At 30.8% G+C, this 71147-nt stretch overlaps 7 protein-coding genes across 19 annotated transcripts; 3 read left to right on the forward strand and 4 right to left on the reverse strand.

Moving 5' to 3' along the window:
* The first annotated feature begins 4219 nt into the window (after positions 1-4219).
* Positions 4220-9414, forward strand: LOC107423324 (uncharacterized). 4 transcript variants are annotated; one of them, XM_025075529.3, is made up of 9 exons: positions 4220-4378; positions 4464-4504; positions 4784-4964; positions 5512-5584; positions 5676-5855; positions 7520-7617; positions 8298-8386; positions 8485-8658; positions 8991-9414. In XM_025075529.3, exons 1-9 carry the CDS (start codon positions 4238-4240, stop codon positions 9160-9162), a joined length of 1149 nt encoding a protein of 382 aa, XP_024931297.2. In that variant the 5' UTR covers positions 4220-4237; the 3' UTR covers positions 9163-9414. The 4 variants fall into 4 exon arrangements, with proteins under 4 accessions (XP_024931297.2, XP_015888353.2, XP_024931298.2 ...); XM_016032867.4 differs by having other exon boundaries at positions 4221-4378; positions 4464-4563; XM_025075530.3 differs by having other exon boundaries at positions 4224-4378; positions 4456-4504.
* Positions 9415-9936: 522 nt separating this feature from the next.
* LOC107423325 (photosystem II 10 kDa polypeptide, chloroplastic) lies at positions 9937-12067 on the reverse strand. The gene is made up of 5 exons (XM_016032868.4): positions 11826-12067; positions 11617-11675; positions 10870-10925; positions 10342-10394; positions 9937-10196 (listed from the first exon to the last, which is right to left on the reverse strand). Exons 1-5 carry the CDS (start codon positions 11980-11982, stop codon positions 10102-10104), a joined length of 420 nt encoding a protein of 139 aa, XP_015888354.1. The 5' UTR covers positions 11983-12067; the 3' UTR covers positions 9937-10101.
* A 1438-nt stretch (positions 12068-13505) lies between these two features.
* LOC107423319 (DNA repair protein recA homolog 1, chloroplastic) lies at positions 13506-19722 on the reverse strand. 2 transcript variants are annotated; one of them, XM_016032860.4, is made up of 13 exons: positions 19288-19721; positions 17707-17798; positions 17456-17531; positions 16371-16433; positions 16123-16252; positions 15854-15939; positions 15627-15752; positions 15323-15427; positions 15135-15191; positions 14975-15037; positions 14813-14889; positions 14220-14292; positions 13506-13769 (listed from the first exon to the last, which is right to left on the reverse strand). In XM_016032860.4, exons 1-13 carry the CDS (start codon positions 19522-19524, stop codon positions 13656-13658), a joined length of 1299 nt encoding a protein of 432 aa, XP_015888346.2. In that variant the 5' UTR covers positions 19525-19721; the 3' UTR covers positions 13506-13655. The 2 variants fall into 2 exon arrangements, 1 of the variants encoding a protein (XP_015888346.2); XR_003056546.3 differs by having other exon boundaries at positions 13705-13769; positions 14813-14902; positions 19288-19722.
* Positions 19723-20840: 1118 nt separating this feature from the next.
* Positions 20841-26224, reverse strand: LOC107423327 (cold-responsive protein kinase 1). 4 transcript variants are annotated; one of them, XM_048477700.2, is made up of 8 exons: positions 25694-26224; positions 24595-24752; positions 24282-24397; positions 23969-24179; positions 23398-23635; positions 22513-22663; positions 21299-21722; positions 20841-21199 (listed from the first exon to the last, which is right to left on the reverse strand). In XM_048477700.2, exons 2-7 carry the CDS (start codon positions 24665-24667, stop codon positions 21324-21326), a joined length of 1188 nt encoding a protein of 395 aa, XP_048333657.1. In that variant the 5' UTR covers positions 24668-24752; positions 25694-26224; the 3' UTR covers positions 20841-21199; positions 21299-21323. The 4 variants fall into 4 exon arrangements, with proteins under 4 accessions (XP_048333657.1, XP_024931551.1, XP_015888357.1 ...); XM_025075783.3 differs by having other exon boundaries at positions 20841-21722; positions 25694-25944; positions 26163-26179; XM_016032871.4 differs by having other exon boundaries at positions 20841-21722; positions 24595-24744.
* An 8249-nt stretch (positions 26225-34473) lies between these two features.
* LOC112492278 (uncharacterized) lies at positions 34474-36082 on the reverse strand. 4 transcript variants are annotated; one of them, XM_025075472.3, is made up of 4 exons: positions 35762-36082; positions 35584-35636; positions 35431-35483; positions 34474-34800 (listed from the first exon to the last, which is right to left on the reverse strand). In XM_025075472.3, the coding sequence occupies exons 1-4, from the start codon at positions 35958-35960 to the stop codon at positions 34719-34721; spliced, it is 387 nt and encodes a 128-aa protein (XP_024931240.3). In that variant the 5' UTR covers positions 35961-36082; the 3' UTR covers positions 34474-34718. The 4 variants fall into 4 exon arrangements, with proteins under 4 accessions (XP_024931240.3, XP_024931239.3, XP_048334144.2 ...); XM_025075471.3 differs by having other exon boundaries at positions 35584-35669; XM_060816025.1 differs by lacking the exon at positions 34474-34800 and adding an exon at positions 34846-35278 and having other exon boundaries at positions 35584-35669.
* A 21412-nt stretch (positions 36083-57494) lies between these two features.
* On the forward strand, positions 57495-60773 carry LOC107423317 (iron-sulfur assembly protein IscA-like 1, mitochondrial). Of its 3 annotated transcripts, none has more exons than XM_016032857.4 (4): positions 57495-57636; positions 58537-58779; positions 59857-59974; positions 60267-60773. In XM_016032857.4, the coding sequence occupies exons 2-4, from the start codon at positions 58593-58595 to the stop codon at positions 60370-60372; spliced, it is 411 nt and encodes a 136-aa protein (XP_015888343.1). In that variant the 5' UTR covers positions 57495-57636; positions 58537-58592; the 3' UTR covers positions 60373-60773. The 3 variants fall into 3 exon arrangements, with proteins under 3 accessions (XP_015888343.1, XP_015888344.1, XP_024931784.1); XM_016032858.4 differs by having other exon boundaries at positions 57527-57636; positions 58517-58779; XM_025076016.2 differs by lacking the exon at positions 57495-57636 and adding an exon at positions 57643-57776.
* A 6184-nt stretch (positions 60774-66957) lies between these two features.
* Positions 66958-68754, forward strand: LOC107423320 (serine/threonine-protein kinase WAG1). Its single transcript, XM_016032861.4, has one exon. The coding sequence runs from the start codon at positions 67066-67068 to the stop codon at positions 68548-68550; it is 1485 nt and encodes a 494-aa protein (XP_015888347.3). The 5' UTR covers positions 66958-67065; the 3' UTR covers positions 68551-68754.
* Positions 68755-71147: the final 2393 nt, after the last annotated feature.

Raw genomic sequence — 71147 nt, forward strand, 5'->3', positions numbered from 1 at the left:
AATGTTAAGTTTTACCTAATGATTTTATTTATAAATTTTGTATATGAAATTTATATGAATAATAGTGAATTGTGTCACTAAAATTGAACTAAGCATAAGACACAAAGTTTTAGTATCATGTCAAAGTTGGTTATGGATGACCATGGTGCTCTACATCTAAGTATACAAGTCACATGCACTATACTATGATTAATTTAAGTTAAGTGAGTGTTTACACCTAATAAACTTAATGTTTCATGTGCTCTGTGTTTATACATCCTATTAAGTATTATTGATATGAATTTCTCATATGAAATATATGTTATAAGCTATATAAATATTGTCTATATCATCATGTTTCAAGCATAAGGTATTGTTTTATGTTATAAACTAATATGCAAGCCTACTATGACTTATGTTTAATGATTTATGTGGGTAGAATAATCTAACTGTGCTTATCAAGTTTGGCTTGCCTGTTTGAGAAAGAGAGAATAAAAGAAATGCATTGAAGTAAAAAATGATGTGGACATATATGTAATGGACCTTTACGAATCTAGATTGAATAAGGATTTTGACATTTTAAATTGGTGGAGGGTAAATGGTGAGAAATACTCTATCTTGGAAAGCCTTGCAAAGGATGTGTATGCAATTCAAGTGTCTACAGTGGCTTTGAAGAGTGCTTTTAGTATAGGAGGACAGATACTTGACCTTTTTAGGAGTTCCTTGATAGCTAAGATAATGGAGGCTTTTGATATATTAAAAAAAATTGGCTTAAAGCTTCTCAACAAGTTGACAGATTCTTCTTAGAAGATGTAAAGTACTATGATAAGTTGGATGTAGAGATGTAATAAGTAAATCAGATTACTTAGTAGTTATTTGTTAATTATAATGTTTCTTATCATTTACAGAGTATGCCAAGCAATAGAACTGTTAGCAAAGTTGATTGATTATGCAGTGGAGATATAAGGTAAATTGATTGGATATAAATGTTGGTTTCATTGTCATATTACTATTATTTTGCATTATGTTATTTTGTTGTGTTCAAAATTTGTGGTGGAGAATTGAAAACTTAAGAGGCAAAGAGATGAACTTGAAACCCTGACGAAAAAGGTTTCTCTATGTTCTTTCCCTCTTTTTATGTTTCCTTCTTTACTAAAAAATTCACAATTTCACATATTGCTTTTGTTTCTTTCTTCTTTTCTTTTTTTTTCTCTCTTTTATCTCTCTTTGTAAGAGTTCTTGAAGATTTGAAGACTTAAATTAAAGTTTGACGACTTGTAATGTTTTTATTTTTTAAATACTTAATTAGGCATTTTACATTTTAAATATGTGGTGGTTTGTAATTATTTGTCTTGTATTTATTATTTTCATTTTATGGTGTAGTTTGTAATATATGGCTAGTAAAGTATGTTGATAATGGTGGTAATAGAATTGTGTGTGTGTGTGTGTGATAACTCAACTGTGAATGTTGGTGGTGATGTATGTTGGTTATGTGGATAACTATGTTGCTACAAGTGTTAGATGTGTGGAATTTTAGTTTTTAACTATTTGGATTAGTTTTACAAAAAAGTTTGAATTATGATTCTTGTTATTTTTCTTCCATTTTTTGATTAAGTATAACCTATTGATTAGATAAGTTTTCTGTTTTTATGCTGGATTTGTAACATTAGGATTCAATACCAAAATAACTATGAAAATTTGTACAAAAAAGTTTTTCATTAAAATTTTTTGTAACAAGGCAGGCCCAAATCGATGGGCCCAAATATAGGCTTAAGCAAATCGATGCATAATAGAATTGATCGAACCAATTGGTTTTTGGTATTGTTTGGTTTCCATACCCCTAGCGGTTTGGTTCGATTAGGTGCCATAAACCTAACTAACTAGCTGGTTTTGTTGGTCTTTTTGATCAAAATTAAAACAAACCAAATTTTGCCCACCCTTATCCCCTATCTTCAAAATCAATGACCAATTGCACTGATTTACTCTTCAAAATCAACGATCAACTAGCTCAAAATGCTTGACCAAATGGTGATGTTTTTCAAATTGTTTGCCCTAAAGTTTTTGCTAATTTCCCTAATCCCTAATCTAAGGACATTTGTGATTAAACAAGCTAAAAGGAAAGATCAATATATCCAATTTTGACCATGTGCATGGCACGTGAGTAAGAAATAGGGTTTAGGAAACAAGCATGTGTCATGCAAGTGCTTTTTCAATAGTTGATAAATGGAAAATAAGTGTTATCCCAACGATGCAAATAGAATATGAGGTTGAGAGTAAAGTGCCAAAAAAAAAAAGAGGTTGGAGGGAAAAAAGTGCAAGGAGTAACCATGCCAAAACTTTTTTTTTTTTTAAATGTTGAATTTGATATCTTTAAAATAGACAAAAGGAGTATGCAGCACAAATCCCATACTTATCTAATAAAGCCTAAGGAAAAATAAAAAGTAAGTGATCTATAATCCAAATTACTCTATCAATATCGATAAGCCTTAATTTCTGTTAACCTAAAGTACCAATCATCATTTATGTTATATTTATTTGATAAATTATTTGATAATTCAAACATTTTTTATTTAATATTTAATAAAATTATCAAACAATATAACACCCCATCTCCATTGGCAGATTTATCACTCTCTATTGATTTTGTCCACAATTTAGCTCACTGCATTTAAGATGGAGTTTTTTATTCAAGACTTCCTAGAAAGGTCACCAAGCATGCTTAACTTCAAATTTTTTTCAAACTATGAAGCCAACTACCATGAAAATTCCTCGATGTTATGAGAGTAATTATCATTACATTTGAATCATCCCTCATTCTACATTTAGCCAATATGGGATTGGATGTCAGGTAGCCTACCAATACCTTTTGCATCCGCCCATACTGGTTGTCACAGTACACTCCCTTGGAGCCTAGCGTTCTTGCTAGCACACTTCCGATCAGGTACAGTCTTTGATATCATTTGTAATACTTTGCCTCCACTGATAAACTTATAACTCTTTGTTGATATTATCTCTAATTTAGCTACTGCATTTAGTATGAGATTTTTTGTTCAAGATTTCTAAGAGGTCACTTATCCTCCTGCTGGAGCACTCTTAACTGCAAAGTTTTTTCGAACCTTAAAACCAATCGTTTTGAAATAGCCTCAACATTATGAAAGTGACTATTATTACATTTGAACTATCATTTTTACCACACCGGGATGATGTAAGATTGAACACTAGATAGTCTGTCAATGCCTCTTGCACCGGTCCATAATGGTCGTCACAAATAATAAGGAATCTAAACTGATATTTTTTAGAAAAGTTTTAATTGCACTATCAAAGAAACTCTATATAATTCTATTATAGATTTATATTTTTATTCTCATATAAAATTACTATTAATACATTCATTAATTCGATTCATAGAGTGGAACCAAATTTCTTCAAAAATATTTAAAAATATATGACCGAACAACTTTAAAAATATTAAATACAGAACTAAACGTTTTCAAAATTGTTTTGAAGTTTACAACTAAACAACCCTTTATGATACATTTTTCAAAGATATTCAAAAATCCTTGACTAAACAATTTTAAAAAAATTCAAAAATATAAAATCAAATATCTTTAAAGTTGTTCAAAATCATATGATTCAGCATTCCCACAAGATATATTATTTATGATGTTAAACAATAAGAAAATTGTTACTTAATGCTTTTTTCGTTTTTTCTTTTCCTCTTTTCAGATGTGCAAGAATGTTGTTAGCTTAATGAAATAAAATAGTTGCAAGTGTCCCAATGCTACAGTGCATGGGGTTGATGCAACTAATGGACCCGGACTTGGCATTGCAGATCAGATAATCAAATTTGTAGCTTGCGATTGGTTTTTTAATGCCATTTTTTTTTTTTTAACTAATTTTTCTTTTTCTCCTTGTACAACTTGCCGTGTGCGGTAGTTTTAGCTTTGGCTTGGCCAAAGAAAGAGAGAGGCACGTTTATGGATCAAAATGTAAATGTATGTGGATAATTTTGACATTAAAAAAACTGTATAAAGTTTATTTAAAAGTTTTAAATATTTTATCAACAATGTATAAAAAATAAGATTCTACAGAGTTCAATCATAAAAAGAATTTCTCCTTTTTTTAATTAAATTTATTTATCTATATATTTAAATTACAATAATTTATTCAATTATAAAAGTTAAAAATAATTTTAAAAAAGGGTAAATTTCGGTCATTAAAGCATACCAAAGTAGTCGGATAAAGTGGATTGGATGAGATGGGATCAACCATGAATTTACACTCACTCGCACACAATACAGCCGTCCTCAGATTTCTTTCCCGTCAAACAAACACACTGACAGAAATATATGTCATATCATCATGTCCACCAACAAGGTTGCCGTGTTGGGAAGTGGAAGTAAGATCATATTATGTTTGTATATATATAGAATGTAAATATAGGTATATGTATAGATTATTGAGGTAATTGTTTAGAAGTTCAGTTTCAGGAGCAGTATGTGCATCGATTCTGGGTAGAAATGGGGTAAGCGTCACCTTGTTCGACTCCGCCAGAGGCCCTGGTGGACGCATGTCTCAGAGAAGGTTTTCTTGTTTTTCTTTTTCTTCTTCTTTTTTTTTTTTTTTTTTTTCCTGTTAAATTTCCAAAAAAAAAAAAAAAAGAATTTAAGCTAAATGGGCTATCTGGGATATTGCTATGTTTGCTCATCTGGAACAAAAATAAATAATAATAAGCGTGGAAGTTAGAAAGATTGAGAATGTTGAAATTTTTTGTTTTCTGTTTGTTGCTTTGAACTTTATGCAGAGAAGTTACTGAAGGTGGAGAGGAGTTATTTTTCGACCATGGTGCTCCATTTTTCACAGCTACCAACAATGAGGTACTGGGACTTGTTCATGAGTGGGAATCAAGAGGGCTTGTTGCTGAGTGGAAGATCAAGTTTGGGTCCTTTGATTTTATCTCCAGCAAATTCATGGATATAGAGCAAGTAAATTTCAACTTTTGATTTTTATCTTTCATGGTGAATTGTCAGGCAGCCACATTTGGTAATGCTCGCACAATTTTTTTTGAATTTCTGGTTTGCCACTTGCTGACTAAAATCTCTGAACATTTCTTTCCTTTTCCCTGCTCTAGTGTTAAAAGGGCTGTGCTTTCTGATAAGCATCAAATTTTTGTCGAGTCTTTTGGTTAAGTTGTTTGCCAAATTGTATAGATATTTTCTTGTGGATATATATTATGCTACAATGGGTTTTGCTTACTTTTAACATTGCTTCCCAGCTTTTCCATATTAACTGGATTTTGATACATATTTTTTGGTTTTTTCTTTGATACTATAATTATCATTATTATCATTATATATATAATTCAAGACAAACTTTAATTAATATGGTTTAACCACTATTTATGCTTTGGTCTAGAGTGATAATATATGACTAGAGTGCATACGATTTTCGTGGAAAAATGTTATTTCCATGCATCTATATTACTCACTTTTGTTGGGAGATGGCTTTCCTGAACATATCAATATCATTTAGGAAGGAACGACTAAGAGATATGTGGGTGTCCCTGGCATGAACTCTATATGTAAAGCATTATGCCGTGAGCCTGGTATGTCTAAATTTTAGTACTTCATTGTTGGAGTAATCCCTACTTTAAGGTTCAATATCAATATGAATGTTTTGCATTGTCTTCTCTTTAGGGGTAGAAAGTAAGTTCGGAACAAGTATTGGGAAACTTGAGTGGCTAGAGGGTAAAAATTTGTGGTCAGTGATGGGTTTGGATGGACAAAATCTTGGTCGATTTAATGGAGTGATTGCATCAGATAAAAACATAGCTTCCCCTAGGTTTACAAGTGTAACAGGAAGACCACCACCTCTAGGTATGATTTCTTTTTCCCTTCAGTATTTTTGGTTGAATTAATCTGTTGTAGAAATCCATATTCATTTTATAACCAATATATGATCTAGTGTGGTGCTTTATGAAGCTTCTCAATATTTTTGGTCTATATTTTATATTCTAACAATTCTCTGTTACCTTTTTGGTGGGCTTGATTACTGACCTTCTTGTCTTGATTGACAATCAAATGCAAATGGCATGCCACAGCCTTCATCTCACCACATCTACATACACCAAATGAATATGTCAAGTGTTTTTTGACAAAATCAATTTATGCATGTTAAGCCTCCATTTTAGCCTTTTGCTTGGTATTTTTGACCATTTTATTGTTTTCTTTTTTGCACATAATAGATTTCATATTAGATGATTTATCTACCTTTTTATTACTATATGGCTGTTTTCACTCACTTCTCATTGCTACTAATAAGCGAGTCTTCATAAAATCATTGACAAATTGTTATTTGAGTTAAAGAAGTGGTTTTAGAATCTTTATTTTTTTAGATATATGCACGAGCCAGGAGGAGATTCTTCAAAGAGGAATTGCTCTTATAGAAATTTAGAATGCAATTAGCTATTGTCTCCTAACTACATGATATGCTTAATTTTGTTCTTTGAATTTTGTTTACGATTTAATATTCTATTAATAATAAGTAGATCCAGTACTAAAAAAAGGGCACTAGAGAGAGAAAAGAGAAGGTAATAAAGAAAGGGGAAGAGATACAGAAGAATAAGAAGATGGAGAAGTAGGGTGGGAAAGTAGGAGGATCATAAAAAAATTAAAGGGAGTAGAACTATGGCTTTGATGCCTATGTTACTATCATTCAGAATTATGTCTCAATTATAGAATAATAATGACAATACTGATTGGAAGCATATGCCCTATTATAACAGGTAAAATTGAGAATAAGGATACTCCAAAAGTAACAATGAGGAAATACTACAAAATAACAGAAATTAAATAAAATAACCACCCCCATTGATACTCTTGCCTATCCCTAGCCTAAGTAAGTAGGTTCCTACAATCTTCTTAATCAGTTACTCTTTTTCACTTAGAGTTGCGCCTCTGTTGCCTTTTTCTAATGACCTCTTTAATAATTATTATTTTTAATGACTGACAAATTTTCATCATATGAGGCCATAAATGTAACTCTTGCACTTGCATATTAGTATGGGATATCTCTTTCCATCTGACATAAACAATGTATGTATCTAGATGCCAAGTTATAGACATGGTATTTTTGTTTCTTAATATGGTGTATGACTCCTACTTAAGAAGGTTCTGTTTTTATTACAAGTAGACCATACAGGAAGAATAGATTTTATAGCTCACAGTATTAGAATTCCACTTTTTTTGGCAGTCAAATCATTCATTACTAGTTCTAACAATATATAAAATTCTTGTTAGCTACTGTTAAATACGTCATTAATTAGTTTGGTATCTTGTTGTATACTAATGGTTTCTTGATTTGCAAGTTATGACATTGTGAAAATGATGCAGTGATCATGTGTCCAATAGAAAAGGCAATACAAGATTTTGTCTGGAGCTCCTGTTTTCTTATTTTTCCTATTCTTCTTTTTGATTGGTGTAACATTGTTGCTGAAGAATAGCAAACTCATAAATAAATCCTTACTGTATGATCTATGTAGATTTAAATTTTGCTCCAGAGTTGGCAAATAAGTTGCAAGATATTCCTGTTCACCCTTGTTTTGCTCTGATGCTGGCATTTCCAGGAACTCTGTCTTCGGTAAGATAGTTAATCCATGTTTCTTCTAAAGAAGCTGTGGTTATCACATATGTTGCTTTTCATAAAGTACAGTAAAACCTCTTTATAGTCATATTGTTGGGACCAAACTAATTTTATAGCCCTAAGGATGTAATAACTTAGCGGAGTTATGGTTAAAAATATTTTGGTATCAACAAGAAGATGTCCATACCAGTGAGTTATTACATACCCGCAAGTTTGTAGATGTTTCAATAACTTAAAGAATAAATTATTATCTCAAACAACTTTACATAAATATTCTATGTCATTTTGAACTTTAATGTAAGATACCATATACTTTTTGCAATATATAAATAATTATTATCATATGGAGGTAAAGTTCATTAGAATGGGACTTAAAAAATAGTAACTTATTTCAATGCAAGGTTTATTCTTATTTATAACTAGTCCAAGTTGGGACCAAAATTTTTTATGACTATATAGAGGTGATTCCGATATTGGATATTAATTTAAAGAGGTTTTACTGTACTAGACAATTTTATTTCTTCTCGTAGCATGCATTGCTTGTATTTGATGGATCTGTACTGCCTTTATCCCATATACTTAAGTTTGCCCACCTTCTTTTTTTTTTTTTTTTTTGTGTTCTTATTTTTGTTTTGAGGTTTACATGGGGTCACACTGGTTGCTAATCTATAATTCAGATACCTTTTAAAGGCTTCTCAATAAAAAACTCCAACATTTTAAGCTGGGCTTATTGTGACAGCAGCAAGCCTAACCGTGATACAACTAGGTAATCATGGAGGATGATGGTGTGATTAAGTTCAAGAGATCAGTAATTATTATAATAATACTTGTATGTATTTACTATCACGTGTCTTTGCCATGCAGTGAGCGGTGGGTATTGCATTCAACAAAGGAGTATGCTGAAAGCGTAATTGCTCAGGCTGGTCTTAAGAAACCTTCAGATGAAACATTGACAAGGGTATCTGAAGAACTACTACAAGAATTTCAGAGAACAGGACTTAATATTTCTCAGCCCATTTTTAAGAAAGCTCATAGATGGTCTGTGCTTCTACCTGTTCTCTTGATTTCACTTCTCACTGTCATATCACAGATACACTTACTATAAACATAGATAACCTGTTTGTGATCGGTTGAGTCACTGCAAGAAGGGAGTCAAATTTAGATCAAATTTGTTTTGAGTCTTGAGATTATTCAACAGAAACTATAGACTGCTTTTTGAGTGATTGAGATCTCTCTTCCTTTTTTTGAACATTTTGAGCGTGACCTGCATTCTACATCTTTCTATGTGGTTTAGAAATTAATGAAACAGAACCATCTCAAAACACCTCCCACATTGGCAAGCCATTTGATAATCTTGGTTTTGTTTGTAGGGGAAGTGCTTTTCCGGCGACGAGCATAGCTAGAGGGGAAAAATGCCTATGGGATAGGAAGAAGCGGCTTGCAATATGTGGGGACTTTTGTGTTAGTCCCAATGTTGAAGGTGCCATAATTAGTGGCGCTGCTGCAGCCTCAAAACTTACAGAGATCCTTAGCTGCTTGTAGTAGTTTGATCCTATGTCCAAGGGTCGGAATTGTCTATTTGTTAAGGTTTCTATACATGTTTGGAGTGTTATATTGTCTATACCCTTAGCGGCGTCCAAGTTTCGGATATAGGTACAGTGAAATAAAGCAAAGAATCCAAGTAACAGTGATTTGATCGATACTACATCATCATCACCAAGAAATCTGCTTTGATATTTGGGTCAATAGCGTTTGTTCAAATTTTCTCAAATAAAAACACTTTGATTTAATTAATGAGCGCCTTTATTCCATATAAAATATAAATATGTACTACCACAATGAAGTAATTGCTCCCCTTTTTTTTTTTTTTTTTTTTTTATTTTTTCAATCTCCCTATGTTTTAATCTTTTAGTAAATATATTATCTTTTGAGAGAGATTCGAAAGCTATCATCATGGCACATGGCTTTCCTCTAATCTCCCCAAATTGCAGCCTCCAAGATCATATGGAAATTACCAAGGTCTGGGTTTCAATCCCTCTAAATTACGTTTTTGTTCTTTGATCTTTGGCTGTAGCGATTCGAACTCTAATCTTTGCCTGAAAATACAATGGCTTTGCTCCACTGGGTTGTCCCAAACTCTAATCTTTGCCCCAAAAAACAATAGTTTTGCTCCACTGGGTTGTCCCCACAGGAGCTACCATGATAATGCGCCGACCCACAAAAATCAATCCGAAACACACCCATCCCCTCATCCTCCCTTCTTCCCCAAGAAAAATAAAAATGCAAAATGAAAAGAGTTGAATAAAAAAAGTCAGATTAAGAAAATATAGGAGGCAAGAAATTAGATACATGCCAAAACATTACTACAAGTTGAATACAGTAGTCCATGAGCGTTTGTTTTGGAAAGATAGTTGAGACACAGGACAGAGGCTATAATAAACAAAACATAGATTACAGAAACAGTCATTCTAATGTAGACTTTTACTGTGCCAAAGCACTTGTGTTGTACACAAGAAGAGCACCCCCAGCAAGAAGACCAGCCAAGGTCACAGCCCATATGGCCAATCCAGTTGTACCTGCAATCATGCAATTTTTAATTCAAATGAGAGTTGATGACGATGAAGAAGCGGGTTTAATTGGGCACAACCTTTTTGAAACATGGTTTAGAGCCTCGAATCATTGTTTTAAGCATTTGATAAAAGTATTAAAAGAGTTTCTTACCACCGACATAGACATCACCACTTGGAGACCAGTCATCAGTGTTGAAGATCGGACTGCAAAACAGCAAGTTTGCAGATTGTTGTTGTTCAAGAAAATTGAATAAACAGAAATAAAAAATAAGAACTAGTGACAAGCAACAGAAACATTAACAAGCAAAGAACAACCATAAAGCAAGAAGGAAGAAGCAGGGCCTAGCAGTGTTTTCACTACAGAACTCATGAAAGTAGACAAGCCTAAGCATCAGTCTCTTTTACAAATTGATAAAACCCTTGTTCCATTTTCCTCTGTAGTAGTTATGCATATAACTTCATTGTGAAAATCTCATGCAGGGAAATTCTTGTTATTAAGTTCTGAATTTCTTAGTATGAATAGGCAGAACATAAATGAGATTTTACTAGCATATATATATATATATATATACACACACATACATATCACGGAGGCAAATTAGCTTAATGAGAATCAAAACAAATGATATTTGTATTGTAAAATGGAAGAAAAAAAATAATAATAATAATAAAGTAATACCTGTATCCATCGACATTAGCACCGTATTTGTCGACAAACTGATATACACCCTTTCCCTGTATCATACTTAATAGTTAGATAGCGCTCAGATAAAGCATGCAACCAACAGAAAAGAAACAAAAATAAATAAATAAATAAATAATGTAACTATGAAGCAAGTTACCCCTTATAAGTATAAATTATTGTTATATTTACTTTTTAAAATTATAAATTATTTAACAATAATCATTCTCTTCCTTTAAAGAGTGTGTACATGATTTTCCATCTTTAATCAATATGTTTGTCCCAAATTTAATTAATGGAATTAATATAATAACATCCATTTTTTTTTTTTTTTTTTGATAAAGGCATCCAAATTATAATAACTGAGCACAAATTTCATTTAGTGATTGAACTATATTTCATATAATATGAATTCAGTATCTTTGAATATTAATCGGATGGAAAATTTACATTACAGTAATGAAATAATTCAAATCCCAGAATTAGGAGTAACTGAAGTGGTTTGAAACGTTAAACACTAAAAAAAAAGAAAAAAAGAAAAAAAGGGTAAGGTTGAAATCTGTGTATTCAATTAAGAATATAATGGATTTTAAAAGGAAGTTAATAGGTTTTAGAGAAATTTATAGAATTTCAAAATACTCTACACAGATTTTGTAGGAATCCAGTGATTTTTAATTTTTTTTTTCCTAAACAAATTGAATGAATATTTAGAGGATGGTATTAAAGTTGGAAATAGGTGCAAACCTTCCCCTTCCTGCCAGAGGCATCAGCACCATCCCTCAAGTCCATGCCTCCGTTAATTCCTGCAAATGCCAAAAACAAATTTTCATTTTCCTTTTTCAAAAAAAAAAAAAAAAAATTTCAATATAAGGATATTTATACAACATTCAATTTTCAATTTTGAAAAAGAAACCATATATATATATATATATAAATGTAATAAATATTATTACCATAGGGCTTATCGGTCTTGATCTTCTTGCCACCACTGGCCTGAACTTTGAAGGAAGAAGTACTCCTTGCAAGAGAAGGAACGCCTCTGACTGTAGATTTCTCGAAGCTAAAAGCAGCTGGTTTCAGGCTCACCGAAGACATCATTGAGGCCGCCATTAATGTGCTTTTCAGCTACTCTCCGCTTCTTCTTCTTCTTTCTTTCTGGTTTTGACGTGCTTTTTTCTGGGTTTTTTTGCACTCCAAGCTGCTTTGATGATAGTAAATAGTAATAATACGGAGAATGGACACGAGTGATTTCCGTCGTGACACGTGGCATTCATTATGTGGCTTTGTATCCGGATATGATTACTATCAACGTTATCAATATGTGTGCTCCACATTCTTTCTTCCCACCAATCAAGACTTGGAAATCAACTTCCATGTCTCATTCACTGACACGTGGCCTCAATTTTCTTTTTATTATTATTATTATTATTTTTTGGTCGTTAAAATTCTCAATTATATTTATAATTCGATAATGGTTACAATCAAAATGTATGTATCTTGAAATTTTGTTATCAATTAATTCCCCCAAAAAAAAAGACAAATTATTCGAAGAAAAAGACTTATGCATGTATAGTTGGATTTCGTCTAAGTTCAATCCATACTGGTGAAGAAGATTCAAAATCTGATTACCAGAAAAAATAATAATAATAAAAATAATAAATGAAGAGGATTGGAAATTGATGGAGCCCAATTATAGAGTTGGTTTGGTTGTGTCTTGGAATCTGGATCTACTGGCTTATAGTTCAATTTGGCTGTAACCCAAATTGGCTCTTTCAAATAAAAATTATCTTTGTCACAATAAAGATCATCTTTATTAATTTTAGAACATATTTCTTATTTTATATTTTTTTTATTGGATTGATGCATAAAACTACACTTTCACTTTGTAAACACTAAGGGTTGAAGGATTCAAAATCAATAATTTTATTGGTGGTTTTGCAACAGTCATACAAACCAAATCAAATTTAATAGTATTATATTAATAATTAAGCGGATAGTTTAGTACTTGAGTTGAGTAGAATTTTAGATAGATTGTAAATTAGATAATTTGTAAAAAATATATATATATCATTATATTACTAAACAGTGATTTTGCCGTTGAATTTCAACTAAATTTGCAACTGAATATAGAGATTAAACAGAATACTCATGGTTATACAAGTAACCCAAATTTTGGATTCTTATAACTTTCCCAAATAAATTACCATAGACTGCATTTCATTGTTTAAATTTTTAGTGTGTAATCACATATTGAAGTGAAAACCCAAGATTGATTTAGAAAATTTGAGATTCGAGAATTTGAAATCTCTAGCATCTTTTCAAAGAGTATTTTAGGCCAGCCACATCCAAACTACATTTTCAAATTTAAGTGGTAAGATTCCAACATAGCTAATCTAACTTTGTCATTAAACCCAAAAAACCCTGTTTTCAATTAAGATATTGTTAAGCTAGGAAAGCTTTAGCCAATTAGCTCACAATATTGTACTTATCCAAAACTACCATCCATTTTCCCCTCTTTTCCCCAAAATTTTCATGCTTTTTTTGTTTTATTTATTTATTTTTTAATTTTTATTTTTATTATTATTATTATTTTTTAATTTTTTGCATAAAACTAAAATTGGTATCAGGATTGATGATGCTAATTTCTTGCCCATAGCTGCAATAGCAACAATGTCAACTTCTTGATCATTGATGGCCATCGATGCACTCAAAATCTAATTGCAATGCTGCTGCCATCACTTAACATGGGAAACATTTATAATTGCAGAAAAAATTGATTATTCTCATTGAATCTCTTCAAAAATCTCATCATCCTGATGAGCCAAAGGGAAGTTCCTGGAATACAGAGAACTTGCTTGTCCCCCTTCCGTTCCATCTGTCAGCGTCGACCGAACAATCTGCGAATTGCAACAACCCTTTTCAGTCTCCCTAAAATCACTTGTTAAAAGCTAAATCTGTTTCCAGAATCAAAACCCTATTAATAATTTGTTTCAAATATTAAAATTGCTAAGCACCACACCTACTGAACTAATCAGTAACTAATATTTTCACATCAACCGTTTGTGCTACGAATAAAAAACTCTCACTAACATTAGAACTACATATCGGTATAAATAATATGAAATTTCCCTTGAATGATGGAAGGGTTGGGTAAACTCCATCATCAACCCAAAATACCAATGCAAAAAGCTATATCATTTTTGGTTAAATGATCCCCCCATTTCAACAAGACGAACAAAATGGGTTCATGACGATGGTGAATATATAGCATTGAATTTCACCGAGTAAAAATACTGCCTCAGATGCTAAATAAGAACCACAATAGCATGTAGAAAGCATTTTCAAACCTTTTCAATTTCATCATGAAGAAGAGGATTCTCCCTCAAGTATTGCAATGCTCTGTCCCTCCCTTGTCCCAACCTATTTTCCAACATAAAAAGCAAAGGCCACAAGTAAGCTACCGTAAATTTTATAATTTTTAAGATACATTATTATTTTTTTTAACACATCCAAGTTTTATTTAAATTAAAAATGATGATAATAATAATAATAATAATAATAATAACATGACTTTTTGAGATATCTTTCCACTAGACAATGCTGGGAGAGAAAGAGAGTTCAGGACAAAAATTTGTTCATAAGACAGTAATATACTAGTAATATATACTTCCTATAATCAATTCCCAAAATGAAACTCTTTGGGATTGACTTTTGAAACCCAAAACATGATTTATCATGAGAATTTTTCCTGATCCCGTTAAATATCAAAACAAGTATCATAAGCACAATGTACATGTGAAACCCCACTTTATCTTTTTTCCAAAACAAAACCTTCTAAAATAGAACACTCAGCCCTCTCCACCATTTTACCTAAAATATCTACCACTAACGTGAATAAATAAGGCAAAAGAAAACTGCAAAAAGACATCCATGTACAGACCTATGGTCACCATAGCTATACCAAGAGCCCTTCTTTAATACAACATCCATCATTTCAGCACAATCTAAAACACAACCCTGCAACAGAAAACTGATTAAAAAATAATATTATTACATTTTTTTTTCTTTTAAGGATTGACAAAAATATGTTTTTGTTACTTACCAGCTTACTTACTCCCTCTCCAAAAATAATTTCAAACTCAGCTTGCTTGTATGGCCTCGAAACCTATGAGATGTACTTTAGAACTTGTTAAAGACAAGATTAAAAAAACACCTTGTCTAGGCAAGGTGCACAAACGTCAGAAGTGCAGACATCATTATACCTTACTCTTTTGCACTCTTACACGAACCCGGAGCCCAATTTCTTCATCTCCTTTGGCCTAATCATCAAGGGTCCAAGCTTAATCAGCAGACAGTATAGGAAAAAAACTTGATTAATGACCTATATAGATAGGCATGTTACTTTATCTAAGCCATTGTCTAATGAAAGAAGAAAAGCTGAAGTGCTTACAGACTTTATCTTCCCTGTAGAACGTATTTCAAGCCGAACTGAGGCAAAAAACTTTAACGCAATTCCTCCACTTGTCACCTCTGGATTCCCATAGTATACACCAATCTTTGTGAAATTCATAAACAATGCCATTAGTCTCTCAAAGAATTAGATAATAAGACTTGGAGGTGGAGTTAAAATCAACATAAAATAGAGATTCTTTCATGACAATTTGATTATTTAGAATAAGGTGCTATTAATAGTAATTGCAATGAAACAATCTATATGCCATTGGCAAAAGATGTAAGAAATCAATAAAAACTACCTTATATCTTATTTGATTCAAAAATATTAGAGTACATCCAGCTTTTGAGGCATTTCCTGACATTTTACGCAGAGCTTGGCTCATAAGACGTGCTTGCAACCCCATTTGCTGCATCCCAATCTCACCCTATTTATGTCAAGACCACAACAAGTCAGCAGAAGGCAATCTCATTCAATTATAGTCTCAAATAAAAGGAACCAAAAAAATAAAAAAATAAAATTTCTCACTTCAATCTCTGCTCTAGGAGTGAGAGCCGAGACAGAATCAACACAGATAAGATCAATGGCACCAGATCTGCACATCCGATCTGCAACTGAGATGGCAGAAACATAATTTTTATATATCAGGCATATGTAAAAACATTTTCATACTCAAGGCAACATATAATAATAAGCATATAAGATACAACTTGAAATTTCACCAAACTAATATCGTGTGCTTTCTGAATCTTTGCATAAGTTCTTGCACAAAATTGTAAAATGAAAGGATATATTACTCTCAAGTGCCATCTCTCCATGATCAGGCTGGCATACAATCAAATTTTCTACATCCACTCCCAATGCTTTTGAATATGCTGGATCAAAAGCATGTTCTGCATCAACAAGCATAGCATTTCCTCCTAGCTTCTGCATAGATAGCATTAAAATGGTCGATAAATTATTGCACATATAAGAATCCACAAGACATACCTCCTTGTATCCCAATTAATAAAGATTCAAGAAAAGGTGAAAATAAATATTATACCTGCACCTCTGCAATTGCATGGAGTGCTAAAGTGGTCTTTCCACTACTCTCTGGTCCAAATATCTGGAAAAGTAAACAGCATATAAAAGAAGTTAATTAAATAATGCCTAATCAAATAAGAAAATGACAAACTAATTTATTTAAAGCATATACAAGTTCATGAGAGATTCACTGATCCAGTCAGATGATCTAAGAATGAGTTAATGAAGAGAGAAATTATGGGAAAATATTAATGCAATAAATATGCATGACCTATTCATTGTAAAACCTGCCAACTTAGTAAACTGTACAGAGTATGTCGACAATAGGGTCCAATTAAAGTCAAACAATATAAAGTTACACATTGACCACACCCCCCCCCCCCCCCCCTTCCTCTCCCTCCCTCTCTCCCAAACCGAAAAAAAAAAAAAAAAAAAAAAAAACTCTGCATATGCATGTTCCGTTCACTGTAAAACCTGCCAATTTAGAAAACTGTACACAGTGTGTCAACAATAGGGTCCAATCAAAGTCAAACGATATAAAGCTGCACATTGACATCCCCCTCTAAAAGGAAAAAAGAAAGAGGATGTTAAAGGACCAAATTGACTTTAGTGCCAAAGTTGAGGGGGATTTGCAACTTTTCCCTAAAATATTAGTTGCCAATGAAATTATTAATTTTCTAAATTCCACTGTTCTTCGGTAGGCATTGGTCAACTTGCATATTTCAGAATTCAGTATGCTGACATTAATCAAGAACGGCCACTCAGTATCACATGTTTAATTAAACAACATGTCATCCTTCATAAAGATTCAGATTTTCCAGCCTTCATATTGTGCATAAGAACATTTTAATTTTGTAAAAAACCTACTCGCTTTATCATCAAGTGTAGGACAATAACCAACCTGTTTACAAGGAAACAGACATAATGGATACTCTTGTCAAATTATCAAATAATCATCTACCAAATGATAATTCAAAATTTTCCAATGTACTAAGGAATCTTTGCTTTATAAAATATGCAGCAAACTTGTTTTAACAAAACATATTCTAACATAAGTCAATGAAGAAAACCAGAGTAGAAGCATGGAAATGCACAAGATATTACCTCTACAATTCTTCCCTTTGGAAGACCACCACCCAAGGCAAGGTCCAATGTCAAGCAGCCACTGGGAAAGGTTTCACTGCAATGGACAAAATGTGTTATGTGATCTATCTTCTTTCAAATCTTATAAGTCATTTGATGTATGCTGCATTTTATGCTCCTTCCAGACATTAAATGCTTGAAAAGAAAATGAAATTGACAAAGAAGGGAAACTGCGAAAAGAAAAGAACAATGATAAGGAGAGAGACACCTACACTAAAGCTCCACCAGCGCTGCCTAATCTTGTAACGCTGCCTTTTCCAAATGAGTTATTAATATCATTCATTGCTGCTTCCAATGCTCTTTGCTGGAACAAGACAAAAGGGTTAGTTTTCATCTACTCTTTCAGCAACTATTATGCTATTTATCACCTAGCAATAATGCTCATACAAGATTGTATAAAAAATAGGGAAATAAATAAATAATGGATCACATTATAAAATTTTATAATTGAACAAAAACAAAGATGAGAAGAAAATATAGTGAATTTTATAACAGCTAGAAATAAAAGAACTACTGATTCAATCTTGGCAGGTTTGATATTGTCACTAAATTGAATATTATGTTTTGATTTCTTTAAATTCCATATATGATGGTTGGTGATAAATATAATTATATGTTTATAAATAAAGTTAAATTACATGGACTATTCATAGGTCATACGCACTGATAAAGGTTAAAAAAATAAAAATTAAAAAAAATAATAAATAAAAACTAATTCTCTTGGATGGAAAAAGTTAGGAAAGCAGCATATATGTTGCTTGGACATTTAACCAATTTCCATAACCATACCCTAGTCAATGTAACAATGGATCTAGAATCCATTTTTATCCAGTGTGAACCCAAACAGTGTATTATAAGATTAGTCCCACCACTTCATCCAGTTATAAATACATGAAATGATATGGAAACGAAGTAATCATCATCTTGTTCACATCTAATCTTATCCCATTTAAGAAATCTAGCATTCCAACTTCGCCAAAATAGAAATGGATCTTCTAATTCAAGAATATGTGCCTTAGTTAACTATAAGCATAGTCCACTAGTTGGCAGAGGAATTATCTAATTGTGGAACCCCCTGCAAGAATCCTTGCAAATATAGATATAGCACCTTTAGACACTTATACAAACCCACACAAGCAGTTCGTAGAAGCCACTGTTTTTTCTCTAGCAAAGGTAAAAATATTCTGTAAATGGCACTTCTACTTGTAGTTTCTATACTATTACAAAATTCCAATGATTGATTCTCCTAGTATATCATAACCTCGAGAGCCAGGTGTCACAAAACTTGTCAACTCCTAAATACTTATCACTCATCAAGCAGCTTTTTCTAAGTTTCCAACTGTCAATTGACAGAAATCAGGACCAATAGAAAGATATGCTAAAAATGTCACACAATATATTTTCCTTTCAGTTAATTCCCACAGGCACCAACAAAACAAAAACTTTCCGGTATACTGCAAAAGAAATATCTATATGAAAACGTTTCTCTCTGCTATTGAATGTGCTGACTATGTTGAACACAAAAATTTTAAAATGGGTAATAATGAGATGAAACCCACAACCCAAAATTCACAAAATGAATAAAGGCAAAGCAATTCCAGAATAAAATGGTTTAATTTTTCAAAAAGAAAAAAAAAAAAAAATCTACATAAACACACATTTGCATTCAAAATAGAATCTTTGGGCAAGAAACAACAAATTTAAGTAAGAACCCACAAAAGAGTGAAAAATTATAAACACACAGCTTCTATAAGCAAGCAAAAAAAGAGTATGAAAAAACCAAAAGACCATACACGGTCAACGAAGCGCGGGTCGGAGTCACCGGAGAGAACGCCATTAACTTTGCCTTCGAACTCGCAACGAATCGTCCTGCTGGCAGGCTTAACTGCGAAGTGGGTTTTCAAGCGTAGGCTGGAAGATTTAAGAAGCAGAAAAGAAGGTAAGCAGTTGGGAGGCAAAAGATAGCTCATGTTTGGCTTACTACTTGTTAAGCCAAGCTTCATATTTGGAGGACAAAATCCCATTTCCATTTACTCTCCAAAATGGAAAGAGAAAGCGAAAAGCATTCACCAGCCCAACACTGAAAGTGAGAGAGAGAGAGAGAGAGAGAGAGCTGACGCGCGGGGAAGAAGAAGAGGAGAAAGAGAGCCTCTGGCGGGTATGTTTTCTTTCCAGTGTCACAAACAACACTCAGAAACGGTTCGACGAGTCGGGCTGTCGGGGTCATTTGCCTATTTTGTTAAACTTAAATAAATAAAAATTAAAGCAAATAAATATTAAAAAAAAAAAAAAAAAGAAGGTTACTAGCTCTGTTAAAATAATTGCACTTTTTCTTTTTGCTTTTTTTTTTTTTTTAATACTTTAGTACTTAAATTTTAATTTTTGGTGAATCTTTTTTATTTAATTTCTCGTAGATTTTGAGATGGTACATGGTACTTTGTGCAATATGCGAAGTCTTGCATAGAAAGTAGTTTTCAAGATGGTACATGGTATTGTACTTATGCAATAGGCAGAGAATTGAGCCTTGTTAAGGAATTGTTTGATATTTTAATTTTATTATTTTATGAAATTGCCAAAAATTGGGCTAAGGATGAAAGTGCACCAAACAAAAAAAAATTGAAGTTTTGGGGATTAAAATGTAAAAACGGTCTTTGCACCAAAAAAAAAAAAAAAAAAAAAATTTTTTTTTTTTTTTGTGTGGAATATGTAAAAAAAAAAAAAAATGGTTCAAGAATCAAATTGTAACTATGGGTATATTTCAAAAACTACCTGAGCCAATAATCTTAAAAAATAAACTAAAATAAAATAAAAAGTCTCAAATTAATCCATCTATCAAAAATCTCTATAAGAGTTAAAATTACACATGACAGGTTCAACTTACATAATTTAAGCATGCTTTAATCTGTTCATAAAATAAAGTTCACTCTGATAAAAAAATTTCTTTCTGATATTATAAAAGACTCTCATGGTTTTCCTTTTTGCCATGGCTATTACAGTAGTCATTTGCCATTCATGTATATTTAATCTTTCAACTAAAAATTAAAAACAAAAAAAGCGATAGAACATAAACATTATTTAAACAAGCGCTAATTTTTTTTTTGTTTCTTTTTTTTTTTTTTTTGGGGGGGGGGGGGGGGGTGTTGTTGTTGGCAAAAAACAATACTGGTAATATTGGTTTCGTGTCAAAAATGTTTTGCAGTCTGCCTCAAATACGAGGAAAAATATGCAAAAACTCCATTGTCTCTTGTCTGTCCACAAGGGAAACAAAACAATTTGTAAACTGATATTTTTTGATGGACAACTTAAAATAAAATAACAAAAAAATTAATAATAAAAAAACAACAACAACAACCAATGCCTATACAGCTGAATTTTCCACTCAAAAGCTTAGATTACATTTGCACAAAATGGTAGAACAATCATGAGCTTTTATGCTCTACAGAAATTCTCATCTAACGCTTTCTCGGTTGGTCCAACCGCCATCCTGTGTTTGAGATTCTAAAACTTCAAAGTCTCAACTACCAAGGGAAACAAAGAAACTAAGATAATCTAACCAAATACACATCTAAAAATACAGCTAAAGATTGGTTATGACAGTGGTTTTTTGTGCTTTGAAAGCAAAGATACATACAGATCAATCCGCGAAAAATTTTCAATGCATTACCACCAGCTGGTCCATTTACATTTACACGTTCAGCAAAAAGTCTAGCACAAAAGAGTGATAAGAACAACATTGTTGTACAATTTACAAAATATGCGATGCCTCAGAAACTCAATCAGAATGAAATAAATGAAATCACAGACCTTTGCGCAATCTAAATGCGACCAATCAAATGCTTGTAGTTGTAATAGTTGTAGTGGGTGTAGTAGGAGCAGTGGTTGATGCTCCTGAGGACATTGCTGTTGTAGTGTCCAAGTTGTCCGAGCCTGAGGATACAATATACGAAGAAGAAGTTGTTCTGTTGGGCTTGTTCTTCGAGGGACCTCTAACTTTAAGGTCCATGAAGTCGGATATTAAGCCAGGCTTTGTTATCTTCTTGTCATAAACTTCTATGTCACCGGTAAGCATCTTGACAACAGTTGACATCGAAGGCCTGAGCTTAGGGGTGTCTTGAGTACATAGAAGACCGATTTTTAAGAATCTGCAAGCCTCCTCAGCATCGAAATGTCCATCCATTGCAGTGTCTACCAGCAAAATTAGCTCCTTGCGTTCGTAAAGTTCCCATGTCTGCAACCAACAAAACAGCATGTTATCTGTTGTGCAACAGGATTACACATAAATGCTAGCACATGAAGTAAAATGATGCTTTTCCCCGTTTAACATCAGTAAAATTCATATTTAGTAAAATGATGAATCACAAACCCTGTTGAACAAGCATGATGTTCCTAACTTGTATGAGGGGTTGATTCAACAAAATTTAATAGTTCAAAGAGTTTTTTCAAATAATTAATGTTAGAAGTTTAAATTATAAGATTGTCATATTTTGAAGAGGTTTTTGCACTTTACATTTATTTATATTGTTTATGGATAAAATTTATCAACCAAGTGGCTTTTTTTAAAACGAACTTGTACACAGACAAGTGAAAACAAAGTCTTTACCTTTGGAAACATAAAATATGATATGTATAATCTGAAGGGCTAACTACATTTACAGAAGGGTTTGGCAACACTATACTGTATATTGTAAAGTGAGAGAAGGTTAAGCAATTTTGCTCATACAGTGCTTTATGCAGACAAAGGCATGTGCCTAGTGCAGAATAAAACGTACGCAAACAGATTGCATCTGTCCAACATGCAGCACTTGTTACAAACTTCAGTTCAATGTTTTTCCCTTCTCCATATTTCTTATTTATTGAACTTAGCTTCCCTCATATGATGAATTAAAACAAACAAAATCTACACCATTTCTATTTATAACGTTTCAAACCAATGGGTTTTTTCATTCTTTTATCTACTCCATCAGTTACAGATTCATATTAAGCATGCAAATTTGACTAAATCTGACAAGAAATCATACCCTTTCAAGAAGATACTGTTCTTCAACAGGCAGTCTTGTATTTGTGTTGCATCTTCCACTAACAATTTCGACTAGGAGGACTCCAAAACTGTAAACATCTGCTTTCCTTGTTAGCTGCCCTCTTATTGCATATTCTGGTGCCAGATAACCTCTATACAGAAGAAAAATATACTTATATACAAAGTTAGTACATGTTGAAGTGAGAGAGAAATAAAATAACTAAGAATTTATTGGGGGAGATATGTATAAGGTATAAGAAGGGAAATAAAATACTCATCATTTCAATGATCAAATTCAAATATTTCAGTTAAAAGGTCATCCAAGAGGGATATGCAGTTGCTATTAATATGATACACTAAAGCACCAGACTAAGCTCTATGCTTTATGCCCTCGTTTGATTGGTTAGGTAGCTTGGGAGGAAGTTGAAGCATAATAACAATGACTAATGAGACTCAACTTCAATGATGCTAACTCAAAGAACAATCAAAGGATTATTTTTCTCTGATGATTATGTGTACTGGGCACAAGAAAGATCAGTCGCCAAAAGATCTTATAAGCAGAATCTCTTGTATAGTTACAGCAAAATTAACAGGAAAGTAACTTTCTTTTAGAATCTTGCACGTTAAACAAGAGCATTAAAAAAAGGCAAGAAAGTGGAACAAAGAAAATAGGCTGAAGAAGATGAGATTTTTTTTTTTTGGGCATATAGACATCTGTTTCATGACCTGCAACTGCAAAGGAAGAGCCTAACACACCGTTTATGATTTATATTTACAATACTCTTTTTATAACATGATAAATGTTGGTTACTTGCCTTCTTAAACAAAAGATACTTAAGAAAAGAACACACAGGTAAGAAAGGGAAACATAAACGCCATAACGTACATTGTTCCTGCCACTCGTGTGCTAACATGAGTTAAGTTTGGTGGGATAAGTTTTGCAAGACCAAAATCAGAAATTTTTGGTGTTAGGTCTTTATCAAGGAGAATGTTGCTTGCTTTGATATCTCTGTGAACAATATATGGCCGTACTTCCTCATGAAGGAAGGCAAGTCCACGTGCAACTCCTATGCAAATTTTAGACCGTGTCACCCAACTAAACTGGATACTACTGTGACCTCCACCTGAAATTAAATGGATTAAACTTTCATCTCAACTCAAACAATTGATATAAAAATATCAGGCAGGGATAGATGACAATGTATATGATGCCAGCTCATACTAAATATTTGCCAACATAATAGTAATATACAGACTATAAGAAGAAAGCATATATGCAAAGTGCATTCCTGAATTTATTCCGAAAAATATGTGAAATTCTGTCTACTAATCATCGCCTATATGAATATACATGTATATATGGCATATTATATATATACATATATATAAAACCTTATTACAGGTGTTTGTATGAACACTAGAAGAGTATCTGTACCAGAACAAAATGAGGAAAGTACCAAGGAGAGTTTGTGCAAGACTATTATTCTCGAGGTAATTGTAGACTAAAATTCTGTGATTTCCTTCAACGCAACAGCCGTAGAGCTTAACTAAATTTTCATGCTCAATTTTTGAAATTACGTCAATCTCTGTTAAAAATTCCCTCACTCCTTGTCTTGATTCAGCTGAAAGAACTTTTATAGCAGCAATCTTCCCATCTTTAAGCCGTCCCTGACCATGCATAAATAGTATAGGAAGTAAGTTTTATGCAAGAACTGAACAAAGAAAGAAAGAAAATTAAAATGAGCATTAAAATCATTATTCTGCAGTTACCTTATGAACTGAACCAAAACCACCTTCTCCAATTTTATTGGCTTCACTGAAATCTTCAGTGGCAATTCTTAATTCTTTGTATGTGTAAAGTTTAACATCATGAATCCCAGAAACTTCTGTTAACGGGAAAAAAAGAACAATTTTAAAACTAATATATGATGGAAGTTGGGAGACTTTGAGGTCCAAAACTCCAAAACACATTATCTCAGGCATATGACTTCACAAATAAACAAAACATCTCTGAAGTCTGAACCAAGTGTTTTGCATATGTCCAAAGATTTGCATTGGCTCTGCCAAGCATATTGCAACTTACCTTCATCAACGTCAAAATTTCGGCGTGTAGATGAGTCCACCCTCCTACTGAATAAGAAAGAGAAGCAAGTCATGACTGTACAATACACCAGCTACAACCCCCGGAAACTGAACAGCCTACAAATGCTTCAAATGAAATAACTTTGAAGACCTGTCAAACTGAACATTGTAAACATACATATTCATTACAGAACTATAATGACCTAGAAGTGAAAGAGGCAATGAAGAGAGTAAGAAAGGGAGGAAGAAGGAGACAGGAGAGAAACCAGAGGGGAAAATAATAAGTCAATATTCAAGATAGAAATCAATGCATCTTTAGAAATACAATTAACTTTATTTACAGGTAATTAGGAAACAATTAACCTTGTTTTTGGCATAGAGAGTACAGAGCAGAAAACAAAAACTAAAAAATACACAGACCGCAAGACAAAGAACAAAGACCACAAAATAGAATCTTCAAATTTCAGAAAGCATGGAGGAACAGCAGGAAATCCATGGTAGCTGAGAATATGAAAGAACAAGCATACAGGCAGAAACCCATTTCTAGGGAACCTCCTATTTGTATTTTTGTTGCAAACTTTAAGCTAATTTCCAGTCCCCCTAAATTAAGAAATTGGCTCTAAAATTCATCAAACTGAATCTATCTCCAGTTAGACAGCTGCCTTGCTAAGTAAGGCGGTTGAATCCCCTTCAAAATCTGCTTAAATTCCACAAATTAGCTCGTTACTATTAATAATAAATTGATCCAAGAATTAGCTAATGGGTAGCATTAGCAAAATCAGAGAGATGAATTTTTAAGAGAAGAAGGAAAAGAATAATTAGAACAACTACCACCCACTGAATTTGCAATCTAATTCAAAATCCATAAAATTATTAAAAATTAGAACAACTACCCACCCACTGAATTTGCAATCTAATTCAAAATCCATAAAATTATTAAAAATTAGAACAACTACCCACCCACTGAATTTGCAATCTAATTCAAAATCCATAAAATTATTAAACAAAAAAAATCGATCACAAGGGAATCAAAAGCACAAAAACTAAAAGTAAAACAACAAAAATGATAAAAAGGAAGAAGACCCAGATGAGAAATTCACCTCAGATGATCAAAGAACACAGAAAGGAGGCTCCTTTGGCAGAAGGAAAATGAAAATTTGCAAGGCTGAGAGACTTTTGGGGAACACCAAATGAAAGATAAGCATAGAACGAGCTGTTCTTTAATGTTGCTTGACTTAAAAAAAAGAATGGGCAAAACCCCCCTGATACAAAAGTCTTCCCAAGCTCATGAATTTTCAACTTCCTCGTCTAAAATCTCCGACGCTCAGCTTCACACACTGTCCAGATTGATCTGACAAGGCCTGGTTTTTTAAATTCTATTTCCATACATCTAATTTATACTCACAAAGGAATAATAATCAGATAACAAAAATTATAAAAAATAAAAACCCAAGAACCCGTCAAAAGTCAAGGCTTTGGCTTATGACCCAGTCATCACTGGGAGGCTACCACTACCAAAACGTGTTCAAATGTAGTTGGGTATACAGAAGGAAAGAGGGGTCTGCTCACCGTTCTTTGTTCTTACGACATCAACCTTGCCTCTTAACTTTCCTCTGGTCAAGTTTTTCAATAAAAATTTCTTTTTTTGAACATGCTTTTTAATCACATTTTGTTGGGAAATTTTTTAAAATAATCAAATTTCGTGTCCACACTTTCATTTTGAATACATTATTACAAAAAAACAAAATGTTGCACGTATTGTGGGTTACCATGGCTTTTGTTTTATTTGTTTTATTATTATTTAATTTTAATAATAAAGTAATCTAAGCCCCATGTTTGCAATTAAATTCGTGTGTTTTTTTTTTTAGAATTCATTTTTGAACAAGAATTTTGATTTAGCTATGGGTCAAACTTAAGAGATTTGGAATTAGAGAGTTCTTAGATATTTTTGTTGACCAAATTAATATAAAGAATGCCTTCTCATGAATTTTCTATATAGGGTATAGTTTAGACCATAATAATTGGTTCGGTTTATTTGTGTTTGAAAATTCTCCATTCCCACCTTCATATGTATTTTTTCAATTGAAAAAAAAAAAAAAAAAAAAAAAAAAAAAAAAAAAACATACAAACAAACAAGCAAGAAAGAAAACCACAAACTTGCAGTTTCAATACTGTTTTTTTTTGGTTTAATAAAATACCTTTTTTGAGCAAGCAAAAAATAAAAAATAAAAAATATACCTACAGAACACTCGTCTATATGTTAGATCCTGCGTACGAAAGGAGTTTCAGCGAGTGTCTGCATGGAAAATATACGTAGAGGACTTTAAAAAACAGTAAGGGGGAGAAAACGGTAACGGTAAACATGAAGGATCTTCCAGAGATGTTTATTTCAAGTAATAATTTGAGAGAAAAATATCGGCAGAAATCCTTGGAATTGTCTACATGACCCATTTCTATATTTGGCACAAAATTCAAGCATGGAAAAAATAGGGACTGAATAAAGAATTAAAAAGGACTTGGGACAAAAATTGTGTAATTTTTAACGAGTGAATAAAAAAAATATATATTAAAAGAGAATCTTCTAAATTGAAGTAAGTGCATTTGTATATTTTTTGTTTTTTTAGGTAATAAGTGCACATGTCTTGGTACGCCAAAGATCAATGAAGATGGATCTTTTACATGTATTGAACTTATTGTTCCTTGTCTTGGTCCCAAAATCAAGATGGAATTTACCTCGATTGAAGCTATCAGATACTAAGTTGATATCAAAAATAGTATTTATCACTGAGTAATGTATATTTATCAAATTTATTTGTTAAAACTTTGATGAACTATATCATATACTAAGATATAAATGATTAATATATTATTCATGTGCTATAATTATAGAAGGGAAAATTAATTATATAATATCAACTTATTGTTTATCAAAATTTTGATTAACAAATTTGATATATAAAAAATTATCATTTATCATTCCAGATGTTAGAGAGAATTAGTGAAACCCATGTACCATTTAGCAATTAATTTCATTGCTCCAATAAAGTTCATTTCCCATATTAAACTTTTAGTATAAAAAATAATATATAATTTGATCATCCAATTAATATTTGATATTTTAATATAAGTCTCAACTATGTATATCAAATATAATTGGAATTTTATTTCCTATCTTAAACTTTTCAAAATAGTATTCACTAAAAAATTAAAAAATAAAAATTCTAAAAATGTAATAATTTAACTCGTTTGACACACTTAGTAGAAAAGACGCTTTGTATTCAAATTTGCCCTTGGAAAACCAATTTGATTTTGCTCAAGCTATGAATATATGTTTGTAGTCTCCTTTTTTACTTTATGTGTGGCATACAAAATGATTATTTTAGATGGAATAAAAATATTTATTTAGAAGAATTAAAAAAGAAAAAAAAGGATAAATATTCTTATTAATATGTTTAGTTATTATATTAAACTAGTATTCATTCCCGTGGGATATACGGTATTTATAACCATAATAGATGATATAACCATAATAGATTATGTAAATATAATCTATAATAATTAATTATATTTGAAAATTTATTTAAAAGTTTTATTAATAATAAATATATTTGAATCTTCTTTTTTTTCAATATATACTATAAAAGTTTGTTAAAAACTATAAATTTGATTTCTATATATGGTACTATTGAATTATAAAATTCAAATTTAAAAATTATCTATATAATTTTTTTCATCTAAGAAATTGTCCTATTTAATTTTTCCATCTATGCAATTTAAATTTAAATTCAAATGGATTTATATAATTTAATTTAAATTCAAATATATTTGAATAATATTTTCTATCTATGGAATTCAAATTCCAATTCAAATTGCATTTTTGGTTCCTTGCAAATAATTAATTTTCATATATTAAATACTCATAATATAATTTAATTATTTATTATTATTATTATTTATCCTATAGATATATTTTTACCTTATAAGGTAAATTATTATGAAATTCAATTAAAAAGGTTTACCTATTTTATTTTTTTCATCTACAAAATTCAAATTCAAAATCAAATCCAAATATATTTATATGATTTAATTCAAATTCAAATGTATTTATATAATATTTTTCATCTATAAAATTAAAATGAAAATTTAAATATATTTTTAGGTTCTTTGTAAATAATTAATTTTCATATGTTAGATCTTTATATTTAATTTGATTAGATAAAAAATTCGATTTAAATTAAATAATAGTATCTTCTATATCTCTTCCATTATCTAATATTGCAATGCTTTTAAGATTGTAGAATTTTTAAGATAATTTTATTTTTGAATTTTTATTTTTTTAATGATTTTGGAGGGAACAGAATGAACATGAAGATGACACATGCAAAAATTTTTGCTGACTCTCTTATATTTATATATTATACAGATTGTTGTTGTTATTATTATGATATTATTATTATTATTATTATTATTTATCCTATTAAATACTCAATCAAAATTAATTGTCTCACTTATTTTTGTTTATGTGCATGATTGACCACCTGCTCATGTGGGGCACCTTTTTTTGTGCATTTTAAACTTTTCATTTATGGCATCTATTTTTGTTGACAAAAGCAATATAAAAAGAGAATAAAAGTAAAAAAGGAAAATCTATATTAATATTTAATATGTAATTTTCTATATTAAAAGGAAAATCTCAAAATGGTTTAATATGTAATATTTAATGTGTTTCTCTATATTAATATTTAATATGTAATTTTCTTTTAAAAGGAAAATCTCAAAATAGTAAGCTGGAGAATAAATTTATAGGGTGTATAAACGTATACCACAACCATAATAATGCCTTAAAATTGAATTATAAGCTGATTTATTTTACATATTTCATAGGAAATTATTTCAAATGGGGCCTTAGTAATTTCTTATATTGAACAAAAATATAATTTTGGAAAAATATATGTATCAATAAATTTATATGACAAACAATGCTTACAAATTAAATAATCATGAAAATATATGATTTCATTGGTAAAGTTTTGGGATTGTGATTCTTATTTTTTGCAAAATTTATTTCCCTTATATGAGGCATAATATGAAAGCTTAATTGATTTTGCTTCTTCAATGATATCTTAATAAGAAAAAAATAAAAAATAAAAAAACCAGTAAAAGTAACTATTATATATTTTGGAGAAATCTATGCATCAATAAATTTATATGACAAAAAATGCTTACAAATCAAATAATCATGGAAAGATGTGATTTCGTTTGTAAATTGATATTTATCTTCAAATAAAATAATTAAAATTTAAATAGTTTTAGGATTAATTAAATAGGTCAATATTTTTCTTATTAGTAGTTAATTTTCTTATTTTATTTTTATATTTTTTAAATAGACATTATTAAAATATGTATTAGGCCACAATTAAGCCATAATTCCATCCATTATAATATATTTGTATAGGTCATAATTCCGTTATAATATGTTAGGCCATCTATTATTAGGTCATAGCTATGATTAATTCTGTTATAATATATATGTATATTAAATAGGCCATAAATATATATTTGGTAACTAAGATAAAATCAAATATTTTATTTATTTTCAATTTATTTCAAAATTATTACCATATGTAATTTTATGAATTGTATGATAGTTATAGATATTTGTATATAAAATTAATTATATATGTATATGTATAAATATTTAGTTATATTCATAAAATATAAGATAATGAATAATAAATAAAATAAATTAAAAACAAAAGTGGAACTTTGGGAGGAAATTTAGAAGAAAGGTATGCTGATACGTAGTGTATATACTTCTTTTTTTTTTTTTAATATTATATAGATTAGATTCCTTATAAATATTTTTTCTTTCCAAAATATCAAATTTGGTAAAAATTAATTAAAAATTGAATTTTATAGTTATTTATCTAGACTTAAATATATGTCAAATAAGGTTGTGAGCACCTCATCCCTTTAGATTAGATGTTGTTGTAATATGATTCAAAAAAAGTACCACTATATATCATCAGTGATGATTATCACCATCTTATATGACAGTGAATCCAATGTTTACATGACTGTCCATGTGGCCTTTTTTTTATAAATAAAAAAATGATAATTAATGAGTAAAATTGCTTTTTCTTTTGCCTCCCACTTAATTAGTTTTGGTCTCCCCAAAAAAAAAAAAATCAATTCCTCTCTAGCTTTCTCTCTCTCCTTCTCTCTCTTTTCTTGTAAAATAACAATATAGATTTGAAGTTTTCTCTTTTTTTTTTTTTTTTTTGGGATGAAACAGATTTGAAGGAAGGATTTGATATAATTAAAAGAAAAAATATTCAACGGGTTTGATTATTATGATGGTGATTGAAATATGACCCAGCACATAGCAACACAGATGGTTAAATTCCAGAGATTAGGTAAGCAATCTTTTCTTTCAATTTATTGACTTGCATTGATGTATATCCTCTTATAAGTTTTTTTTTCTTTTTTTTTTTTTAATACTTAGAAGTGTATCTTTCTAATAGCTTACTATTTTGTTTTACTTTGTTTTTACGTTGTTATATGCATATCAAAATATTGTAGAGAATCAAATGTCAACGACAAAAGAAGATATGTTTGATATGAGTGATGAAGAATATGAGGATGGACAAGAGATTCAAAAGAACTTAGATTGCATTGAAATTATAGATGCACCTGAAATTGGGATCTTCTTTGACTCATTGGAGAACCTCTTTTTGTATTATAAAAAATATGGAAACAAGAAGGTTTTGGAGTTACAAGGAAAATAGCATGCTCAAATGATAATTTAAAGTTTGTTTGTTTTTCTTGTTCTTGAGTGGGAAAATCAAGGACCAAAAAACAAAATTATCTTATTCCAAATCCATTGACGAGAATAGAGTGCAAAGCTAAGCTTAATGCTACTATATTTGGAGATGGGAAATGTAAGATCAATTCCATTGTACTTGAGCATAATCATGATTTGAGTCCTCAAAAGTCAAGATTTTATCCATGTAACAGGGAAATAAGTGAAGGTGCATAAAGAAGACTTGAATTGAATGATCGAGCTAGAATTGGTATGGCAAAGAACTTCCAATCATTTGTTGTAGAAGCCGGTGGTCATGATAATGTTCCATTCTTGGGGAAAAATTATAGAAATTACATTGATAAGAGATGACGATTACGACTTGGTGTTGGAAATGCTGAAGCAATTCATAATTATTTTGTTCGAATGCAAGCAAAAAATTCAAGCTTTTTCTATATGATGGATGTGGATGACAAAGCTCAAATTAGAAATTTATTTTGGGCAAATGCAAGGAATAGGGCATCATATGAAGATTTTGGTGATGTGGTTACATTTGACACAATATCCTTGACAAATAAATATGATATGCCCTTTGCACCTTTTGTACATGTAAACCACCATGGACAGTCAATTTTATTTGGATGTGGATTACTATCAAATGAGGATACTGCTACATTTATTTGGTTGTTTAGGACATGGCTGGTATGTATGTCTGGATGTGCACCAAAGGCCATAATAACAGATCAAGATAAATGAATGCAAAATACAGTTGAGGTTGTCTTTCCTAATACTAAGCATCATTGGTGTCTATGGGATATAATGAAAAGGGTACCAAAGAAGCTAGGGAGTTATAGAATGTATGAGCAAATTAAAAATGTCTTGCATAATGTTGTCTATGATTCATTGGAAAAAAATACTTTAAAAAGAAATGGGTGCAGTTTATTAATCAATTCAATATTCATGATAATATTTAGTTCGGTAATTTGTAAAAGAGAGATATCGATGGGTTCTTGCTTTTGTAACGTACATATTTTGGGCTAGCATGTCAACCACACAATGCAGTGAAAGTATGAACGCATTCTTTGATGACTATGTAAACTCAAAGACAACGTCGAAGCAATTCATTGAGCAATGTGATAATGCTTTGAGAAGCAAGGTTGAAAAGAAACTTCATGCCGACTTACAACCTTTTAGTACTTGGGTTCCATGTGTAACACTTTTTGAAATAGAAAGCAATTCAAAGTGCATACACTAATTCAAAATTTAAAGAATTTCAAAAGAAGTTGACTGGAAAGCTATATTGTGAAGTTTTTTATGTTGACAAAATTCATGGTTTATTTAATGTGGCTGAGACTATTTTTATTGAAGATAGAAGTAAAGAAGCTCATTTCATTGTTTGTTGGGAACAAAAGAAGTATTATGAGATTAAATGTGCTTGTTGATTGTTTGAATTTAAAGGGATTTTATACAGGCATTCTTTATCAGTTTTTATCAAACTACAAATCAAACAAGTTCCAGAAAATTACATTTTAGTATGGTGGAGGAAAGATCTCAAAAGGTCTCATACAAAGGTTAGAGTTGTTTATGATGATTGGAAAGATGACCACGAAGCTCAACATTATCGTAAGTTACAAAAGAAGTTAGATGATGTTGCTGATTTGGCTGTTATTTCTAATGAAAATTGTGCAATATTATTAAATATGATAGATGAATTTCAATCAAAAGCAAGCAAAAATGAAGCAGTTTTGGAGAATAGTCCTTCAACTAATACCACAGGGGCTGCCACTAATGTTTCTTCTCATAATGATGGTGAAATCAAAGAAATTCATAGTCCTTTAGTTGTTCGAAGACATGGACGTCCTTCCAAAAACAAGAAGGTCTCTAAAGTTGAGAAATTTGTTTGCCAGAAGAAAAAATGTGATGATAAAAAATTTAGAAAAAAGAAGAAAGAATTAGAAATAGATAATTACATATTGTCTTTTATTATTTTTAGTGAATTTTTAATTGATCTAGACATACTAAATTGCTTATGATATGTATATATATATATATATATTACTTTCAGTCTCCAATTGTTGAGCAAGATGTTGTGGATGGGATAATTAATTTGGAAAAATTTGACACACCTATTAGGGTTGGCACAAAAGATAGCACAAGCATCCAGGTAAAATAGTTTATAGATAGTAGTATTTATGTTATTTTGATAAATATATATATATATAGTAGTATTTATATTATTTGATAAATATATATATATATATATACACACACATATATAAATTTATCTTTCTTTCTTTTATTATTTAGGAGGAACAAACACAAGTATTTGAACTTTATAATTTACATCAGAGAGAAGTAGCAGGATTCTAGTAGCTAAATTTACCTTTATTTCAACATTTAGCACCTTACACTTTTAACTCTCTTGCTTTACCTTATTCTCTATATAACAGCCAAGGTAGATATTTAAATATGTAATGAAAATTGTTTTTTGCTATATTATATATATATATATATATATATGATTATTTTTAATTATATTGGCTTGCATAATTAAACAAAATATTATTTTTGATTTAGATTTTCCTGCTACAAAGCATGTCATGCAATATCATAATCCATATGTGAATTATGAAAGAAGTTTTAACTTATGATTTGAATCATCTTATAAGAATGTAGGTAACTCAACTCCACTTTTATGTTTAAATTTTTGTAAAATAAGCTTCATTTTGCACTCGGCTTACATTAATAGAATTGCACTTTCTGTTTGGTAGGACATGTTAATGAAGTGTTGATGAGAAGCAAGAGAATTAGTTTATAAGTGTTTTATTTATTTGAAACAGTTGGATGTAAATGTGAAAACTTTTAATTGCTATCATGAAGTTGTATACTGGATTGGTATAGTTTGTTATTTTGAATCATTATCCATAGTTTTTTTAATGTCAATATTTCCAGCAAAATTTTTACTTTTGATGAAGATTTATAAATCAGATAGCATTTTGTTGGTTATGTATAAGTTATATTCTGAATATGCTTTGCAATTTATAAAAGGATAAAATTTTGCTAGCAAATTCACTCAAACTTGATCATTTTCATTAATAAATATAAAATTCTTTACATACACAAATTCAAAATAAAACACAACTGAGGCCTCTATTTGAGTGCCTCTACATGCAGTGTTACAAATATTAAAACACAAGTCCAATTATTTGTTGTCATGTATTTTTCTCCATGTCACTTATATAGTTGGATACTTGTAGAACATCTTTATGATCATCTTCTCTGATCTCTTCTAAATATCATAAATTCCAAATCTTCAAGCTCATTCATGGTGTTTCTTCTCCATAATAGTAATGAAGTGCATCAGTTCCATAAATGATATTTGTGTGGCTCAAACATTTCATAAGCCTGCAATTACAGTTTGATTAAAAAGAATAAAAATAAAATCATGGTGAAATTTCTAGCTCTAATTTGTCTGACGTTCATATAAAATAACTTATAGTTTTCAATTACAATTAAAATACTATTGATAAATTGGTACCATATTCCAAAAATAATCTCTCTCTATATATTTTAATATATTTATATACCATTGAGATAGCAAACTAAACATACAAGTTTTTTAGCTTAAGTTAGTGTTCAGAACTAAGGATGCATAAACATCAATGAATTTAGCAACAGTTATTAATTCCACTCACAATATAATCTAACATTGCTTCCCTTTTATCTATAATATTAACCTGCAACAAAGTAGCTATGACTCAACACATAACAACATAGATGGGCAAATTCAAGAGATTAGGTAAGCAATTATGACATACTAAGAACTTCGAAGGCCACCGGAATATAGTAGGGAATGCACATCACCATGGTCATGAGGTTTGGTCTATATAGGAAAAGTGGTAAAGGAACACATGTAAATTGAAGGTTTAAGGAGAAAGATATTATAAAATCCTTCAATTCATTAATTGACAAAAATATGACATTAAATTTATATGTATTATCTATATATGAAATAAAACCATGTATGAAGGTTACCTGTATCTTGTACTTATTATGTGGATCCAGAGCAAGCCGGGCATCATTATCATCTAAGCATGCAACTTTTCTTGTAATCAATGGCAAATTTAATTCCCTCAAATTACATATACATTAAGCTTTCTCCAGGAAGGCATCAATGGCCATTCATACCTGCTTTAGAAGCTTTACTTGTGTCGGTTCCATTCCAAAATAAGAATTTGCTTCTAAAAGTTGCAAAGTACAGGAATGTGTGTCATCTGATCTCATTATGACAAAAGATTCGAAGCAAAATCTTGTATAAATCCCCTTTCCTCTAAAAAAATGAAATCAAAATTGTTAAAGTCATTACCTTTTCTACAATTCTCAAATGTGGGAAAAGCCCTTTCGTAAGTAACCCATCTATGGCCGACATCAACCCTGTACAAAACTTGGTTAATTGTCTCGTTTCCGCCCATCATCATCTTTGTTATGCTTCCGTCAAAGATCCCGAAAGTTAGAATCAAAAACACCATCAAACCAAACCAAAGCTCAAAAATATGTTCTAGCATTGAGACATAAAAAAAGAAAAAAGAAAAAAAAAGCCACACACAGGAAGACGAATTCCCATTGTGGGATCCATGAAAGAGATGAGAGAGAGAGAGATCAAGAAAACAAGACCTGTTAACTTCAATCTCTATTAACCTAGATCCCAAATCGTTTTATTATTCTATTTTTTTAATTAAAAAAAAAGAATATTTCATTATTTTATTATTTTTTTAAAAAAAGAATATTTCATTATTTTATTATTTAAAAAAAAAAGAATATTTCATTATTTTATTATTTTAAATTGCCAAATAGATATGCTATATATATATGGAACCATTGCTATGTAGACTGGTGACACTCATCACTAATGATGATGACAAACATCATTATTCTTAAGAAAAAGAAGCTAGATTTTAAAATATTTAATATGGTAAGCATATTAATCTTTGAACAAATATATATTTACATGAAAGATATTCTTGAAATTTAAAATCTACTAAATATACAAATAGTTAATACTATGAAATTGTATTCTATTTCTACATTTGTTCTACTGCATATCAAATGTTATCGATAGGCCTAAATAAGGCCAAAGAAGGAGACATACCCCTCCAATATTTCTGCTTTTTACTATTTTTCTATTTTCCTTACCCATTTGGTTAATTTGCCCTATTTTCCATAGTTGTGCCCCCTAATTGCTTTTGAATTTTTTAAAGATTATTTGTTTGTGTTTTTACTAATTCCCTAACATTTTCTTTCATTTATCTAAACCATCATCATTGCATATATCTTTCTTATTTTTCTCATTTATCTACTTTTTATTTTTCATATCTCATTTATCGAAAATTATACTATATTTATAATACTCATTACCCAGTTTTTAATTATATCATGCTTTAAATCATCCCAAAAAAGAAAAGGTAATATCATGCTCCTTTAATTACTATTATTTAATACAAAAATAAATTTATAATTGAAACTAAAAATATAGTTTTTGAACAATATAATATTTATTTAATGACTTTTAGATTTATAGCACATAGAAATTTATTTAAATTTTTGGTTTTGATGAAAAATTTCTTTTCTTGTTTTCCATTTATTTTTGTGATTAATTTTATATATTTAAAATATATATTGAATTGGAAACAGCCATGGAAAGATACTTATAAGTAAAACATTCATTTCATCATCACTCGAGGTTAATATTTGAAAAGGATTTTTATTAGCCTTTTAATCCTTTTACATTATTTTTTTCAAAGAAAAAAATATGTTCTAGTAAATATCATAATTGGTTAGACTCTATGTAGCTAAATTTGTTGCATTTTATCAATATTATTATTTCTTGAAAATACAAATTAGAAAACAAATTTGATGCTTAGTTTTGTAATTGTGCCCCCTAAAAAATTGGGTTTGCCACTGCCAAATGTTGAAGACTTTGTATTCAAATTTTCCTAACCCTATTTAAAAAAAAAAAAAAAGATTAGTCTTAATTTCAATATATTTTTTCAATTATTAAGAGTATAGGTATTCTCAAGCTTCTACCTTACTGAAAATCCCTCCTCCCTCAAGTTGTAATAAAAAATAATGACACATTTGGCATATAAAATGGTTATACCCATTCTTAGAAATTAAAAAAAAAAAACAAAGGAAAAAGATATAGATTTTCCTCTTGATATGTTTTGTAATTATTTTGAATCAGGTTTAATGTTTAATCTTTATAAAGATTTTTTTTTCTTTCAAAAATATTAAATTTGGTAAAAAATAATTAAAAGACAAATTTTATATGTATTTTTAGTTCAGGATAATAAATCAAGATTTGAAATAATTTAAATATAGTAAGGATACTTATCATCAAATGTAGAATAGTAATTCTAAGGTTTTTGAAAAGAATAGCCATGAAGAGGTATGATTCACTATAACTGATGAATTATAATCATGAGATATGGCATACCTAAAAGAAGGTGATTGTTTAAGCAAGTATAGTTAAGTTATATGAAGGTCGTTTTAAAAGTTATGTTGGTACAATGACGTTCATTAAAGCATTGGTTGAGGCATCATTTGTTTAACCGTTATATGGGTTGAATTGGTTGAGCCGTGTACACTCTTATCATTTGGGAGACCTGTAGGTACTATTATACTTGTCTTAGCATTGGTGGATTTCTTGTTTGATGCATAGGTCAGATTGGTCGAGCCTTACCCTTAGAAAGAATGAGTCATACCATCAGAATTGTTACATCTCATTCAAGAATGCTAGGGCATCATGCTATCATTTAAAGATGTTTTCCTTGACATGGCTGAGACATATGCTGATGAAAAACCTAATTATAGTCCACATAGAACGTACGCTACACATGCTGTAGCCCTAATTGTATTTTGTCACCCAAAACATTTTTAATGACGTAAAACATCATAGTACTTTTGGCACATACCACACTGATACCTCAAGAATCTTCACGTTCCTTTCATTTTACAGGATTCAGGTTATAGATCTAGCATACATAGTGGTGTGACAAAGTGCTTCTGTAGTTTTACGAATAAGGTAGGGGTAATCTCGCAATACCAATATAATTTGTGCCTGCTAAAATTAAAAAATCTTATTCCTTTAAGGTTAAACTGTTAGAAATATCATTCCCACTACCATGTTGTTAAATGTGGATTAGTTGTTTATTCCACCCACTACAAAAGAAAGAGTTACGACCTTCCAAGCAACATTCAAAGCATGCAAGAAAATATCTCTACCATGCTCTCAATCTCAGAATAGTCTTGCCAGCTTAATTAAGACTTATCCAGTGATTGTTTGGCCAAACGCTCCAAAGCTTCAATTAGAATTGAACTTCGCTTGTTCCTAGGCTCCTTTTGAACTTGAATTTGATCTCTCCAAGTTAAGATACTTGAAAGAGAAACAGGTTGAGCCCAGTCAATTAACAAAGAGAATATTAAGCCCTAAATATAAAACTACAAGAAAGGATAGAATAGCCTACAACTTTATAGAAGAAGCATCAATAGTCAAATAGAGGTTTTGGAATGGTCTGGGTATCTTTAAAAGACACAAAGAAATGTAGATCATAAGAGTGGAGATTTAAAAGTAAGAGATTATAGGGACATTAACGATCAAGATGATAGTATGTAGATGGGATAGACCTGGAAAAAGAGAAGGCATAGAAGGAGTCATGATTTAGAAGGAGATCATATAGCAAGAGCTAAAGAAGCATGAGATAGCTAACATTTTGATGATGCTTAGATTAAAAGCTTAGTGCAGACACCATTTACAAGGTGGATAGTCAATACAAACCATTTTCCCTTGTTCACCACACCAAGGTTCAACCTTTTCAACGGCATGTTAGATCTGAAAGAACAAGTGTAGCAATATTACAAGGTAATGGTACAGCTCAACATTCATGAAGACAAGGGATAAGAAATGATGTGTAAGATGTTCTTGACCTATCTTATGAATGCAGCCCTAACATCATTTTACGGTTTAGAACCTCATTTCGTTAAAGAATTGATAAAGGTGTTCAAGTTATAGTTCACATCGAGTATTAAATTGAATAAAGAAGAAAACTACTTGTCCATCATCAGAGGAAAGGAAAGCCTCTTAAAGCTTACATATAGAGGTTCATGAAGGAGAAAATTAGGATAGTTGACTATAATGAGTCCATCATAGCAGAGACATTTTGAAAAGGCCTGACTCGAGATTCCTTGCTTTACGAATCCCCAACAAAGAAAATACTAGCCACACTTATAGATGCTTTATAACATTTTGGTAGGTACATTAAATTGGAAGAAGATAGAATGGAGGACAAAAGAGCATTAAGCAGAGAAAATAAGAAAAAAGCCTCGGCTATAGGAAAGTTCGAGCCACAAACTTCTTATAAGGTAAAACCTAAGATCTAATCTAGATTGCAATTGCTAGAGGAAAGGGACATAAGGTCAATCCAGATGAGCAAATCAGGGACTCCTTCAAGCATTATTCCTTGAACATTTGGCCCAACAAAATGGTCTAACATGTAATAAACAAGGATTATGTGAAGTGGCCAAGGTGGCTATACTCTGATCTTAAGTCACGTGGCAATTCCAAATATTGGCATTCCATAATGACTATGGGCACAATCATATTTAGCCTTATACTGATGAAAGTACTAATTTCTCTTGAGACTGATATTGGTTTATCAACTCTTAGCCCAATTAAAGTAGCACGATGAAGCAAACAATGATTAAAAACCATAATCTTCCTTGTTGCCCAGCTCGAACCAACGATGTGATAATAGAATACCAAGCAATAAAGGCAAATATTAACGTTGAGGAGTACCAGTTAGATGCGAGAAAGCATGGCTATATGTTAAACTTTCCCACTAGTCTAAACTTTATGCTTTTGCAATCGAGAATAGGTCTGAGGTCAATTGTACAGTAGTAGATTTAAGCTGCTTGGTTCCAAGTATTGTGCATTCCATAATGACTATGAGCACATGCCCAAGGGTTGCCACCAATTAAAGTGAAAAATTGAACACTTTATAAAGAAAGGATATGTTAAAGAGTTCATGCTAGGAAAAGGAGCCTTGGACAATTGTCATCACATGGATGAAATAAAGAATAATAATAGCATAAGACATGATTCAATTGGTAAGATCACATGATGAAAGAGATAAATGGCAAGAACAATCATAATATGTTATTCGTTTTATTTTTGGACCAGTGAGTGAGGGAGAGACAATGGCTGCAATAAAGATTAAGCAAGTTAAAGCGACCTCAATCCGAATGAAGAGCCTTGGGCCTCCAAGATGCATGATATAACCTTCAAAAGGGAAGATGAGGAAGCGTTTATTATGCCCCATGATGATGCATTAGTGGTTGAGCTTTCAATTACCCATTGCCTAGCAAAGAGAGTATTGATTGACAATGAAAGCTCAATCAATATCATCTTCTTGTCTACACTAAGGGAGATGAGATTCAACGAAAGAAAAAATGGAAAGCAATACCATGAATTTGGTAGGCTTTTATTAAGAGCCAAGCACTGTCATTGAGAAAGTGCTAATACCAATCACAGCTTATGTGGTCACCATCTTCTTAATATTGATGGTTGTTAAGATGACATCAACCTAAAATACCATTTTTAGCCGACCTTGGTTGCATGATATGAAGGTTGTGCCTTTGACATACCATCAAATGATGAAATTTCCAAATAGAAAGAAAATTGAAGTCTTGAAAAGCTTTTAGAAGATAGCTCTGACATATTATGTCAATGCTAAGAGGGTTAAGACTTATAGTGACAATTAGCAATCACAAAACCTCATAATAATAGCGCTTGAAATAGACAAGGAAGACATGGAGCAAATCGAAGAAGCTTTTTTGGATATTAAGATTTTTGAGGAAACCATAATGATAAGAATCAAGAAGATACTAAGAATGACAAAAAAGTTAATAGCTTTTCTTAGAGTGCATAAAGAGTGCTTTGCGTGGGATACAAGGAATATGTTAGGGATAGATCTAGAAGTTATAACTCGTAAATTGAATGTGGACCTTAATTTAAGACCTGTAAAGTAGAAAAGAAGGAAATTTACCCTTGAGAGAAATTAGATCATCAATGAGGAAGTTGATACGCTAGAGGAGAACAACATGATCATGGAGATTTGTTATCCGAAATGGCTAGTCAATGTTATGGTAGTCAAGAAAAAAATCTTACTTTCAATGCCATATGATAGAGGTCATCACAGCCTATCATTTAAAGATTATAATGCACAAATCTAATTTGGTAGAAGGATGGCATTATTGGTGATAGATTTACTAGAGTTTGATATAAGGTATGTATTACAGACATCTATGAAGTTTTAGGTACTTGTCGATTTCATTGCCAAGTCCACTACCTCTTTTAAATGAGCTGACAAAGAAATGAAAGCATTTAAGGGAAGCCCAATTGATGGCTCATCTAATTCAAAAGAAAGTAGTGCTGGGATATTATTAAAAAGCTCTAGTGAAGATTTGGTACATCATTGTTTAAGATTTGATTTCAAGGCATTTAACAATTAGACGAAGTATGTGGCTTTTGTTATGAGACTTAGGCTAGCTTAGAAGTTTAGAGCAACTTTGTTAAAAATCTTTAGTAATTCTTCATTAGCAATGAATAAAGCGAATGGCTCTTACACTTCTAAGGACTCTTCCATCATGTCCAATCTAGAGAAAGTTAAAAAAACTAATATAAACTTAAAAGGTCAAGCTTCAACAATTATTGTGAGTCAAAAATAGCCATGCAGACGCCTTAGCAAATATAGCTTTTGTGGTGCCATCAAACATAAAATAATCAATTCTTGTCGAATTCCTATCAGAGAGGAGCAGGGTGTCATCATATAAGCCAAAAGTTAGAAATTTAAGGATGATGGCAGCCAAGTAGTGCAAGCTCAGTGATAAATTGTACTAAAGATCCTATTTGGAACCATTGCTCAAATATCTTAGTTCAAAAACTGTGTTAAAGGTCATGGCAGTGATACATGAAGGAGATTATGGAAATCACTTAGGAGGAAGAGCTATGATAGGAAGAATTATGCTATAACTATTTGCCTACTTTACTTAAATGTTTTAAAGTATACACCAAAGGATATGATAAATGTCAGAGATTCATCCCAGTTTGCCATGTGCCTTCTAATGAGTTTATATCTGTCACAAGCCCTTAACCATTCATTCAATAGGGCTTAAACATTGCAAGACCATTGCTTGTCACCCCCGGGGCTAAAAAAGTTAATTTTAGCAGCCACAGACTATTTTACAAAATGGTTGGAGGCTTAGGCATATTCTAATATGAAATACTTAGCTATTTGTTCATTCCATCTAAAAGAACATTATATGCAGATTGAGGCTCCAAATACCATTATTACTGACAACGCCTCTCATTTTATCAGCTTAAAATCTAAGAAATTTGTTCCAAATGCGAGATTAGAATCTTATACCCCACCCTATAACATCCTTAAGGCAATTGGTAAGTTAAGGTACATTGAAAAAAACGCCTTAAGCAAGCTAAAGGAAAATGGGGCAAGGACCTTCTTAGAATATTATGGTCATATAAAACAACAATTTTTACTTCTACAAACTCAACCTATTTTTCTTTAGAGTTTGTAAGAATTACTATAAGTGATTTTTGGATAGCCACCTAATTAGTGCTTCTTCTAAAATCACCATATTTGGTGATTTTTCTATAAAAATTTCACTAGAAGTGAGTTTAGATTCTTTTTACCAAACATTATAAGAAGTGTGTTAACTTTTTCTGTAGCACTTCTAGGTCTTTAATAATCATATCAAAAGAGCTTTTAGTTTATGGAATAGAAGCAATATTTCTAGGTAAGATCACATAAAAAAGCCTGAGGACTAATGGAATTCTAAATGACTTAAACAATTAACTTATAAAGTACTTATTGAATGAAACATAAATGAAAAAGGAATCTGTGGCTATCCATATTCATTAACAACTTATGACATATGTTAAAACTAAATGGTTTTAGCTCAGAGATATCTTTCTAAAAAGATTCTTCCAAAACACTCAGAAACTTAATGAAGGTAAGCTCAAACTTAATAGGGAAGGCCTTTATCAAGTTACCATGATCCTTAGACTTAGCACCTTTAGACTACAATATTTGGAAAAGAAAGATATTCCTCGAAGCTGGAACTCTAAATACCTTTGGGCTTACCATACTCTTTCTTTCGATGTTTTAGCATTATCATTACATTTTTTAAAATATTTTATCTTGGTCGAAATAAACATTGTTTTGAATTTTTGTTATTTAATAAAATTCCGTTCATCTTTTGTTTCATTATTGTGTATGCACATCCTTTACACCTTCATACAAAAACAACTTAGCATTACCCTGTCCAATTCATCGACAATATAAGAAGGCTACAAGCCGTCTGGTTTATGGTAAGACTAAAGCCGGTCTCAAACTAGAAGGATCACAACCTAGAAAAATTGGTCAAACCCATCTAACTAGTAATGAGTACAACTTAGTCTCGAACTAGTGGAGTTTTGAATCATCTCAAACTAGTGGAGTTTTGAATCATATGCACTATGGAGCTTGCCTATGATCATTTTGACTTAATCTTAAAAGTACCAGTCTAAGTGAATAGATGGTGGAATTTAATGGTAAATTAGTCTCAAACTAGTTCAATTAACTGTTAACATCCCTCAATTATGTGGAGAAAACACCATATATCTCGAGTAACTTGCAACTTAGTTTTGTTAAATAATACGTGCCCGATAACAAAACATTCCATAATTAGTCATTAAAAGTAGATCACTCAGTCATGATAACTAATCTAAGTCTCAAAAGCAACTTTTAGACTAGGTTAGTTGCTAAACTTATTAAACAGATAAATAATTGTGCAAGATAAATGGAAATGTTCATTCATGAAATAAACTGCCAAATGTCTAGTTAGAAAGAACTTAAACAAGTTATTTGGTGAAATTTAAAAGAGTACAAAAAAAAAAAGAAAAAAAAAGGAAAACACAACAAATGGAAATTAAAGCAAGTATTGGGATTGTTGGCTTATCTATCGCAGATAAGTCTGCTATAGGATAAAAGATTCAATAGGTGGATTCGAATTCAAGACTTGGTCAACACGAGATTTTTGAATGTTCACTAATTCATTTGTCTCTTCAGTCTTGGCCTTTGTATTTTCATCTTCAAGCACATTTGCCTCCAAGGTACCTTTACCTTGCCTACATTTTCTATTTTAGTTCATAATAACTTCTTTTTCCTCCTCTTCTGCTACAGAGATATCGGATATGCTCCATGAGTCATGATTAGATGAATATGTGAGAGGAGACAAACTGCTTCAGCATCATAATGTTTATTCTTACCTTTGTAATAACCTTGGTACATAAGAGATTAATTCCTTTTCTCCACTTTTCAAGCTTCATAGACAATTTTTCTTTGAGTTTTGGCCTCTACTATGCCACATCCCTCTCAAACTTTAAGCTTTCTATCTTGACCTTACGATACGAACCTAGGTCGACCTGCACTGAAACCCATCTTATATTAGCTCGGATCTAATTATGTTCAAGTTCCAATAGTCACATTGACTCCTAACCAACTTGTGATTAGAAACTTTGATATATAATGAAGACGCCACAATAGGAGATGGAAGGTTTATTGATAAGTCAAACTAAAACACTCATTCACCAATGGTGTTTTAAGTGTTCAAAAGAACAAAGAGAATTCAATCTCACAAATAAATTTCTGTATAAAATTTAAGCTTAATTCTTATTGAAAAATAAGCCTTTAAATAGGCTACAAATTCATGAAATAGGCCCTAAAAACAAAGGAAAAACCAACCATACAAAGTGGTTTTCTATGGTGGCCAAAATTCTCACTCCTTTCCTAATCTAATTTGGATTAGTTAATTCCTTTATTTTGAATTAAGAATTAATTAATTTACAATAAAACTAATAAAATAATAACTTTCCTAAACTTATTTGTCGAGCAAATAAATAAATAAAAACTAAAAAGTAATGATAATTTTCTAAAACAAAAAGTAGAATCAAATTAGGAAACTAAAATACTAGCTTTTTGATTAAGTTGACTCTGACCATTCTTTGACCAATTTGAGCTCCAAATCAGCTTCAATATGCTTTTTAGGATGCCAAATAAGCTGATCATGAAGTCCCACACGTTTCCCTTCCTTGGAAGAAAGAGAAAAAGCCAACTCAGCACAATACAGTAAAGCCAGCACAAAATACAGTGAAAACAGGCCAAATTTACTAACTGTCCATACAACCCCTTTTTCAAAGACTTTGAAGCTGGTTTGACTTGATTCCATGTTCTCTTAGACATATTTATTGAATCCATGAAACATTGGAACCATTTCATGCTTCCCAGCCTCCATAATTGCACCAAAACTGCTACCCGAGTCCGTACCGGCTTCCACCACTTGTATGCTCAAGATAGGTCTTGGATCTTCGGGTATGGACAAGACCTTTTGAACATGAATTACTCCCTGGATAAAGGCAGCAAGATTGTTTAAACTTCTTAGCTTGAGCACTAGTAATCGGCTCGGTCTTCATCCATATCGGGTCGGCATCCCAGCAGGTTGTCGGTTGAGCGGATTCCGGCTGATTCGCATCACCTTAAATGTTGGTTTGCACTCCATGGCCACTTATTTCTTCTTCTTCAATAGATGGACCTTTTTTTAGGCTTCATGAAGCTCAACCTCCCATTTTGATAGCATGCTGGATACCATCTAGTATGCTTATGTGGCGATCACCATGTCTTGGGCAAGTTACAATTTTAGCAGTATTCAAGTCAATGATGAATAAGTTGAATAGAAATATTATTAGCAGTAAAGGATAATGATGTACAATGAAGGCTTATAAGGCTGAGTATTCCATTAAATCGGCTAGGTTCGTTTCGAGCACTAACCACACATCAACTAGCATAGTAGAAGTCATAATCTATGTGACACAACTTTATTTGTCATTCTTGAAACACATGTCATTAGAGTAGAATATATTGATCTCTTTAACCTGGATGATGTTGTGGGTCTCCTTAAGATCCTCGCTCTTTTAGGTGGGAAGCTTTGCGATTTTGTCGGTTAAGTTAACTGCCTCAACCATCCTTAGCCTTACATAATGACCTGCTATGAGGTTTTTTAAGCTACTAATGGTAAAGTACTCTTCTCGATAGTTATTTTATTTTTCCTCTTCTTCTCATCATTTTTCAAACCTTCGTCTGATTTAGGAAAGGGAAGGGTTGGTAGTCATCAATGTTTTGTTCTTTATGACTTTAAGTTGGTCTATCAAGAGATTTGAATAAATATGCATGTAGACATTAGGAAAAGGACTCCAAATTATTCGCATGTAATGCTTAAGCCTCGTTGTTTAATAAATGTATATTTCAATAGGAGGGAAAATAGGAATACCTATTGGTATATCTATTATGGTGCGATTTTTGCTAAAACTAAGTTCTCGTCTTTCTGCAATCTTTTTAGGCTTGAGTTTATGATAGGAATGTCAATTAGACGAAGTGGGGTGGGGTCGGTTGTTGAAATCTTATCCCCATCCCCAAAGGGAATTTTTTATCCCAACCCCGCGTTTTTCTCCATTTTTTTAGATGCAGGGTGAGGACGAGGATTCCCCAGTTGGGGATGGGACGGGATAGTTTTTCCCTCTTTTTTTTATAGTTGATATTTTTTTTTTAAACCATCCAAACCGATTGATAATATATAAAAATTACCATAAATCCAACCATAACATAAGCAACTCCATATCATATACATAAAAACATATTTTCCACCAAACAAACACAAAATCAAACAAAAAAAATCCAAATTCAATTTCAAGCTAACTCGTAGTAGGGAAAAAAAAAAGAAAAAAAAAATTCAAAAGCTTAGTGAGGTTACAGTTTTGGTGATGATCAGCAGCTTGGTGGCGGCAACAACAGCTTAGTGGTGGCGAAGCTTGGTGGGCTGGCAGTTTAGTGAATGGTCTGGTGCAGCAGCAGCTATGAGGTGAAGGTGAAGGTGATGACGGCAAGAAGAAAATGAGTTGTTGAATAGTCTAGTGCAGCAATAGCTATGAGGTGAAGGTGAAGGTGATGATGGCAAGAAGAAAATGAGTTGGTGTGAATGGTCTGGTTTGATGCGATAGCAGCTGTGAGGTGAAGGTAAAGCGAAATAACGGCAAGAAGAAGAAAATGAGTTGTTTTTCTTAGAATTTACTTTATATAATTTTTAACATAAATTAAATTATATAAAAAATAATAATAACAAATATATATATATATATACCGAGTCGGGTTCGGGTCAGGCCTGGCCCTGATCCGGGTTTTAATTTACTGCCTGAGCCCGCCCTGCAACCCCGACTTTTGGGGGAAAACCCACCCTATTAGGGGCGTTGCACTACGGGTTTTGGGATGTGCAGGGAAAATTGTCATTCCTAATTTATAAGAAACTCAAGCTAGTTTATCATTGTATCCTCTTCCTTAAAGAATGAGTGAGGCTCTTTGTTTAGTTAATGATCTACAAAAGAGGCCTAAGTTAGTTAAAGGAATGTGTATCACACATTAGACATTTAGTCAAAATCTTTACCAAAATTGAGATTTCATGTGCATCATATAGATATTAAATCGAACTTAGGAGTAGACTAACCCCAAAACCTTTTTATAAAGAATAACTTTGTTTTTCATTATTTGTAAAACGTCGAGTTATCTGATAGTAGCTTCATGCTATATCAAGCAGTAAGGTAGTATCAATGATCTTAACAACATTCTCTAAAAACTTAGAATAGCATACGAGAATGGGAATTGTGATTTTTATATTATAAAGCTCGACCAGGATTGAGAGATCGAGTAATATTCTCTAGCCATTCAGCATGATTTAGACAAGAAAAGGTCAAAGTAAGAAAGGATGGAACAAATAAGACCAGGGATTGGGAAACGAAGACCTAATCTGAAGGAAATTCCATGGAAGCACATCTAGCCAAATCGTAGGGCAAATTCATTTTAACCTACCAAGTCAAAGTCAACATAGAAAATATTGTATTAATTGGATATTTTCAAAAGTCGATCAAGGATGATGGGTAACCTATATATAAAAGGATCTTTCTTTGCCTCATTTTTGTTATGACGACGAGAAGTAATAAGCTCAATAGAAGTGTAAAAAGAGGATATCGTCCCTACTCCCTCAGTTTGGTCAACTAATATATGCTCTTACCCTTAAAGATGGGTAGGTGTTTGTCCATCGTCCACTTCGGCTTTGAGTGGGTCAAGTGTCCTAACATTCTTTCAAGGAATCAAGGACTTGTCTCTAGTTCTGTTAGCTAGCATATGAGTTTATTCATAATCTACAGAAGATGGGGAGCTATTAGATTCCTCAAGCTAGGACTCTCTTATAGGGCTAACATCCAAAGGTTGGTACTCGTCTACTTATTCATACAAAGATCTATTTTCAGTTTCCACAGATATAGTTATCAAATATGATAGTAACTAAGGAGACAAACTTGAATAAAATAAAATTTTTCTCGTGATGACTAATTTTCGAAATTAAAAAAAAAAAAGCACAAACAAAAATCAAAAGAAATTCAAAATAAGAATTTGGATCCAAAAGTGATAATTGACCAAGGAATGAAGAACTACTACGAACTCAAAGGCCAAAAAATAAATTCCTACAAATAAATACCAAAAGAGTGTGAAAACTCTTGAAACAAATCAACTTGAGGATCGAGATGAAGTCAATGATGTGCTTTTGGAGAGATAAATAGACTTGTGGTACTCTGAAGGTGAATTCCATTGAATGGGAAGGATATTTTAGCCTTTTTCTTCTAAATCCACCGGATGTTTTGAAGGTTTTTGGTTTTTCAAAAGCTTTTCCAAAGTGAAATGAAAAATAGTGTGCTTTGAAGTGTTTATATGACCGAGGATGGATGACCATGATCTTAAATCTAAATTTCAAATCAATGGTCCCAATTGTGAGACTTTTGATGTGAAAGGGAATGCAGTTGTTAGGCTTTGGAAATCATACCACCTCATCATGTCTCATCAATGTCTAATTTAGTATATCGTGTCAATTTAAGGCTGAAATTATAGGAATCCTCAAAATTATCAGTAAGACATTTTACTCTTGTTACCCCCTCAAGTGAAACTCTTCACTTAATGGAATGGGAAGCTGACTGTAGAGGTATGATTCATTTTGATTGTGAATCATAATCCCAGATATGACTTACCTAAAAGAAGGTGATTATTTAGGTGGATATGGTCAAGTTATACAACAACCATTATAAAAGCTGTGCGGATATAGTAACATTCATTTTAACATTCATTGAGGCATCATGTGTCTGATTAATATGTAATCCAAATCGACCGAACTATGTACACTCTTGTCATATAAGAGACCTACAGATACTATTACACCTGTCTCAATATTGGAGGATTTTTTATCTGATACATAAGTCAGATTGGATGAGCCTCACCCTTGGAATGGGTAAGTCTTACCACCATAATTGTTACGTCTCATTTAGAAATGCTAAGGCATCATGTCAAGGGTCGTTTGAAGATGTTTATCATGGAATGGTCGAGACATATGCTTGTGACATGCGTTTGGCATGCCGTTCAGTCAATCTCTCTTGCATATAGCTCAGTTTGCTCATGTACAATGTCGTTTTGACTCCTAGAATCCCTATCTTCCTAAAATAAGGCTTATGGTCCAACTCATTAGGATTTGGTTACCCGATTTCCTTGTTGCACCCATGAAAACTTAGTACCAAAGTTGATAATAATCACATTATAATCCATACAGAAGGTACACCACATACGAACCCTAATTGTATTTTGACATCCAAAATACTCTGACTGACTTAAGCATCGAAGTGATTTTAGCCTGTACAACACCAGTATCCTAAGAATCTTCATGTTCCTTTCATTTTTTAAGATTCAATCTATAGATTCGACATACATGGTGGTGCGAAGAAGTACTTCTAACAGCTATTCATTGAAATAGGAGAATAAGTATTCCTATGAAATAAATATTCTTGAAATTTAAAATATATCAAACATAGAAATAATTCATCCTGTGGAATAGCCATTTTATTTCAATATCTATTCCACATGTTAAACTTATCATATGAGTATAAAAGTTAAAATTCATAATTAGAAACATCAATATTGTCATTGGGCTATTTTTGAAAAGCCAATTTCTATCCATATATTAATACTAATTTGATATACATGTTTAGATTTACTTCTTAGCAATTCTTAATTTTTAAAATAATAATGTCATAACAAAACTTATTGTTCTTCATGACACTTCATTATTTAAAAGGAGCTCATAAGAAAGCCATAATAAACTTTAGCTATCCTAATGGCTTCTTTTTTTTTTTTTTTCTTTTTTCCCCCCACTGTCTTCCTATATGCTAAGCAAATATACTAAGTGAAATAATACTATGGATACCAAATTGTTCACCAAAGAATGTAATAAACTAATGTATTAACTTAAATGGTTACCTTTTAAGCATTGGATTCCATCTATTATTGTAAAATAGAGAATACAATGACCACCAGTTGCCATCAAATCCACACTATTTTGATGGACATGCGATTATTACACCAAAAAATTATCACATATATACAAGGTTTAAAAATCAAAATTTTCATGGAGATTTCACCAAAATTTCCATATATCCAAATGGTGGATAGGAAATCTTGGATTTAAATGGAAATGAATAAAATCTCTAAACTTTCCACCGAAATTTTTTATATTTTCATAAAATTTCTATTAAAATTTTTCAAATATTCATATCAATTCCTTTACAATTTTGTTCAAAATTCCATAATGGTGGATAGGAAATCTTGGATTCAAATGGAAATGAATTAAATTTCTAAACTTTCCACAAAAATTTTTGATATTTCCATAAAATTTCTATTAAATTTTTTGTTGAATATCCATATCAATTCCTTCACAATTTTGTCCAAAATTCCATAATTTCTATAGAAATGTTTGAATTTTGCATAAAATTTCTATGAAAATTTTTAAATGTTTATTTTTTTAATTTTTTAATAAAAAAATTAATAAATATTATTAATGTTTAGTTATCTACCTACCCAATTGGTTTTTATAATAATAAATTTAATATTTTTATAAATATTATAATATAGATATAAATAATAATATAAACAAAAATACAAATATGCATGTGAAATAAATATTAAATATTATATTATAAATATTATTAAAATGTGTAGGAAATATATTCTCTACAAATGTAATTAAATGAATTGATGAAATATTTATGGAATGTTGTTGAGTAATAATTTAAGGGTATCATTTTAAACTTAACCATTAGAAAATAATAATTTCATATTCAATCAGTCAATATCATATAATGATTATCAATAAGGACAATTACATTTAAACAAAATCCATATATTTGATATATTAATAATTATATGTAAAATGAAGAAATACAACTTTTAATTATAACATTTTATATTTCATATCCTAAAATGATAATGGGGAGAGACCATTAATTTGTAACCACCTAAGAATTTTATATAGTATTGAGGTAATATTTTATGACATATAATATGATTATTATTGGAGTCAAAGTGTGTCACAGGCTTCACACGAGCTTTTGGATTATTTGGACTTCACACATTCATCTAAATATTATGCTTTTTCTCAGATTTGGGCTCATTCTGGATGCACAACTCTTATTTCCAGATTGGACCCCTAGATCATTGATGCTGGTGAGCCGAGTCAAGTACCTTCCAAATTCATACTTCTCAATTAGATATCTAATCACAGGCTCAAAGAAAAGAGTACCTTCCAAGGAAATCAAATAGCACAAAAGGATATCAAAGTAGACAAGTCGATTGAATAAAACATATAAAAATCTTATATTTTATAATTCCACAAATAAAAAGGCAAAGCAAATGTGGAAGCAAGCTTTGCAATACAGTTTCATAAATGGTATTTCCTTGTACGAATATAGCTTTAGAAGGAACCAACTATACAACTAAGCTTGGATGGAAGAAGCTTCCCTAAGACTAAGCTAAAATCCAAAGGTTTGGATTGGAATTCACTCATTCAAAGGAGTTTACTCTATTTTTTCTGCTTGTCCTCTCCCAGGTGGCTAAAATCCGGAGATTACCCTATGTGTATGGTTGGAATGAAAGAGGGGAGGATCAAGTAGGGGATTCCAAAAGTCCCTAAATGAAGAAGAGAGTCCCCTTTATATCGGGTCTCAAACCCTCTTTCAATATCTTTTTTTCCCCACCATTTCTATTGATACATCTTAAATAATGAAAAGCTTTCATGGTGGACAAATAGAGTGAATAGTTTGTAAAAGAACATCTTTTCGTCAAATTATAAATAAGAGTGAATAAGTTAGGACTTTAAATTCAACCCTGGATCCCACAAGGACATCCAGGAGTATGTGGGCTATTTTGAATTTACAAAAGGACAAGGAAGTCCTTTTACTTTCAAGAAGCAGTGACCGATGAGAAAAGGATTTCTTGAGAGAGAGAGAGAGAGAGAGAGAGAGAGAGAGAGAAGGTTTTATAAATAAGTGTGAGAGAAGATGTGATGCATGTTATAAAAAGCAACTTTTTATTAAACAAATATATTTTCGTGTAAAGGAAAAATATGTTCTCCTTGTGTGTGTGTGTGTGTGTGTGTGTATACATATAAATACCACAAAGTTTTGTAAGTTAAAATAATTGGTCAAAATACATACGTATATAAAGATGGTTAACTTTTATATATATATATATATATACAAGTATAAATGCATGATTGACTTACCAAAATAAATAAATAAATAAATAGATGTTTGTAAATATAATATATACATATATATATATATATATACAAACACACACATGGTAAATAGGTGGGTCAAATAAATGGACTTTTGGATTGGTTGAAGGCGTTGAAATGAGCAAATGGGTTCGAAACTTAAGATAATTTAGGATATGATTCTAGGTTAAAATATCATTTATTAATTTAATCTAAATTATTTTATTATTATTAGGTTAAGAACCATTTAAGTGGGTCACCTTTTCAAAATACATTGTATTGCATGTGTCGGCCAAACTAATTCCCGAGAAAAAAATCCTACAAGTAGCTTGAGACGACCCTTGCACAAAAATGAATTTATTTAAATAAAATATGCATTTTAAACCCAATAAGCCTATTAGTATTTCATGAGTATCAAAAATTATAACTTGTTTTATGTATTTTAATTAATAATTATTTTTATCAAACATGTAAAATAATATATTTATGAATACATTATTGACTAAAATAAATATAAAATCTATTTAATATTTTTATAATTTTTATAGTCAATTTAATAAATAAATAATTAATTAAATTAATTTTTAAATTTTAATAATTTTTTTATTTTTTAAAATAAATTTTCATCAATTTTCATCATTTCTATAATTTTTTATTTATATTTAATAATTTTTAATTTTCTTATAAATATTTTATATTTTAAAATTTGATATTTTTATTGAAATTTTTAACATGGGATGTATATATATATATATATATATTTCATAATTGTTGCTGCATATACAGAGGTTATTTATTTATTCATTTATTTTTTCTTTGAATAAGCATGCATACGGAGTTACAAATTAAAGCACTTTAGCTAGCACTAGGTATACAAAAAAATAGTTTATATAATTTGTACCTTAATAATAATAGGAACCTTCACCAATTTAATTTGTCCAAATCCAATCATTCCCAAAAGATGAAGCGACAACGAAGAAAAATTATGAAGATTAATGATGACCAAAATTTGACTCACCAATAAAAATAGAAAAGTTTTCCTTACTTCATCCGTCTTTGGGGTTTTAGGTGTCGATCTTTGTCTTAATATTATATTCCACGTCAAATGAAAAGGTCTAGATTCCCAATCATGGACCAAACTTTCCCTTTACACTGCAACAAATTGTTGGATCACGTTTTACTCACTATGGAATCCAATAAGCTTTTCGTCCAACGCAAAATAGTAATAAATAAATAAATAAAATAGAACAACACCGATATTCTTTTTTTAGCAATAATAATACCCTCATGGAAGTCTTCTTCTTTACTTGGTTCAATTTACCACTGTTCTTTTTTTCTTCTTCGAATTATTAGTGCAACTTATTGACCGTCACGTATATTGAAGCTTCATGTAGACCAATTTGTAATTTTCTTTTCCTGATATTGATCAATTTGTAAGTTGGAACATGAATATTCCTTCTCTAATTAACCCTATAAACCAAATTGGTCAATATTTAGAACCAACACACACGCCAGCAAAGTTAGCATGAGTACAGTCCAAATTATTAAAATAAATAATTTATATTATGCCAAACTATTTTGAACCTAACCCCAACGCCAAACTATTTTGAACCCAACCCCAAATTAAAATATATATATATATATATATATTATACATTTAAAAAAATTAAATAATACACGTAAAGATATCTATGTTGTGCACCTTTGAATTATATTATTACTTTTTTCAATTATGGATGAGCACTATTTGATTTATCTGGATAATGAATGAATATAATAAATTAAAGCCTATATACATATATATATATATATATTTTAGAATTTCGATACAATAGGCTACATAATTCACTTTATAGTACCAGATATTGATTCATTGCAAAATTAAATTAAAATAAAGAAGGAAATGCATAAAATTTTTAATTTTGTTTTAAAAGAAAAATCCCTATTATTTAACGTAATCAATAAATTCGCGAATAGACGCTTACAATATTATCATATATGATTTGCTGATTCTATTAGTAGCGGATAATAAAAGTGAGCTAAATAGCCTATATTTTTCTATTATTGATGTTTTTTTAAATTGTTTAAGTAAACTATGTTTATTTAAATTTCTTCTCAAATGGATTATGTTTATAATTTTAAATGAAACTGATTGAGAATATAAGAGAAGACATGAAACAAAAGAGGCTGTGAATTGATGAGAAAATAGGAGAAAGAAAAAACTGAATTTAAAAGAGGTTGTGAATTGATGAGAAAAGAGAAGAAAGAAAAGATTAAATTTATGACTTATACTGTTTAACACGTCTTTCACAAATAAAGGGTGTATTTGAAAGATTTTATATTTTTTATTGTCACCTCATATTAACAGATCGCTTACAAAGCATCACTAGAGGGGAGTTTTTTAAAAGATTGTTTACCCATTCGATGTAACAAAGACTTTTTTAGATAGACAAAATCAATGAACATTTTATTGGAGTTGCTCTTAAAAGTTTTCATATATTAGGGATGCAGGTTAACTAGATATATATGAACAAACCATCATCAAGGCTATAGTGTACTCTCATATACATATATATAGTCATAGTGATGTTTACATTAAGTTTGATGTTTTAGCATCAATTACATTATTATTAACCTTTCAATCACATTAAATGTTGAAATTTCAATCAAATATAAATTTGAAAAGTTTAGTGATATACTGAAATTCTATTTGAGTACAGTGAACTCTATAAATATTCTGATAATCATAAATATATATTTTTTTTAATTTTAACTTTTTAATCAGTCCAAAAGCTAAAAGAAAAAAAATAATATAAATTATCTTTCTTTAAGTCCTATCTACAAAAGAAGTTATAATTCTTAAATTTTATGGTATTTACTCCTAAGATTGAAATTTTAGGTTTCAAAGCCAACTTATTCAGTTCGACTCATTATGGTCGAACTTCTCTAAACTAAATAAGCATATAATAAAAATTATCCATTTAGCGCCAATGAACGACATTTTTGCCTCCAAAATTTATGCTAGGAAGAAGGTCCACGTGGCCCATCGTTGGATATTTTCTTATTTAATTCTTCTAAAATATTCCTTTATGACATGGCTTTAAAGCAACTCTTAAATTTAAAAAGTTCTTATGGTTAAGCTATGTCAAATTGTTTTTGATTTTGGAAGTTAAAATTAGTAAACTAAAACTGGTAAAGTATTGTTTTTTAAAAATGATTTTTTCTTTTTTGAAAAAAAAATTATATTAAAAGAAAACACAATCAAAATTATCACAAACACTTAATAAATCAGTAATAATTTGCAAACAAGAATGAGTTCGTGCTTCATTCCTCGGAGATCTTTAGCAATTCAGTCCTTTATCGGCCACCATTTACAATTATTGTCACATAAGATTAAAATAAAATATATGAATTTTACATAAATAATCAGGATCAAATAAAATCTTTAATATAAAAATTCATACAAGGTTTTTTTTATTCAACTTTCGTATTTTATTTAAAATTAAAAATTAAAATTGTATTTATTAATTATCTGATTGTAATAAAATTTACTTTTCATAAATAAAGTTTAATGATTTATTTATTACTTAGATCGGATAAAGTTTACTATCTTTTAATAAAATTTTAAAATATTATTAAATTCATATTTAATTATCTTTTAAATTTTAAATTTTAATATTTAATATGATTTAATAATTTAAAAATGATACTTTTTTTTATTTGAATAATATTAAAAATGATACTTTATTAAAATAAAATAGATTATTTAAACATGAATGGTATATAAATATAAATGATTTGTACACTATCCATATACCTAGCCTCTGTTTGGTAGGGTTTTTTTTTTTTTTTTTGTTTAAAAATTCTACTGGAAAGTTAAAAGCTCTTTTATTAAAAAATAAAAATATTTGGCAAAAGCCAATAATTACTTATTGATTAAAAAATAAACTTTTTTAGGCTGTTTAAGAGAAGTCCAAATTTTAAGTATCTCTAAAAAAGCTTTTTTTTTTTTTTTTTTTTTTTTTACTTTATATGAAAATTTAATAAGTATTTAATATGAGCATTTAATGCAGTTTTTTTATTTACAACTAAACACTTATTAACTTTTTAATAAATTTTTTTTTTCAAAAAAATCTAGATTAAAATTCTATTTTTATCAACTATATCAAATGGATTTTAGTCACGTTTAGCGCTTGCCGCCAAGAGAAAGGAATGGTTTCCTATTATTTGGGCTGGGCTCTTGATATGTACTTTGGGCCTTTTGACTCTAGTAGAATGCATTGATCTTACAAATGGGTCGGATGCTATTGGATCTGTATTTTGCGCTGTTTATAAAGACCCAGAAGGTCATAGGGACCCCGCTAGACCCAGTCGACGCGCCGATCATCCAAAGGATTCTCAATTTCGATTAACATTGGAAAATCCAGAAACCTGGTAAGAAAATCGAAACTCTTCCGATTTTCTGCTTTCGAATTCAATATTGTTAAAAAAAAATTCTGGGTCTCGGCTCACTTTTCGTGCTTTATTTGAGTTTTTCTTCATTCAAGGTCTGCAATGGATGTTTATGAATTTAGGTATAATTTACTGGGTTTTGGGTTTTGAATCATTACGTACAATAATTGTTCTGTGTATCTGGGTTATTTGATGCATTTTTTTTTAAAATCAATGTGGCGTTTGTGAAGATTTTTTATTGCTAACGTGGGATGTTAATGGCTTTTGATGATTATTGTTATTATTATTATTTTTTTCTTTGGATTTCTGACGGTAATTGGTTAGGATTTAGTTTATTTGTGGTATTTCAAAGTCTTTAGTTATGTAATAGCTTCTTCATATTGCCACTTTTCACCTTTAAAAAGTAGAATAGATTTTGAGGAGGAAGCTTTAGGTACTAGATTTTAGAGGGCAAGTTCATTAACTTTGTAAGTTGTTTACTTTGTTGGATCTTTTTAGTTGGTGGAAGCTTTGATTTGTTTTCTTAATTTTCCCTTTGACGTTTTCTATTACAAATTATTTGGCTGCCAAGAAATGAATGAAGTTCATTTTCCTGCCATTTATCATTGTTATTATTATTCTAGTTTTCTTGAGCGTAACTAGAGCTTTGACTGATTCTGTATATATGTATATATACATATATACACACAAAGAGGCTTCAATGAAGAAGTTCTCAACTTTTTAAGTTAATGATAGGTGGGCGCAATCATGTAGAGCCCTTGAATTTGATAAGTGATAATATGTTACATCAAATTCAAAGGTTTTAAATGATTGGGTCCTTCTTGTATATATATAATCAGCATTTCCCTTCAAATGATTATAGTTTGCACCTTTCTGGACTAGGAATTTTGGTCCTCCAATCCGGAACTAAAAAATAAAAAAGCAACAAAGGGCGAAAAATGGCAGCTCCTTCATCTTCATTGTTGTCCAAGGTGGGACCCGCTGTCAAACGTCAAGCACTTAGTATAACGGAAACTGCAGCCTCTAGAATACACAACCTTCTCCAGCAGCGCCAGCGTGCTTTTCTTCGGCTCGGGGTCAAGGCTCGCGGCTGCAACGGCTTATCCTACACCCTTAATTATGCTGGTTAGTTCCTACCCTCTTGCATTCGTTCTATTCGTTTCAGTTTTAACTGCTTGATTTAGTATTCAATTATCCAGGTCTTAAGCTTTTATCATCATCATTATTATTACTATTATTAGTTTTTATTTTCCAATTTCTTCTTGTGATGTTGCTCAAAAATTATGTTTTCATGTTTGAAGAGAAATCTGAATTTTGAATGTTTGTTTAGAAATTTTAGTTGTGAAAATAGTGATAAAAGTTTTAGGGAGAATCCAAGCTAAAGTTGGGCGAGTGGGTAGGTGCTGGTTCCTTACAGTTATTTTTCTGCTAAATTATCAGCAAAAACAATGAAAGTAAATAAATAAATAAATAAACAAATAATATTAGGAATTTGTAGAAAGACTGGTGGAAAAGGCTGTTTGAAGAATGTGTAACAGTAACTCAAATCGTCAAGGAATCAAAGTTTGATTTTTCTTTAGTTTATTGGTGCGCTACACAAAAGGAATAGCTCCATGAAATCTCGAGGCTACTCTGTTGGATGCAAATCCCTTTATTAATATGTTTGGCCACATGGTGTCTGTGATTTATTGTAGTCAATTATACTTTTACATGTTTTGCATTGAAATCTCATATTTCAAGCTTCCCTAGCATCGTATGATTATGTTTTCTCTTAACTGTCAAGCTGTCAAATCTAAGAAGAAAACTAGGGGTAGTATTACATCTTGTTGGGTTCTGTCTTTAATCTAGTTTGGGTCAGTAATCCGCATGTTAATTCAGTTCTGGTGATCGAGGGCCTTAGATTGCAGTGATTTGTTACTTAATATTGAGTATATGTATAGACTTCAGGTCACACTTGTCATCTGAACTTAGACCCATGATAATACGTCCTATATATCCTTTTTCTCTTGGGTTATAGCTTCTTACTGATTCGTTCAGGGTGTATTTGGGGTAGGGTTGCCAAAGAGAGAATTACAACTCTGTATTATATTTCTGTTTTAGAGGAATTTGTTGCCACCTTAAGAGTTGACTTGGGCTAAGGGTGTTTTATGTGTGCTTGCCATATTTTATCTCAATTTCTCTATAACAATTTTTGATGTTCAGATGAGAAAGGGAAGTTTGACGAGTTAGTTGAAGACAAAGGTGTGAAGATATTGATTGATCCGAAGGCCCTAATGCATGTTATCGGAACGAAGATGGATTTTATTGATGACAAACTCAGGTACCTGCATGCCTTGGGTAAAAGTTGTGTCTTTCATCTAGTTACATACACTTACACGTGGTGATACCTGTAATTGTATAGCATAAACCAACTCACATATTGACCATTTATGAGCGGTTTAATTGCTATTACTTGCTTACATGGTTGTTGATGCAATGTTTTTGGAAATTTTTATTTTTATGGTATTTATTTACTTTTTACACCCTTCCATTGTTGGATTACAATGTGTGTGAAATGAATCAAACTTCTCCTTTGCATTTTACTCTCGTGACAAAGATTACTTGTTATGCAGGTCTGAGTTTATTTTTATTAACCCGAATTCAAAAGGCCAGTGTGGTTGCGGAGAGTCCTTTATGACAACAAGTAATTCAGCAGCTACTAAGCAAGGGGGTAGTTAAGAATAATAGCAAACCCACTGTTGAATTCTAGCACCTGGTAGTCTTGAAGGACCAAAGTAGGAATACTGAAAATTGTTGACAAATGGATGAAGATATCTCAAGTATGTACTGGTTATAATTATGCCAAATCTGGGTATGAAGTTATTACATTTTCACCCCTCCCCCCTTCCTCTTTAAATTAGAAGTGTCATGGTTGTTTTCTGGCAGCCGCCAATATGATTGAACAACATCTTTTGTTATTAGAGCATCTCTAACAGCCATGTGACGAAAATAAAAGGAAAATTAAAGATAGAAATAGTAAATATTTGTTTGTATCCAAGGCTATTCAATTTGCTCAATGTTGTAGTATTATCTTACAAATAATTGTAATGTAAAGTTCCATTTCTTTTTGTTTCCTATTATTTGATGGTTACTAAAATATCTGCAAAGTTCCAAACTCTCCACTACCAATATCCAAACTCTCCACTACCAATACCAAGTCCCTCCTAGTCAATGTTACAAGGGTTACTTATCTTATATATTTGCACATTCATTCTTTGAAAAAAAAGAAAAAAAAAAAGGGAAATTAATCCCAAATCATGAAATCTTATAATTTTAAGCGGATAGTGTCTTGTACTGGTAAGCAATCACATTGTAAAGTAGTAGTATGAGAGAGAAAACTATCTAATTCAACTATAAAATTTTCCAGTTAAATTAAATTAAAAAATAAAGATTAGACATGTGCTAGCTAGCTACTTTACTAATCATGAGAGGGTTTTTTTTTATTTTTTTTATTATTTTATTATTTTATTATTTTATTATTTTTTATTTTTTTATTATTGTTGGTAAATTACTCATCTTGAGGGGTGGTGCCACAAAATATAAACAACCTAAGCTCCATGAATTTTTGTGTTTGATACATGCATTGAAATACATTAAATATATTCATACCATTACAGACAGGATGTTTTGCAACTGAAATAACTATAACCAACTTGGAGAATCATATTCTAGATATGGGATCATTGAACTCATTTTGTATTCATACATATATCCTAGGCCCTGACACCATTGGGAACCTTATACTGATAATTTCTTGTTTTTTTTGACATTTCACCAAACCATATTCGATGCAAACTGAAATCAGCAGACAAAGAGAAGCCTTTAGCCAACTGTATATCATGGGTGCGCGCATTATGACTTATTATTCCATTTTGATCATATTTAAACAATTTGCACTTGGCATCTTTATTTAAAGGTCTTCAAACTTAACAACTTGGAATTAGTTCAGACTTCTTGATTCCATGCATTTACTCTCTCTCTCTCTCTCTCTCTCTCTCTTTCTCTCTCTATTTTATGGGACCCAAATAAGTTAATTAATGTTTAACTAATCAGGAGCTAATGAGAATGATGAACCAAAGAAGTTTATGCATGTGACAATGTGAAAAAAAAAAAAAAAAAAAAAGAAGAATCCGTCAAGGAACTGAAGTAAGTGTTATGATTAGATTTAGAATAAAGAAAAGTATCAGAATAGGGATGGATGTACAAGTACATTGTATCCAAGTGGAGTGGCATGCATTCTCTTCCATATTGGTTATTGTAAATGCATGAACCTTATCATTATATGAAAAGGTTATGTTGTCTGGACCATAAGAAAACTAACAATTCGATTACCAACAAAAAGAAAACACATCTCTATGAGAGTTAGATGATATAACATTATTTTTTTAGATAATGATTTCAAATTTGATCTCCATTATTATTAAAGAAAAGAATTAAAAAAATATATATACATATATATATATATATATATATACCACAAAAAGGAAAAGAGGTTTTTGCAGAACGAACCCAGTGGCATAGCCATCCCATTGTGCCACTGTTTCTTTTTAAACAATGGTTTCAAACTTGAATTTCTTCGACGAACAAAAAAAAAAAAAAAAAAAGAAGAGAAAATTGAAAAAGAAAAAAAGAAAAAGAAAAACAGAGGGAAACTAACAATTTATAGGACAACAACTTGAATCCCATTGGAAATTCATTTTCTGGGAAGTGGGCCCATTATCCCAATGTTTTACCTTATTCTTTAATTGTTGGGCTTCCATCTTTTGGGGCCCATGAGTAACAATATTATAATATAGATTGCTAGTGCATTTTCAACATCTCATGTGGGGAGGTTTGCATGTTCAAAATATTGTAATCCCACTTAAATATTCTTCAAAAAGAACAATTAATACATTTTCTATTAAGTTTTCTTAATAATTATAACAAGGAAAAATAAAATAAAATTGTAATCTGTGGAAAAAAAAAGAGTGAGCAGCAGCATCAGACATAAAAGAATAAACATACAAGAATCGACACCCTAAAGCTAAAAAGGTAGTATAGTTATTTTAAATAACGTCCATTTAATTTATTTTGCAAAGTTTTATTGTTTGCGTATCCCTCTATTCTTAAAACTATGGGCTCCAATTATTTCATAATTCCGTTCATCTATCATTTTCTTACGTAATCTTATATTTAACAAATCCAACATGGGAATATTCGTCTGACCAAAATAAAAAGTGAAAAACAAGGGTATATTTGGACAAATACAAATGCCTAGGGGCATCAATGGCCTTTCCATTACTCTATTAATTGTTTAAAAAAAAAAAAAAAAAACTCTCCAATAAATTTATAAAGGAATTTTTTGACAGAAAAAAAAATAAATGGTAAGTTTTTATTTGTAGAAGATTCATTAGGGTTCGACATACTAAATCAGCAATTTAATATTTCTTTGATTTTTTCTCTCTCTTTTCTAGTTCTTTTTTAATATGAAACTTTTTCTATTTGAAATGAAAATATCATGAAACCATTGCCAACAATCCAACTTTTACCCATGAACAAATTTTATGAAACCATATTTGTTTCTCTTTTGCAGCCCCAAATCATTTTTTCCACCCTAATCTATGAATATTGAATTGTTCCAATACACGATTGCTTCAGTCCGTCTATTTCTAGAAATCTCATAAATAGTTCTACTTGTTTTTGTTTGGTTTGGTTTTTTTGTTAAATTTTTGGTTTGGTTTAGTTTGGATTAGTTACATACAAAGATGATAAATTTGCATAGTTGACTTTGGAAGTGATACATGTATGAAGCAATGCAGAGAGTAAATTGCCGTGTTGATGGTTTTTTAACAAAGAGAAAATGAAGAAAAAAAGAATAAAATAAAATAAATCATTTAAAATATTACATATCATTAATAAATTTTATTTTAAACAAAATCTACATCAACATCAATATTTTCCAATCTTCATATCACATATACTCCAACAAATTAAACCATTAGAGATGCTATTAGCCTTTATATTAATTTATCAACAATTTAATTTTGTCATAAGTGAGCTCGTGCCATGCACATGCTAGTAAGTTCGTGAGTTGCATAATGCATTGCCACTCTCACTTTATATTTTATACAAATTCATATTTTTTTATTTATTTATTCTCAAAATAATTATAAAAAACTATTCTAAGTTTGTATATATATATATATATATATTTTAAATGTTGGGATTTAAAATAATGTGTTATTCCCTTCAACAGTAATCTGAAAAGGCGTTTGGAAACGTTTTGGCTGGCTTTTGCAAAGAGTTGTATGGGTTACAACTAATTACCCTTTTTTATTTTTTATTATTCTTCTTCTTTGTCTTTTTACTTCAAATTTTAAAACTTCAAATTTTTATTTTAAAACCAAATTAAGTTACAATAATTTTAATTTTATCCAAATTTAGTAATTTTAATTCGTGTTTCATTGACATCCTTCTTTGTTATTGCTCTTTCATATATATATATATATATATATATATATTTATATATAGATAAAAGGATTATAAGAAAAAAGGTCTTACATTTTCATTCTAAAATTTTTATCCATTGAGGCTTTTTTGCTTATATAAATTACTATATATTTTTTTGGCCAACATAAATTAAAATATATTGTGTATTACTGATTGATTTATCACTTTTATATACTGAAACCTGAATATAAATATGGTTTTGATTATTGATTATGATTGAAAATGTATAAAGCTCGTATGTTTGATTGGAGAAGGAAAAATTTTGTAGCTATTTTTTATATAAAAAATATTAGATTGATGTATCATTCCAATTTATGGTGAATTACTTCGTGCATGCTTGAATCCGAAATTTGGAGTTGACGACATTGGTTGACTATCTCAGAGGACATATATAAGAAATTGACATAACAATAATAACATTCTATAAAAGGTTTCTAAAAATATACAAATATATAATTTATTTGTAAAATTCACCGACATATAACAATTATAAGAATAGTTACTTAAAAAGGAAATTCTAGTGATGAAAAAAGAAAATTCTAGATGGTTGATATAATGGAAAATAGATAAGTATATTCTTTTTTTAGGTAAATAAATAGGTTCTTGGAAAGTGAATGTTATGTGTTTGGAAAAGTGAATATTAATTACCATTCATGTTCTTCAATCCAACCGACCCAAACTCATGGCCAGCACTCTCTTATCACGAAGGATATATATATATATATATATATATATAAGGACAGCTTCCATTATTTCTCTCTGCCTCCATTATTATTAACATCACTTAATACCAGTTTGGAAGGTGAACCCCATTATTGATGAATTATTAATATCCCCTTCTAATTTTTTTTTCTTTTTTTATTTTTTACTTAAAATATTAATCTTCTTGTTTAATTTATATTTTATTTTATTTTTTGTTATTTATTTCATAATTCAGCAAATTAATTGATTTAATTTAATTAAGAGTGTCATAAATATAAAATGAAATGAATTATGTGAGGTGATGGTGTATGCGACAATGTAGGGCCAATGTTGATCACGTGGCAGACAGCATCCGGTTCACCTTCCACGTGGGTCCCAACCCAAAAGAGCTTAAAGAAAATATTTAGAACCTAAAAATCTTATTGACTATAAGAAGGTTCTAGCAATATTTTAAGTTTTTGGTTACTGATTTACATAATTATTTAGTTGACATTTCTTGGATTTTTTTGAGTTAGGCAACGTAGTTGGACATGTCCAAGTTCCTAGAGAGTATTTTTTTTTTTTTATAGTTTTTTTAATTATTATTATATAACAAACGCTTTGTGATTAAGTATTAATTTCTTTAATTGGTAATCCATTATAAAATTCTGATAAACTTTTAATGATAATCATTTTTAATAATCACAGATTTCAAACTCGAAATTGGTCATTTTACCAATATCTTTGTGTTCAATTTAGTTGAAAAATGTAATTGTAATATAAGTAGCTAGATTTGTGGAAGTTTATATTTATAATTTAATTAATAAGCATTAACCAAGTAACATTGCAGTTTTTTTTTTTTTTTTTTTTTTTTTTTTTTTTTTTGGGGTTGGGGGGACAAGTGAGGCTGTAAGTTGTAAAGCTAAACATGATATTTTTATTTTTGCCACATGCAATTAGCATATGCTGATCGATATTTCAATCCAAAAATTTAACACAGATCATGAACATTACTATTTTTTTTCCCAAACCTTAATTAATAAAGTTAGATTTGACATTATTTATTTCTAAAACATTAAGGTAACAAATGAATGCATAGAGAGTTTTATATATTTAGTTTTTAAGAAAATTAAAGAAGTTTTTGCTTTTGTAACAAATTGATTTAAAGAGAAAACTTTTGCACAATAGATATACTTGTATAATAAATAAATGGTTTTAAGAATCAAAGATATAGAAACTTGAACTCCTTGATCTACGATATAAATAGGGTGGATTTTGACATTAGACAAAAATAGTACAAAATGACCTTAAAAGAATTGACAAATTAGGCATATATATATATATATATATATATATGTAACTTTAGACATTATTGATATGCATAAGTTAACAACAATTCATAATATATTATAACTTCAAATTGAATTTATCAATTAAAGGCACCACCCCTATGATCCTAATATATATATATATATATATAGTTGTACAAAAAAAATATTAAATATTAGATTAAAATAAAACAATTATAGGCGGTGATTGAATTGGAATCACACACGGTAACAAAAGTCAGCATCCTTATCTCCTTCTAATACGTATCAAACAATATTCACTGTCCCCCATGCAAAAACGCGGCTCCTAGCCCCTAGCCATTTCGCCTATAGAGATGTCCCTCTTCTACTTTTATTTTTGTTGTTGTGTATCACCGGTTATCACTAGCCCTAAATTTATAATGATTTGACGAATGATTTGAGTTTCAAAATTTTCCATTTCTTAATAAAACGAATGCATGATCTTGTAAATGTAAAAAAACATACCACTAGCTATTCTATTTTTATTTTTATTTTAGTTATTTATTATTATTTTTTGGGTGTAATATGCCACTAGCTCCACCTAATTTGTCCTATGGCTTCCATTTTAATTGTCATGCATTAACATTATTTCTCTGTTTGGTCAACTTAACTACTTTTCTCTCTCCTCTCTCTTTTTTCCACACTGCACAGTAGTTGGGTCAACCAGACAACTGATTTATTATAAATATTATTATTAATCAATCTTCATCTCCATCTCTCTCTCTCTCTTTCATGTATATGAGAGAGAAACAAACTCAAAAGCCCTCCAAAACTAAAACCTTCTCTCTCTCTCTCTCTCTCTCCCCATCAGAAAAATCTCACTCTCTTTACTTCTCTATCTCTTCTTTCAGCCATGGAGGAAGACGCCCTTTTTCCATCCGATTCAGATCTAGACCTCAGCTTTACCAGCTGCACTTCCATAACCACCGACCGTACCTTCGCTTGTTCCAGTGCCCGTACAAGCTTAGCTCGAAGCAGCTTAACTCTCAGCTTCAACGAGTCCCGTCTCTCCACCACAACCACCACCACCACCACCTCTACCACCAACACTCCTCCTCTCCATTCTCGTCCCCACCATAAGTGGGACCGTCATTGGTCCGCCATCAAAGCTGCCACGAATCTTTCCTCCGACGGCAACCTCCATCTCCGCCATCTGAAGCTTCTCCGCCACCTGGGCACCGGAAATCTCGGCAGAGTCTTCCTATGCAGTCTGAGAGACTACGACCAATCGAGCTTCGCTCTCAAAGTCGTAGATAAGGATTCTCTAACCAATAAGAAGCTCTCCCATGTCGAAATGGAATCCCACATTCTTTCGATGCTGGACCACCCTTTTCTTCCTACGCTTTACGCTCACATCGACGTCTCTCACTATATTTGTCTTCTCATCGATTACTGTCCCGGCGGCGATCTTCACTCTCTTCTCCGGAAACAGCCGGGTTGCAGATTGTCCGTACAGGCCGTCAGGTTCTTCGCCGCGGAGGTGCTCGTGGCGCTCGAGTATCTCCATGCTATGGGGATAGTTTATCGGGATCTGAAACCTGAAAACATTCTTCTTCGCGATGATGGCCATATCATGCTCTCGGATTTCGATCTGTGCTTCAAAGCCGACGTCGTTCCGATGTTCGAAAACCGAATAGTAAACAACAACCGGAGCCACAGACGCCGGTGCAGTTGTTTCGGTTCGGAACACCGGAGGGAAGAAGAGGAAGAAGACATGGTGGCTGAGTTCGTGGCTGAGCCGACGACGGCGTTTTCAAGGTCGTGCGTCGGAACACATGAATATTTGGCGCCGGAGTTGGTTTCGGGAACCGGTCATGGCAACGGTGTTGACTGGTGGGCTTTCGGGGTGTTCATCTATGAGTTGTTGTATGGTACAACACCGTTTAAAGGTGGGAGCAAAGAAAGCACCCTGCGCAATATAGCATCAAGCATGCAGGTTAGGTTTCCGAGGGTGGAAGAAGAAGGGATGAAAGAAGCAAAGGATTTGATAGAAAGGCTCTTGGTGAAGGACCCGAGGAGGAGGCTAGGATACGCCAGGGGTGCGACGGATATTAAAAGGCACCCATTTTTTGATGGAATAAAGTGGCCGTTGATTAGAACTTACAGGCCGCCTGAGGTTCGTGGGCTTATGAGGAAGAACAAGTCGCACGTGACGCACGTGACAGTGGTTTCTTCCAATGAAAAATCTCAGAAGAGAAAGCGATTGTGGAGGTGGTGGAATAAAGGAGTTGGTTATTACATGAAGAACAAGAATTCAACGTACAATATTCATAGTAATAGTAATTACTATCAATATGCTAGTGGTTGTAATAAAAGTAGATTTAGAAAAAGTGCTTAAAATCCCATTTGGGTTAAATATGTATAAAAGAGAGAGAGAGAGAGAGAGAGAGAGAGAGAGAGAGAGAGAGAGAGAGAGAGAGAGAGAGAGAGAGATTTATAAGTTTTTGTTTTATTTTTTCTTTCTCCTTTTTGGGAGTTGAAAATCGATTAAAAGTACTTTGTAAAATATAGAGAGGATAGAGGAAAACGGCTTTGATGTTGTAATTTTGAGAATGTCGATCGGTCTGTCATTTTTTAATGTATATGCATCATGGATATGGATTAAAGATATACGTTTAGACTTATAATAAATATTTATATGCAGTTTCTTGATGATGTATAAATGTGGCTTCATGTTTTTAAACAAGATCAATGTGTATAATAGATATATACATATATTCATATATTTTGATCAATATTTATATGTTTATGTCCTATTTTATCACCGGATTTTGAATTTAAGAACAATAATAGTATGTCTCTGCAGGGATAACCATTGTTTTCTCATACATTAATATGATTTTGAATTATCATACTTTCAGTGCTTAAAAAAAGAAAAAAGAAAAAAAAAGAACAATATAATAATAATTTTTGCTTAAATATTAACAAATTAAATTAAGCGTATGGTATAATTACACTTATTTTTATCTTTTAACGAATATCAAACTGTGGGAGAAATTTTGATTTTGTTTTTTTCGTTTTTTTTTTTTTTTTAAACCTTAGGTTTGATAACTTAGAACCAGTCAACTATAGATTAAACATTATTCCACATAACTGTATGACTGAATAATGTAGTAGAAAAGAAGACCGGTTGTCAGAAGATGCATCACTCTACAGTATGCATTAATTTGTTTTTAATTTTGGTCATTAATAACTGTGTCTTTGCCTAGCAAAATTTACATAGCACCGACACAAATCCGTATAATATTTTTAATGTTTTTATTTCTTTTAGCAGTTTCGTATCCATAACAACAGTACGTTATGGTGCGGACGGTTTTCATACTGACCACAGTATTGGTAATGATTTTTCATAATATTGGTGACGATTTTTTAAAAAATCATTGTTAATACTATGAAAAACCGTCATTAATACTACGGTCCTCATACGGGCCATCTTCACCATAGAATTTCCGTCCATAACAATATTAACAAAGATGCAACACGTTATTATACTCACAACCCAAAAAAAAAAAAAAAAAAAAAAAAAACACAGTCGGAGGGCAGAAAATGATAAGTCAGGTTAGTTAAGAGGGTTTGTTATCTGTAAAATAGAATGGCAATTGGCTAACGCATTAAGAAGAGTATTTTTTGAAATATATGTCATATTTACTACTTGTTAAGTTTATTCAATATTGTTTTCTTTCGTATTGAATATATTCATTTAAATATACTTTTGTTATGATTTTTATTTTCTTTTTAAATGAATTTTATAATTGAGTTTAACATTCTATAATTGATTGGGTTGTATGACAATTTAATAAATAAATTTGAATTTACATATTCCAATATGAAATCTTAAGGTGAAAGAATTTTAACAAGAACACCACATGTTGTCAAATCTATAATAACCAGAAATTATTGCCCAAAAAAAAAACAAATATTGCTGGTTTTTGTTTGTACAATATTATATATTGCATAGATTGAATGTAATTTCAGATTTCCTTGTAAAAATATAAGTAGCCAAAATCTGCTTTGAAGAGATGAAATAGAAAGTCCTGGATAGATATATATTATGAACATCGGTGGTGAAAAAAAATTGCGTATAGATATAACAGTTAATAATTGTATGCAGTATAGATATTTTAATCTATATACAAGTATTGTGCAACATGAAAATAAAGCATGTAATGTCCCTGTAAATTCACTGTTTTCTTGGTAATTGATCGTCACACTTTTTTATGTTTGTAATCATTTTTGAGGTTTGAGGTTTTCCTAATATGTTTAATAATATTTTGAATATCCTGTTAGTATAATCTCCATATTTTAGAAAGAATATAAAACACGTGTCAAATATTTTAGAGGTTCTTATATTTACTCTAAAATTGTGTAGATTACAATAATTTATTAGATGATAAAATATAATTGACATAAAGAAAATGAAATGGTAATTTTCAATAAATTTCTATCATCAATTACCAAAAATCAAACCCACAACATTAGGTTTAATTGCACTAGATAATGGATAAACCTTACAAACTAACTTCTGTTGGACTCTCTTATTAAAGAAGATTAATTTGGGATCAACTTGTGTTCAATATTGTCCTTAACTGTAGGTTGACTCGACTTATATGTATCATACTTATCCATCCATTATATTGTTGTAGACTATAAAGGTCAAACCTTTATTTAGCCAAATCACTAAGCATAAAAATCTATAAAATAGTTCATTATTGTCCGTTACATAAAATTATTCAATTAATTTATTAGGATAAATTTAAATGATCAAATCATTTTATCAAAATTTTAGTATTTATGATTTTTTTAAATTTTATTTTCTCATATATATAAAATAATATCAATTTAACATCATTAAAAAATTTAGTATATTTTAAATAATTTACTTTCTCATATATATAAGGATAATATCAATTTAATATTATTAAAAAACTGTAACGT

Source organism: Ziziphus jujuba, chromosome 3 (genome assembly GCF_031755915.1).
Source record: "Ziziphus jujuba cultivar Dongzao chromosome 3, ASM3175591v1".
NCBI classification, from domain to species: Eukaryota; Viridiplantae; Streptophyta; class Magnoliopsida; order Rosales; family Rhamnaceae; genus Ziziphus; species Ziziphus jujuba.

Bases quoted from the DNA above. Each gene is read 5' to 3' on its own strand.
- LOC107423324 (XM_025075529.3), top strand. From the start codon at position 4,238: ATGGGATCAACCATGAATTTACACTCACTCGCACACAATACAGCCGTC. The intron at 4,379-4,463 runs GTAAGATCATAT...TTAGAAGTTCAG, and splicing joins TGCCGTGTTGGGAAGTGGAA to TTTCAGGAGCAGTATGTGCA. The intron at 4,965-5,511 runs GTAAATTTCAAC...AATATCATTTAG, and splicing joins AATTCATGGATATAGAGCAA to GAAGGAACGACTAAGAGATA.
- LOC107423325 (XM_016032868.4), bottom strand. From the start codon at position 11,982: ATGGCGGCCTCAATGATGTCTTCGGTGAGCCTGAAACCAGCTGCTTTT. The intron at 10,926-11,616 runs GTTTGCACCTAT...AGTATGATACAG, and splicing joins CCTCTGGCAGGAAGGGGAAG to GGAAAGGGTGTATATCAGTT. The intron at 10,197-10,341 runs GTAAGAAACTCT...GCATGATTGCAG, and splicing joins TGGTGATGTCTATGTCGGTG to GTACAACTGGATTGGCCATA.
- LOC107423319 (XM_016032860.4), bottom strand. From the start codon at position 19,524: ATGGAAATGGGATTTTGTCCTCCAAATATGAAGCTTGGCTTAACAAGT. The intron at 16,434-17,455 runs GTAATATCTTGT...TTACTTTTCCAG, and splicing joins CAAAGGGAAGAATTGTAGAG to ATATTTGGACCAGAGAGTAG. The intron at 16,253-16,370 runs GTATAATATTTA...CTATCTATGCAG, and splicing joins ATGCAATTGCAGAGGTGCAG to AAGCTAGGAGGAAATGCTAT.
- LOC107423327 (XM_016032871.4), bottom strand. From the start codon at position 24,667: ATGACTTGCTTCTCTTTCTTATTCAGTAGGAGGGTGGACTCATCTACA. The intron at 24,398-24,594 runs GTAAGTTGCAAT...TCCCGTTAACAG, and splicing joins AAATTTTGACGTTGATGAAG to AAGTTTCTGGGATTCATGAT. The intron at 22,664-23,397 runs GTACGTTATGGC...TCTTCTGTATAG, and splicing joins ACACGAGTGGCAGGAACAAT to AGGTTATCTGGCACCAGAAT.
- LOC112492278 (XM_025075471.3), bottom strand. From the start codon at position 35,960: ATGCTAGAACATATTTTTGAGCTTTGGTTTGGTTTGATGGTGTTTTTG. The intron at 35,484-35,583 runs GTATGAATGGCC...TTGCATGCTTAG, and splicing joins AAGTAAAGCTTCTAAAGCAG to ATGATAATGATGCCCGGCTT. The intron at 34,801-35,430 runs GTAACCTTCATA...CTGTAATTGCAG, and splicing joins ATAATAAGTACAAGATACAG to GCTTATGAAATGTTTGAGCC.
- LOC107423317 (XM_016032857.4), top strand. From the start codon at position 58,593: ATGGCAGCTCCTTCATCTTCATTGTTGTCCAAGGTGGGACCCGCTGTC. The intron at 58,780-59,856 runs GTTAGTTCCTAC...TTTGATGTTCAG, and splicing joins CTACACCCTTAATTATGCTG to ATGAGAAAGGGAAGTTTGAC. The intron at 59,975-60,266 runs GTACCTGCATGC...CTTGTTATGCAG, and splicing joins TTTATTGATGACAAACTCAG to GTCTGAGTTTATTTTTATTA.
- LOC107423320 (XM_016032861.4), top strand. From the start codon at position 67,066: ATGGAGGAAGACGCCCTTTTTCCATCCGATTCAGATCTAGACCTCAGC.